The sequence below is a fragment of the Apium graveolens genome, chromosome 11 (genome assembly GCF_009905375.1).
Source record: "Apium graveolens cultivar Ventura chromosome 11, ASM990537v1, whole genome shotgun sequence".
Lineage (NCBI taxonomy): Eukaryota > Viridiplantae > Streptophyta > Magnoliopsida > Apiales > Apiaceae > Apium > Apium graveolens.
In genome coordinates this window covers 7,732,550-7,804,638 of record NC_133657.1, presented here as the reverse complement: position 1 = coordinate 7,804,638, position 72,089 = coordinate 7,732,550, and the positions used below count along the sequence as shown (strand labels likewise).

The 72,089-nt window shown below is 36.9% G+C and overlaps 4 protein-coding genes across 5 annotated transcripts; all 4 read right to left on the bottom strand.

The window, feature by feature from the left end:
* Positions 1-30,613: 30,613 nt before the first annotated feature.
* Positions 30,614-35,670, bottom strand: LOC141698078 (protein-tyrosine-phosphatase IBR5). Its single transcript, XM_074502686.1, has 5 exons — positions 35,197-35,670; positions 33,651-33,750; positions 33,026-33,083; positions 32,242-32,348; positions 30,614-31,179 (listed from the first exon to the last, which is right to left on the bottom strand). Exons 1-5 carry the CDS (start codon positions 35,431-35,433, stop codon positions 30,863-30,865), a joined length of 819 nt encoding a protein of 272 aa, XP_074358787.1. The 5' UTR covers positions 35,434-35,670; the 3' UTR covers positions 30,614-30,862.
* Positions 35,671-36,468: 798 nt separating this feature from the next.
* Positions 36,469-42,489, bottom strand: LOC141697592 (putative BPI/LBP family protein At1g04970). Of its 2 annotated transcripts, none has more exons than XM_074502052.1 (6): positions 41,976-42,486; positions 40,591-40,730; positions 39,879-40,230; positions 39,420-39,668; positions 38,695-38,820; positions 36,469-36,948 (listed from the first exon to the last, which is right to left on the bottom strand). In XM_074502052.1, the coding sequence occupies exons 1-6, from the start codon at positions 42,387-42,389 to the stop codon at positions 36,724-36,726; spliced, it is 1,506 nt and encodes a 501-aa protein (XP_074358153.1). In that variant the 5' UTR covers positions 42,390-42,486; the 3' UTR covers positions 36,469-36,723. The 2 variants fall into 2 exon arrangements, with proteins under 2 accessions (XP_074358153.1, XP_074358154.1); XM_074502053.1 differs by lacking the exon at positions 36,469-36,948 and adding an exon at positions 38,920-39,008 and having other exon boundaries at positions 41,976-42,489.
* A 1,243-nt stretch (positions 42,490-43,732) lies between these two features.
* Positions 43,733-44,044, bottom strand: LOC141695302 (uncharacterized). The gene has a single exon (XM_074499560.1). The coding sequence runs from the start codon at positions 44,042-44,044 to the stop codon at positions 43,733-43,735; it is 312 nt and encodes a 103-aa protein (XP_074355661.1).
* A 12,313-nt stretch (positions 44,045-56,357) lies between these two features.
* Positions 56,358-58,556, bottom strand: LOC141696759 (protein IQ-DOMAIN 33-like). The gene is made up of 5 exons (XM_074500886.1): positions 57,982-58,556; positions 57,508-57,861; positions 57,086-57,292; positions 56,669-56,782; positions 56,358-56,571 (listed from the first exon to the last, which is right to left on the bottom strand). Exons 1-5 carry the CDS (start codon positions 58,051-58,053, stop codon positions 56,368-56,370), a joined length of 951 nt encoding a protein of 316 aa, XP_074356987.1. The 5' UTR covers positions 58,054-58,556; the 3' UTR covers positions 56,358-56,367.
* Between the last annotated feature and the right edge of the window lie 13,533 nt (positions 58,557-72,089).

Here is a 72,089-nt window from a genome sequence, read left to right as displayed (position 1 = left end):
AATATTTGAATGCTTCTCCCTGGAAGTGGAAGATGGAGATGCCTTTTCAATCTCTTGGAATAGAGGAGATGAACAAATCTCCAAAGCGCCTCAAGCCATCTATTAAGGAAGCTCCTACACTTGAGCTTAAACCATTGCCTGAACACTTAAGGTATGCTTTTTAGGTGATACATCTACTTTGCCTGTGATTATTGTATCTGACCTTTCAGGTAGTGATGAGGAAAAACTCTTAAGAATTCTAAGAGAGTTCAAGTCGGCAATTGGATGGACTATAGCATATATTAAGAGAATCAGCCCTTCTTATTGCATGCATAAAATTCTGCTAGAGGAAGGTAGCAAGCCTACTGTTGAGCAACAGAGGAGGCTCAATCCAATCATGAAAGAACTTGTGAAGAAGGAAATTCTTAAGTGGCTGGATGCAGGGATCATCTATCCCATTTCTGACAGTTCTTGGGTGAGTCCAGTTTAGTGTGTGCCGAAGAAAGGAGGTATCACGGTTGTAGCTAATGAGAAGAATGAGCTCATTTCTACTCGAACAGTCACGGGGTGGAGAGTTTGCATAGATTACAGGAAGCTGAACAAAGCCACGAGAAATGATCACTTCCCTTTGCCTTTTATTGATCAGATGCTTGATAGTTGGCTGTGCATGAGTACTATTGTCTTATGGATGGCTATTTGGGCTATAATCAGATTTGCATCGCTCTAGAGGATCAGGAAAAGACTACTTTCACTTGTCCATCTGGTACATTCGCCTTCAGAAGAGTTTCTTTTGGGTTGTGTGGAGCACCTGCAACAATTTAGAGATGCATGATGGCTATCTTCTCTAACATGATTGGTCAGAATGTGGAGGCGTTCATGGATGACTTCTCTGTGTTTGGCGATTCATTTGATGAGTGCTTGAAAAATCTTGGCGCAGTTCTTAAAAGGTGTGTTGAGACCAATCTGGTTCTCAACTGGGAGAAATGTCACTTTATGGTGCGACAGGGCATTATTCTTGGGCACAAGGTCTCTAGTAAGAGTCTTGAGGTGGACAAAGTTAAGGTGGGGGTCATTGAAAATCTTCCTCTACCAATTTCTGTCAAGGGAGTTCGCAGCTTTCTTGGTCATGCGGGTTTTTATAGGCAGTTCATCAAGGACTTCTCTAAAATCTCTAAACCCTTGTGAAATATTCTAGAAAAGGATGTCCAGTTCAAGTTTGATGACGAGTGCCTAGCTGCTTTAGAGTTCTTGAAGAAGAGTTTGATCACAGCACCTATCATAACTGCACCTGATTGGAATGAACCTTTTGAGATGATGTGTGATGCAAGTGACTATGCAGTTGTGGCAGTTCTTGGGCAGAGAAAGAACAACATATTTCATGTGGTCTACTATGCTAGTAAGACCCTCAATGGTGCTCAACTGAATTATACTACTACTGAGAAATAACTTTTGGCCATTGTCTACGGTTTTGAGAAGTTTTGATCTTATTTGCTTGTGACGAAGGTGACAGTTTTCACTGATCACGCAACAATTTGATATCTCATCTCGAAGAAGGACTCTAAGCCTAGATTGATTAGATGGGTTCTTTTGTTTCAGGAATTTGAATTAGAGATCAAGGACAGAAAAGGTATTGAGAATCAAGTCGCTGATCATCTCTCTCGTTTGGAAGATCCAAGTGCAACTTCACAAGATAAGACATTGATAAATGAGTCTTTTCCCGACGACCAGTTGTTTGGGGTGCAAGAAGAAGAACCGTGGTTTGCAGACATTGTGAACTACCTTGTGAGTAATATCATGCCTCCAGACTTGTCTTATGCTCAAAGGAAGAAGTTTCTTCATGAGGTGAAGTGGTACATGTGGGATGAACCATATCTGTTTAGGTAATGAGCTGACCAAATCATCAGGAGATGTATTCCGTATAGGGAAATGGGGGGATCTTGCGAGACTGTCATTCGACTGCTTATGGAGGCCACTATGGTGGAGAGAATACATCAGCTCGTGTCCTTCAAGCGGGATTCTTCTGGCCTACATTGTTTAAGGATGTGCATCACTTTGTTTTGAAGTATGATTGATGCCAGCGTGTGGGTAATATATCCAAGAGGGATGAGATGCCTCTTAATGTGCTTCTCGAGGTTGAAGTCTTTGATGTTTGGGGAATCGATTTCATGGGGTCATTTGTCTCATCTTGCAATAATCAATATATCTTGTTGGTAGTCGATTATGTGTCAAAATGGGTTGAAATTAAGGCTTTACCGACAAATGATGTGAAGGTAGTGCTTAATTTTCTTCATAAGAAGATATTCACATGATTAGGGACTCCAAGAGTCATAATTAGTGACAAGGGATCGCATTTTTGTAATCGCAAGTTCACTTCCATGATGCAAAGGTATAATAAAAAATCATCGAATCGCTACAACCTACCATCCTCAGACTAATGGTCAAGCTGAGGTGTCTAACAGAGAGATCAAGCGTATTCTAGAGAAAGTTATGTGTCCATCAAGGAAGGATTGGTCTTTGAAACTTGGTGAAGCTGTTTGGGCATATAGAACATCATACAAGATTCTATTAGGAATGTCCCCATTTCAGTTGGTTTATGGAAAGGGGTGTCATTTGCTTGTGGAGCTTGAGCATAAAGCGTATTAGGCTTTGAAGAAGTTGAACCTTGATTTGGATGCATCTGGTAAGAAAAGAATGCTTTAATTGAATGAACTCGATGAATTTCAACTTCAAGCATATGAAAACAACAAAATGTACAAGGAGAAAGTCAAGAAGTGGCACGATAGGGGTCTAGTGCTTAAATCGTTTATGCCGGGGCAGCAAGTTCTTTTGTTCAACTCTCGTCTCCGTATTTTTCCTGAAAAATTGAAGTCGAGATGGTTCGGGCCTTTCATAATCAAAATTGTGTTCCCGCATGGAGCTGTGGAGATTTTTGAGAATGATCCAGGCCAAGCGTTCAAAGTGAATGGTCATAGGTTGAAGCACTACTATGGGGATACGGCAAACCGTGAGGTGGTTAGTGCCGTTTTATTATCTACTTGATCTCGAGATTTTACGTCAAGCTAACGACATAAACCAAGTGCTTCTTAGGAAGCAACCCAAGTTTGTTGTATATTAGTAGATAGAGGAAGAAGGAAAAAAGGAGAAAAATACAAAAAAAATCAGAAAAACGGAAAAATTCAGTGCCAACTACAGTAGCACGGCGCGCCCGCGTTGGTATGCGGGGCGGCCGTGCTGGTTTTCCAGAAGCACGATGCGCCCGCGCTGCCAGCGGGGTTGCCGCACTGAGTCACTGTTTGCGAAAAAAAATATAAGTCAGAGTAAAGAGAAATTCGGGGATTTTATTCCAAAATTAATTAACACCCGAATTTTACTCACCCATATCCCAATTTTCCCTCTCCAAATCAAACTCATTATTCCCTTAATCAATTCCCACTCCTTTTCCATAACTAATTCTCTCCCAATATTCTATATATACATACCCTTATACACAAACTTCTCCATCACTTCTCAAACTCTCAAACACACAAATCTCTCTTACAAACTTCTATTCTCTCAAATTTATTCAATTTCAATGGCACCAAACAGACAGCGAACCCAAGTAAGCAGCAACACCACTGATTCTTCGAGTGCGGGTGGTGTGAGGCCTATGTTTTCAACTCCCGAGGCTGAGGCGGAGTATGCAAGGCTGCTTTCGAAGCCTATAACCAAGGAGTGTGATTTTCTGCCAACGGGGAAAGATTGTAAGTTATTGGAGATGATCTTGGAGATGGGTTGGGTTGCTTTTTGCGAGACACCCGCTGCTGTGCCCATGAGTGTGATGCGTGAGTTCTACACAAATGCTAAGGCGGAGAAGAACGGTTTCACGGTGGTTAGGGGGATGACGGTGGAGTACAATGCTGAGGCTATTCGTAGGGCGATTGAGCAGCCCGAGAGGAGGCCAGAACAGGATAACTGGAATGAGAAGACTCCAAAGGAGTTTAACTTAGATTTGATTGTTGCTACCCTGTGTGTGCCTGAGACTCATTAGAAGTTCAAGAAGGGCACGAACGAGTATGCTACTTTTCCTGTATCGTGCATGAACAGGTTTGCACGTGCATGGAATTCTTTTATTTGTGCTAATATCATGCCATCTTCTCACGTGCATGATGTTACTATGGTGCGTGCACATTTATTGTGGGGCATTCTTCAGGGAGACTATGTGGACCTTGGGATGGTGATTCATCAAGGTATTTTGCGGTTCTTGCGGGGGAGTACTACGAGTTTAATACCCTATGCGTCCATTATGACGAAGTTGTGTGTGGCGATTGGCGTTCATTGGCCCGCACATGAGCAGTTGTAGCTCCCGAGTGCTCCGATTGATAGTTCGGCACTATTGAATATGACGGAGTGGTATGGTGGGAAGCCCGATCCTAAGGGGCTTGGATATTCTTATGACCATCTGCCAGGTGGAAGGCCAGCTCCTCAGGCGTATGCTGGTGGCACGACACATGTAAGCAGAGCAGCTTGAAGAGCTGAGTTGGGAGAGGCCGGTCCTTCGGGATCGCAGCAACAGCAGCAGGAGGAAGCACAGGACAGTGTTGGTTTGAGTATGATGCAGTATAGGCGTTTAGCTAGGAGGATGGATGTGATACATGACATCCATAGCAGGTTTGCACATGACCTCACCCAGGCGTTGTGGACTGCATTCAGAGCCACAGGAATTGACATCCAGTGGCCAGTATTCCGTGAGGATTCTGTGTATCCGCCTTCAGACACTCTTGACACTCCACCCCTTGAGGGTGATGATCCTGATTCTGATTAGGTATGCCTAATTCCTTGCTATTACCTTCACTGAGGACAGTGAATATTTTAAGTTTGGGGGTAGTAGTTAAGGATTATGTGTTTTGTGTGAGTCGCATATAGTTTGCATATTCATGCTAGTTAAGTTCATATAGTTGAATACTTGCCATGTGGTAGTTTTTTTATTTTTTGAAGTTTTTTTTTATTTTGATATGATAGTTTGTTGCATATAGTTCATGCATTTTCATAATAACATGATCCCTTAGATGATTTTTCTGATTAATTTATGATATTGATGCTAGTGTAGTGATGTCGTTCTTAGTGATGTAGAGTCGTATCGAGTTAATTTGCATGCTAGAGATAATTGTATTTCACTGAGTCTTATAGGTTGCTTGAGGGCTAGATCATGGTCACGGTTTATTTATTTGTCAAGGTTTAATCACTTGTTTACATTTAGAATTTAGGATATTTTGTTAATGATAAAATAAGATGGATATTTAAAAATTAGAAAAAATTGGATTTCATTGCTAATTATTGTGGCTAGGGGTCAAATTGCTAGTAGCCGGTTCATTTTATATGAGTAGTCTAGGGTTGAACGAGATGGAGCGAAACGCACTCATTCAGAAATTATGTGAAAAAAATGAAAAAAAAAAGAAGAAAAAAATAGAAAAAAAAAAAAAAATGTGTTTATGCATAATTGATCACGAGTGGGCTCCTCGGTACTCATGTTATTAAGTTCTTAAGGGACTTTGTGCCTAGTGACCTAAGGCTTTTTATAGTCTAGGATCCACTAACCTAACACTCGCTACATGGGTATTATTGTATAAGTCTTTTGTGGACCTCACTCATTGCACGGACAAATAAGCATATTTGTGTAGTTTATATGTTGACAATAAAAGCATGAATCCATATAAAAACTCTGATATAAGAATTGAAGTGTTATAAATTATTTTGAATTTCACTTTTATTCTATTTATAACCTTGCGATTGTCTTGATGAGTAGTGGGTCATGATTATTGATCTAGTTGCGATAGTTTATCTGTAAGCATTTGCACACACGCACGTTTCTGGCTTGTAAGTTGATTTGTGGGCTTGATTGATCTTTATGTGAATAGCTGAATTTGTTGAGATGTTGCTTGTTGATTGGTTTAGTTATTCTATGGGGATCGTTGCATTCATGTATTTTTATTTCTTGTTCTTTGAGTCTGTTTATGCTTGAGGACAAGCATCGATTCAAGTTTGGGGGTATGTTTAGTGGCATTTATGTCACTTTATAACACTCCGTAAAGCTTTGAATTGGTGTTTTGTACTCAAGTTGTTGATGTTTTTAACGTGTTTTGCATTTCAGGCATTTATCAGGAATCCAGGCGATTTAGCATTGTTTTGATGCTAAAATGATGTTAGGATGGTGTCTAAAATAAAAACTCGTGAAAGGACTGAAGTTAGTAAGAAAAGAAGAAATCATGAAATTCTCCAGAGAGTCAACGCGCCCGCGCTATAGAAGCGTGCATCTGCGCTGTAGAATCACGTGCCCGCGCCAGGATGACAGAAGTACAGCGCGCCCGCGCTGGTCAAGCGCGCGCCCGCGCCGGGTCGGGATTTCAGAATCCTAATTCTCTTGTGATTTTGATCCATTGGACTTCTACTCTGCATGGGCTGCTATATAAACATAACTTAAGGTCATTTTTCATAATAAGACGTACCGGAGCTTAAGGAGAAGGCGTAAGAAGACCGTAGATCATAATTTAACCAAGGCGAAGAGGATCTAGTTTATTCTTGTGATTCTTTATTTTAAGTTGTAACTTTGGATGCTAGTTTTCTTGCTTGTGAACCTATACTCTTGTTTCGTACTTGGTTTATTATTTATTCAGTATAAAGACTATGTTTATTATACCATGCTTTCATTGGAACCCACGTTGATGATGAGTCCGATTATGGGCTAATCGTTATCGTGGGGTTCTAACAGATTTATTTATGGATTTTTTTAGTTAATTCGTTCAATACCTTAGTGTGTGGTGATTGTTGATAATCTAGTATTGGTTGTGCTTATTTGTCTTATGAGCATCGTGAACTTATAAGATAGCGTGTTAATCTTTAATGAAGCGAAAGTAAATTTAAGGTTTTAGAACTTGCCATGCTAGCATAGGTTCATGTATTAGTTATGCATGATTCATCGATAATTTTAACCATCTTACTTGTCTTATGTAATCACAATAGATAACTTGTACATTAAACCATTATGTTGTCAAATTCTATAGACATATAGGGTCTCAATTTAATTGGTGTATATTCAGCTTCTATCTCTTTTGTGGATGTCTGGTAGTATGGTATTCGTACAACGAAAGTTGGCGTTATTCAGTTTCGTGTTATCTGATTAGTGTCATCACCATTGCATGCTAAGGTTAAGAACGAAAAGGCTATTGAATGAAGTATTTAATGAAGTAGGAATCTCATGTTTGTGTCATATAGTATTCAATCCTCTTTATTCTCTTAGTTAATGTTCTTTAGCATAATTCCTTAGTTAATCGTAGTTAAACAACCTCAATTTGTTATTCGTTTTAGCATTGAATAATAATCATACCATTGCTGCATAAGTGCATTGATTGAAATTAACCTAAACCAGTCCCTATGGGAACGAACTAGAAATAATTCTATATTACTTGTGAATGCGTATACTTGCGTGAATATTAGCGCATGTTCTAGCCCTAACACTGATCTCAAACACTTGAATTTGATAGCACAAAGTCAGGGGGAGAAAGAGGAGAAAATTCTGGAAGTCAGGCCAGTGAGGAGAAGAATAAGAAAACACAAGTCAATAAACTCACACAGGGAAGTGGGATAGAAGTCATACTAGAGAAGCAATTATTGGTGATCCAACTGCTGGAGTGAGGACTAGAAGTGCAACTGTAAATGAATGCATTCATGCATGTTTTCTATCACAAGTTTAGCCAAAGAAAACTGAAGAAGCCCTTCTTGATCCTGACTGGATATCTGCTATACAAGAAGAGCTAAATCAGTTTGAAAGAAACAAAGTTTGTAAATTGGTTCCTGCACCAAAGAACATGAGCATAATTGGAACAAAGTGGGTGTTCAGGATCAAAATAAATGAAAATAAAATTGTCACCAGAAATAAATGCAAAAGGCTACTCACAAGAAGAAGGAATTGATTATGATGAAATTTTTGCTCCAGTTGTAAGACTTGAAGCAATAAGGATTTTTCTTGCATTTGCTGCACATTCAAATTTCAAGGTATATCAAATGGATGTGAAGAGTGCATTCCTTAATGGTGAGTTGGAAGAAGAGGTTTATGTGCAACAGCCACCTGGCTTTGAAGATATAGAATTTCCAAATTTTGTATACAAGTTACTCAAGGCTCTCTATGTACTTAAACAAGCACCTAGAGCTTGGTATGATACACTGTCATAATTTCTGATTAAGCATGAATTCACTAGAGGTACTATTGACAAGACTCTCTTCTACAAGAAATATGGTAATAATATGATCCTAGTTCATATCTATGTGGATGATATTATCTTTGATTCTACTAATGAAAAACTTTGTCAAAGGTTCTCTAAGCTTATGCAGAGTGAATATGAAATGAGTATGATGGGGGAATTAAGTTACTTTCTTGGACTTCAAGTCAGCCAAAAAAGTGATGGAACCTTCATCAGCCAAACTAAGTATGTCAAAGATTTATTAAAAAAGTTTGGCATGGTTGATTGTTCACCTGCATCTACACATATGTCTACAACTACAAAGTTAGATGAAGATAAAAAGGGGAAGAGTGTAGATATCTCAAGCTATGGAGGAATGATTGGATCCTTGCTTTACTTAACTGCAAGTAGACCAGACATCATATTTGTAACATGTTTGTGTGCAAGATTTCAATCCAATACAAAAAGAATCATATTTGATGGCTGTGAAGAGGATTTTCATATACTTGAAGGGGACTCCAAACTTGGGATTATGGTATTTTAAGGGAACTGGTTTTGAAGCTGTTGGATACACAGATGTAGATTTTGCTGGATGCAGGGTTGACAAAAAGAGTACTAGTGGAAGCTGTTAGTTTCTTGGACAAAGACTTGTATCCTGGTATAGCAAGAAATAATAATTTGTGTCAACTTCTACAGCAGAGGCTGAATACATAGTTGCAGGAAGTTGTTGTGCTCAAATGCTTTGGATTAGAAATCAGCTAATGGATTATGGTCTAGTGTTACACAAAATTCCAATTATGTGTGACAATACTAGTGCTATATCTATTGTGGCTACTCCAGTTAACCATTCTAGAATAAAGCACATTGATGTAAGGTACCATTTTATTAGAGAACATGCTGCAAATGGTACCATTGAGCTCATTTTTGTTCCAACAGAAAAACAATTAGCTGACATTTTTACTAAACCTTTAAATGAAGCAACTTTCACTAGACTTGTAGGTGAAATTGGAATGTTTAATTCTTCATCCTAAGGCAAGAACTCAGCTAATGTTTTGCAGCAGATTAATTTCTAATAAATCAAAATTGATTTGATTAAATTAAAAATTAACTGAAATATGAATTATAAATATTTCAGAAATCTCTGCATATTTATTTTTCAAAAATTCAAAATTTAGCTTGAAAATTTTTAATTCTAAGAAAACTATCTAAATGTTGATTTGCATTTTCGATATGTAAAATTAGCACAAGGCAGAATCAAAGTGATCAAAAGTATTCAGAGAACTGAGTTCTCGATAAGTCTAATTGACTTATCGACAAGTCATTTTAGACTTCTCAAGTGAGTTCCCCGTAAGTCAATCTCCTGACTTCTCGAGTGAGTTCCCGATAAGTCAATCTCCTGACTTCTCGAGTGACTTCTCGATAAGCTTTATTATGACTTCTTGATAAGTCATTGTAGAGTTCTCTATTAGTATTAACTCACGTTCTCTACAAGTATAATTTTAGACTTATAAATAACTCAGAACTGGAATAATTTAATTCAATAAATTATTTTAGTAAAATACTTTTGACAAAATTATTCTGATTTTATTTTGATTTATTCAAATAAAATTGGAAACAATTCAGTCCATTTTGGAAAAAACTGAGTATTTATTTGACATCTCTACAAGTCAGTTTTAGTTTTCTATAAGAGTTAATTAAAATGATTTCTCGATATGTAATTCTCTTTTCAAAATGACTTCTCGATAAACAAATTTCGAACGTTTATTTTTGAGTTCTCGATAAGTCATTTGCTTTTACTATAAATACTCAGACATCTCGACATACATATCCTTACGTCTTCGAGATCTCAAAGTGACCTAATTTTTCAATTCCAAACCGATTTCTCTCTCGTTTCAAATCTTTTCTCTCTAATTTCTTTAACCCATTAATCTTCACATACACAACAATGACATCAAACACTATTGTACCCTTCATCCCAAAGGAGACCAACTTCATTGCATTCTTAGATGCCAATCAAGCTCCTGAAGCTTTCAAAAGCTTTGTCAAGTTCTTATCTGAAACTTACTTTGTTGGAGCTCTTACAGCTAACCCAGTTCTCTATCTGGATGTATTGGGGGATTTATGGAACACAACTGTAGCTAGGACAGTTGTGCATGAAGACCAATCTTCAACTTTAGTGGTTAACTGTCAAATCAAAGGACAACAGGTTGAGATAACTGAAGCTGATATGAACCTGGTCTTGAGCATTCCAACTGACAAGCTAGTAGAGATTCCAACTCAGGAGGAGCTGTATGAATTCTTGAACTTTATCAACTACTCTGAGAAGAAGAAAAATCTAAGGAGGAAATGGTCCTTTCTATTTGATTCTGTGGTGAGGGCTTTCACATGCAGAAAATCAGGATTTGACAACATTTTTAGTGTTGTTCAGAAGCTGGTCTACTCAATGGCTCACAACAAACAAATTAATATAGGACACTACATTTTGGAGGAATTGAGCACCAGACTCACCATACCATTAACTTCAAGAGGTAAATAAATACTCTTTCTTAGATTCATTATGCTTGCTTTAAATCATAAAGTAAATGACATATATATGCTTGAAGGTGTAGATAGGTCATTAATAGGCAACTGTAAACAAATGTCCAAAATCTTATTTGGATCACTTATTACTAAGAATAAGGTACATGTGGTCTTAGGTTAACACCTTTCATGATTGAAAGATTTAAGACCTATCATTACCATATGCCTGACATGAGGATCAATGAAGTTCAACCTAGTACAATAATGGTTCCTGAGCCTGTGGAAGCACAAACACAGGCACACCCACATGGACCTTCCCATATTTATCCTACTTCTTCAAAACCAATAGCTGCTAAGAAACCAACCACTTCATCCTCTCAAAAGGGTGAAGTAAGTAAAAAGAAGAGAAATGAGGTAATTCTTACTATATTGAATGAGAGTGGTGAGGAACAAACACAACCTGAGTCACCTTTGGTCAAAAGAACAAAGAAGCAAAAGAAAACTGAATTGACCACTTAAGGCACCTCTGCATCCTCTCAAAAGGATGTAGTTGCAAACAAGGACTTGAACAGACTCTAGAGGCATCCTCTCAATAGGGTGTCTCTATTAAAATGAGCATTCTCCCAAATGCACTTTGTACAAAGTCTGCACCTACACTTGACAAAATTCAAGTATATAAAAGGAGAAACAAGGATGACACACACCATGAGAGCACATCAATTGAAGCTCCCTCATCTATTCAGGGGGAGCTGCCAACACTCACTACTGAACAACAACTCTTATTTTCTCAAATTTCTTCTCCAAACACTGCACTTGAATCCAATCTTCAAGTGTAAACTCACTCAAGTGACATGGTTCAAGAAATTTTGCTCACCACCCAGACACCAAATTTAGATGGTGAGAGGCTACTAGCTGGGGTAGACCTTGATGACACCATCACAAACATGGGGGATTCATTAGTTTTTACTGAAGACCCCATGGTGATCACAAATGCACCTTCATGTGCAAATCAGCCTTCACAGGCTGTAAGGTTTGAGGGTAGTACTCCCGAGGGGGAGCTATCTAAATCATCTCCAATTCAATTGGAGGTTCCTGTCACAGGAACAACTCCCCTCAAAACCCTGGTTGAAACTGCATTAACAATTGCATCTGTGAGTACAATTGCTAATGACCTTATTATGGGAGAGGCAAGATCATCACATTCATGTGACAGTACTTTGCAAGAAGCACAAGGGTTTGAGACTGGTGCACATGACAGTAACCCAATCAAATCCCCTTCAATTCAACTGGAGGTTCCCACCACAAGTGGAGAATAACAACATGTCATAACCACAGAGCAATCTGTGAGTCAAACTGTGACTCCTGTCATAGGTGGTTCTGTTCTATCCCCTTCTCACCCATCCAACCAACCTTCCACTTCTCAACCACAAAAACCTCACCTCATCTCTCAATGGCTACAAGAAGCTGCACCTCCATCTTCCACGGTAAATGATCTCTTAGTTGATCAACTTAGTTACCTTGCTCAAATCTTTCAGCAGCTTCTCACATCCAAGATGTCAAATCAGGACTACCAGGTCATCATGCTATCCTACCAGAATGATGTAGAAGAACAACAGGCCAAAATTGTTGATGAAGCTGATCAGGATGCAAATTGTGATAAATGGTTGGATAAGGAGTTTGCTATTGAAATGGATGTTGTACTAGCCCAATTCAGGGAAGAATACCTAACCATCTTGGGGAGCAATGCTAGATCCTTAACCCCACGGGAGGTATATGATGCAGTGAATGAGGTAGATAAGGCTCAAATCAAAGCTTTCTATAATTTTGGAAAAGCACTTCATATTACTCTCACTGGGCATCAAGACAAGATAATAAAGATGGTTAGAGAGAAGATGGATCAAATCATTCCTTCATAGATAGAGATCAAGAACAAATTCTCAACTTTTGCTGATCAAATGTTTAGGTATGATCTAAGTGGGGTGGAAACTAGTATCAAGAACATGAGAACTTTATCTGTAGCCCTGCATGACCAAGTTCAAAATCACATCACAAACTCCAATGATTCAAGACTGAAGCTAGATCAAATGCACTCTAGTAGATACACTCCTTCAGCCTTGCTCATGGAAGAAATTAAGAAGGCTGTTCAGGATACTTTTGGGTCTCTACTTCATCCACATCTCAATCCTCATCTCACTTACATATTCAGGAACTTCAACAACAAGTGTCTTCTCTCCAATATTCTAATGATTCGCTAAGTGCACAAGTACAAGCTCTCACATCTTTGGTGCAGAGTCAACATACAGACATAAAAACCCTGGTGGATTCTCATAAGCATCTTCAAATGCAAAATTATGTTACTTTGGGAGCCATTATGGGGAAGCTCAGCATACCACTGCCCTCGTTACCTGAAGCTATAAGGCCAGAATTACCAACTCCCCTACTCATGTCTGTCAACAAGACTAGGGGGGGTTGAAGCTAGGATTCAACAATCCAAGGATGCTGGTAAATCTAAATCCAGAGAGCCTGTCACCTCAGTTCAACTTGGTCAAAGTTCTTCACAAACTCGATAATTTGAAAATGTGGGAAAAAAAAGACTCATCAAGGCCGCACAAGGACCAAATCAAGATCAAAAATTCAGAGAACTTCTTGGAGTTCTGAGGATGTCTCTTCAAAACAACTACAACACATACAAAAGAGCATTGGCCAAGACTATCAACTCCATCAGGGAAGTAGTTGTGAATGTTGAGAATTACTTACAGAAGAGGATTGTTGTCAACATCAATGATGGTGGTGTGGACAGATGTCTTCAGGTGTCTATTTCAAATCTCAGAACTCCAAGGGCATCTAAACTGGATGTTGTGATTGACAAAGTACATATAGTCATCACAGAGCTTCTTCATGAGCTCAAAAATACACAGATTGCAGCTTTTTCAGAAGCCTATCTATATCCAAACAAAAGGGTGGCCTACATCTGTCCAAGAACCAAGCAATGCAAACAGCTTACTGTTCCTTAAAATTGTGTTAGATCAAACATGAGGCTGATCTTGACTATTCAGTCTGATCTAAAATATAATAAGAACAAGAAGGCTGAAGATGTGGAGATGATAAGGATCTTGGACAGATATCTACTGAAAGTTGACACCATATTGCCAACCGCTCAGTTCAATTTAAAAGATGACAAGGATGTATTCCTTATGCATAGTTATGGCTATATTATGAGTTTAAGCCACCAATTCATTCTCTATCTTCTCCAAGAAATCAATGAAGAAGACAATGAATAGTGATTTCAAGGTTTTTAACTTGATTTTTCTTGCTTTTCCTTTAAGATCCAAGCATTCCTAAGACTCCTCAAGGCTTCTTAAGGCTTCCTAGCTACTCACACCACTTCAAGGAAGGTATATCATCTCCAAACCCTAGCTTTAATTTGTATATTAGGTTGATTTTGGTTGTTATGGTAAAGAGTAGCTTGAAACTTGTTTGTTTAAGAGTTTGGGTTGGAATGGTGGTGATTGAATTGTTGAAATCTTAAGATTTGGTTGAAGAATGTAGTATAGTGTAAATTCAAGTTTTAGGATTAAGTAAATTGATTATAATGAGTTGATTTGGGTCTGTTGTAATGTAGTTTGGATGGAGTTTTGATTGGGTTGTGAATTGGGGTTGAATTGTGATTGTTTTGAATTGGTTTAAATTTGGGAAATCGCGTAAACATAGCCGTCGTAATGTCCGATTTACTTTAGACTGCTTTTGTTCATAACATTAGGACCCGAGAACCCCCTGCTAGATTTTGACCATTTCCATGTTTAGATAGTGCATGTTACGAGCTTCGTTTTGATATGTAGTTCGTTTGATTCCGATGCACGGTTTAGGAGAAACGACCGTTTTAAGTAACGGCATTTCGCGAACGAAACTTTTCCCTCGCCTTACTTTGAAACCTAGGTTAAAGACCTTAAAGGACTAATTGAAGTATGAAACAATTATGGTAAGTGTGTTAGGCAGTTGGTAAGACACTCGCGAAAGAATCGCCTTAAAACTCGTAATGGTTAATTTATTAAAAATGGTGGAGCCGAGGGTACTCGAGTGACTTAAGAGAATTATTAAGCGCAAAGCGAGCGTTAGAGTCTAAGTTGGTTAATGTATAGATTTACAAGTGACTTTGGTTTAATTCCAACTTACTTGTTGTTTATAGGTTACCAGACTCATCCCGAGCCATTTGTAACCCCCAGTCGCTCAGGCAAGTTTTCTACCCGTATAACTGTTGTTGTGATGTATATGTGTATATGCATGATCTTGCGATAAATGCATAGTTGTTATTAGCAAATTCTTGCGACATATTGTAGCATGTGATATGGTACATATGCATGCCTGTTTTGTATTCTTGCCATATATATCTGTTGGTTCAGTTGATAATACCTATGCTAGAGAATAGCGGTAATTTGCATATACCCTTAGTATAGGGACCCAAAGGTGAAAACATTTTCTAAAACCGGGAGTTGAGGATCCCGAGTAGATTTTGTATATATATATATATATATTTATATATATATGGTTATATTTTTCAAAACTATTAATCGAATAAAGTTTATTCGATAACTTTATATTATTTAATGAATATTATTTCGAACATTCATTCGAGGGCTTATGACTCAGCTTATTTATTTATTGAATATTATTTCAAATATTTATTCGAGGGCTTATGACAGCTTATTTTATTTATTGAATATTATTTGAATATTCATTTGAGGATCTATGACTCCGATTATTTGCTGAGATATATTCTTTATTTTATTAAAGAATAAGGTGTCGATAATCAAACTTATCTTTGATAATTCAAATAAAGATATTACTTTCGTATAAGTATATCTTTGATTATTTACTATTCATTTCAAGTAAGCTTTCCAACTTCTACCTCAAGTATTCTTTATGGGAATATTATTCAAATAATAATATTCAGATATTTCTTTTTATTTAGACTGGTTTACTTTATTAAATCAGCATTATTCCAAACACTCTTTAAAGTGTTTTCGAGTCTTTAAAATGATTTTCAAAAATTAGAGTGGATCCCAAAACTCATTTTTTTTTATATTTAAGATCTCCCTTTTAAAAAGGGGATTTAAATACTCGCTCAAAACCTGAGGGATCCGGCTCTGTGGTATGTTTTATATTCGCAACAAGGTTGCGGTCTTGATAAAAGAGTTTTTGATTACTTACCCAATACTCGGGAAGTAAAATTCTTGGAACAAGTTAATCCATTAACAGGCAACGCCTGGGAAATATCGGTGAGTTTTCCTTTCCAACTAGATACGACTTCTTGGTGGAGCCGTATCAACAAGTTTCTACTTGGGGAAAGTGGGGACGAGCTTTACGTTTCAGAGTCATGGATTTCATCTGAACTAGGAGTGGCGTAAGTGGTCGAGTAGCGCCGGCCCAGCCTTATAATATTGGCCCAAATGGCCTGGAAGTTCCGCTAAGGCGGTCCATTCCTTAGGAGCTCAGTGTTCGGTTGACAAGTAAATCCGACAGGTTCTCCTCTACATGTAGAAAATGGTGGGGTTGCACTACTACGACTGATCATCATAAGTGGTCTTCCTGACGCGGCAAACTCCCGTAATGAGTTCATCATCCAATTGGATATTTCTGCAACACTACCCAGAGCACTTCGATAGAAAGGCTACGGTTGGGCGATTGTTGAGTGCTGGCAGGGTCAAGTTTTCAAAATGATGTTTGCATCAAATGAAGTATCTCGTAACTTCATTTTATTTTGATGATATTTTAAAAGATTTAATCTATTCAAATATGGTCTTGTAGTCTCATCTATGTGATGAACTTTTGAAACTATTTATAACTTGAACGGTGGTAGTTCAAGTAGTATTTGGAAAAGATATAAGTATATTGGAGTATCTTGTAACTTCACCTTTTAAATTTATATCTAGTTAATGGTCGTCTTATGAATGACAAAGACTTTCATAAAAACGTTGAGACAAGGTTAGATATATGAGATCACCTTGCAACGATATTTTTTATACAGTTATAAACTGGAACTTTGTGTATATTATACATGGAAGAGGATTTCCAAGATTTTGAAAAGTATATATGTATATATACTGAATATTTTGCGACTTCATCGCATTAAAATATCAAACTTGGTTCATTTCTTTTTACCAAGACTTTCATGAGTACTATGAAAAGGCTCATATATTGTTAATCATTATAAATATTATTTTGGTGGGCTTGCTGCTCACCCTTGCTTTCTTCTTTCATCACACAACATCAGATAGACAAGACGAACAGGACCAAGCTCCCAATTCGCGAGCAGATAGGAAACGTTCCGCAGCTTCCTATAGGCATTGATGTCGCTGTAGCTGAGGTAGCAACTACCAATAGGCTAGGCTTCAACTTTTGATGTACCAGATTTATGTATATTTATGAATTGTAATAATGGCAAAGAAAATGTAAATTTATTCAGAAAACCTTTTAAGGTGTACTGGCAGATAATTGTGGAATAAAATGACTTGTGATTATTTCTGGATGTTCATCTCTGAGACTATAACTTGTGGTGTATGTGTTTATTGTGGGGTCACAGTACAGAGTAGTTGATTAATTATTAAGATTGGGTGTTATTAAGGGAAATGGAACTCGTGACAACCCGGATCCCCGACCCCGGATTTGTGGGTGTTACAGAAGTGGTATCAGAGCTAAGCGTTATAAACCTCAGAGATGATGTGACGTTAAGATAATAACTAAGATAATAAGAACTCTTGCCAAGTTCATAGTCGGGCTACCTAACGTAGTACTGACAGTTAAAACCCTTATGGGAACCCTTATAAATATCGTGATAGAAGCGTAGTTCATTATCGTATATGGTAGCGGGACTCCGAACCCTGAGGTTGAGGAGTAACAGCGCGATGATGTTTTATTACTAATTGGAGATCGGATTGTGGATCCGATAGATCGTCCTAACGCAGGACCGGATGATGTTGATATTGAGGATGTAGCGGTTGAGGGTGTTGTCCTAGAAAGGATTGTTGCCGAGGAGGATCCCGTGAAGGATCCTGACAAGAATGAATAAAGGACCACTGAGGAATTGATGACCATGGTTAGGGCAACTCCTAGAGGTAGGATTGGCCGATCACTACCAGAGGTTCGTTCAAGTTTGTAAAGATAGTAGCCCCTTTAACACGGCTTTCTCGTAAGACCGAGAAGTTCGAATGGACAGAGTAATGCGAGAACAGCTTTTAAGAACTGAAGCAAAGGTTGGTGACGGCCCCTATGTTGGCGTTGCCGGATGGAAAAAGGAGATTTTGTGATTTGTAAGTGACGCTTCGCATAAGGAATTAGGGTGCTTCTTATACAGCACAGCAAGATAATCGCGTCCGCGTCAAGACAATTAAGGGAATATAAAATTCGATATCCCCACCCATGAGCTTGGGCTCATGGCAATAGTTTTGCCCTAAATGTTGGAGGCACTACTTGTATGGAGAGAAGTGCGAGATTTACCTAAGCCATAAGTGCTCTAGTACATTTTTTACGTAGAAAGAGCTCAACATACGCCAAAGGAGGCGGTTAGAGCTAATCAAGGATTACGATTATGAGATTCTTTATCATCCAGGGAAAGCCAAAATGGTGGCTAATGCCCTTAGTGTAAAGGAGAGACTCAAGATGATAATGTCTTTGGGAGAGTTGATAAGAGATTTTGAGAAAATGGAAATAGATATGAAGGTAACCGGAGCCGGTACCGAAAAGCTGTTTGAGATTGCAACACAGTTCGAATTATCGGAAAAGAACATATTGTGCCAGAAAAAGTGATGAAGGAAGGCAAAGAGCCAACAATTAGATAAAAGATTAATACCGAGAAAGATGAGAAAGGAATAATGAGGTATTCCTACAAAATTTGGGTTCCAAATGTTCAAGAGCTTAAAGATGAGATCTTAAATGAAAGCTAGTTTGAGGAATATGATTTAGAGCAAAACCTGAACGTGATAGTCAGGGAGGTCGCCATCAAGATAGAATGAACCTATAACATAATGAAGTGGAAAATGAGGATTTAAAATGTATAAGATAACCCCAAGTATGGGAGAAGGATGAAATATTTCATACTAAGGAAACAAAAAGTCGAGTAAGGAAAGGAGACCCGAGACGGCACTCCTATACGACAATTTATGGACCTTTCTAGACAGAACATAGACTATTATCCCCAACCACCACCCTGAGAAAACAATGTGGTGAGAAATTCTTTCAGGACCTTTAAGTCGCTAAGCTCTCAGAGTTCCAAGGAACAAGCTGACCCAGTCGAGGCAAGAGCCTGGCTAGAGGAAATATAGAAATCATTTGAGATTCTAAATGATTGACGAATCACAAAAGACTGTTTTGTCACTTACCCTCCTAAAAGAGAGGCCACCCGCTGGTGAAAGACCAAGAAAGGCACGGAGCCAGAGGTTAGAATAAACTGATTTAAGTTCAGTCAATTGTTTTCGGGAAAGTAATTCCCAAGGTTATGGAGATAGTGTAAAAGCTTTAGAGTCAGAACAAAGGCAGACGAGTATGATAAATTATGAATCTAAGTTGTAAAAGTTATCAAGATTCGTTCTGAGGACACGAATCCAGAATGACGGGATGTTTGAAATCAATACTTATGTTGTGTTAGTTCATGAAATAATGATAAGAGAAAGGAAAATAAAAAGAAACTGAAGTGGAAAGGAATATAAAGGCAGTAGAGTGTGAGGAATGATAAAGGAGTTGGGTATGAGGAAACCCTAAAGACTCGTAGCAATAGAAATAGAAAAGTATGTAATCGTCAGGATGAGGGTGGTTCACCATGAGTTAAAATTGATGGTGAAAGGCATAAGAGATACATATATTTTATCCCCTGTAAGTTGGGAGGATTCGAGGAAACCTTGAGATAGTTCGAAGGATAAATAATGAGACGCGGATAGACTGAGGAGACAAGGAAGTAAGAAATTTGGAAAATTGGATGAAGGAAGTGACCTTCAAGAAGGTGAAGTGTAAGACCGGTGGCTTGATACCCAGAAAGGGAGATGCTAGGTATGAAAGATATACCAACATTGAGATGACTGTTGAGATAAACAACAAAAGTAAATAAGGAATTATTAAGAAGAAGTTCACGTTGAACACGACCAATATTTTCCAGAACATCCTTGTTATCGTTACCAAATTAGGCAAGAAAAGCGGATAACCGTTGTTATCTTTTGGAGGCCATATTGATTGACCCCATTTTGAATACAGATGTTATTGTGAAATTAGGCATATACTATCGAGGTGGGAATGAATGAATAAGACACCCTTATCAGGGATATATGACTTGATTATCCATGGAAGGATGCATGTACCTTTTTAAAGGTGGAATTAAGGATAGAACATCGGTAACTTAAAATGAATCCTAGGGGAATGCATAAAGGTTGGCATTTCACCCTTAATAGGGATGGTATGAGTTTTGACATTATGAATTGGAAAGGATTAAGGTAATAACAACCTTTAAGGATCAGTGGAGAAATTTTTTTCAGAAGTATATAGACTATGATTCTGGTATTAATAAATGGTATCTTGATATGCCCTGTGCCTAGGGTGTACCTGATGAAGGATTTAAGGATAACCTTGGAAGTTTTACAAGGAGAAAGATAATATTCAAAATTCTCAAGAATAAAAACGTTAATAAAGGAAATATGACGTAATTATAATGATGCCAAGTGAGGCACGTGTTAAACCACGAGAAAGTATAGATCGACCCAATAAGGGTCAAGATTGGTGAAAACAAGAAGGACCCATGATAAGAGACGTTCTAAGTATGATTGAGAGTCAGTCATGACAGTGATTAACCTCTAAAGACTGAGGCAATAACTTATGGAAAAATGGTGATTTTTTTTTTACTCATCAGATTTTAAGGAAGACATCTTCACATAAGCAGTGATTGAAATGAGGTAGAAAATTTATTTGGAGGTGGTTAAAATGACATTGACTGAAAGGAAAGTTTACTATCAGGAAAGGCCAAAGAGGTGGCCGGCACCTTAGAGGAAAGAGGATAATTATAGGCGCTTGTGCCAAAAGAATACAGTGATGATGGTTAAGGCTGTGAAGGTTGTATTATGGTTTGAAAGATTGACATTCCTTCTGATGACCGTGCAATACCCAACCGTAATAGTAGTTGGTAAAGGTTTAATTCGTGTAATCACCATGAGCGGGCTATCTATCTTAGAAGGTCCTATCTTGAGAATAATCCAGGACCATGTTTCAAAAGGGACTAAACGAACATTGGAGTTAAGTCTTCTATTGAAGGCATATGGTTAATAATGGTATTAACCTGCTATTGTTGTTTTCATTGAAACTCTTCTGCAATTTTATCTACTTCATGTCATGAATGTACGTCAGGATCAGGAGTGCTCTTCATGAATCATGAATGGTGATTATGTTACCTCCTTAGAAGAATTAGATACGAGATGTATGGACTCCGTATGGTTAGCTATTAAGACTTCATGGAAAATGAATGACTACAGTAGGTCAGTGGTGGACCATAGTAATGCAGCAATGATTCTGCGAGTAATGAGCTGATTATAACCGTGAGAGTTGTATTGGAATGGATGTTGAGATTGAGTACCACTAATCGGGTCGTGGTAGTGTATAAGTTATCATTGATAGACTAATTAAGTAGAGTATCTACCTATTGAATAATTATTCCCTCTTATGAAAAGAGAGTCGTATTACTATACGAGGAAGGTTGCGGTGCAAGCATAGAATTCTAGAAACGACGATGTCTAGAATGAGATCCCAGATTCGATTTTTGATATCGAGGGAGTTTCAAAGGTGATTGTGTATAAGCTCGAGGAAGAGCATGGGTCCATAGAATGATGGACGGAATAGCAAAAATATTTAGGCATGTGAAATACGATGCTATAATACTTGATGTTGATATAAACATATATATGTTTTGTTCTCCTATGACAGACCTCTATAGTTCAGAGGTAGATTCCAAGCCAGATATTTTATGGCAATAAATTTTTTTTTACGTATATACAATTCTCTTCAGTTCATTCTTTTCTCTTCTTTTCATTTCATATAAACTGAGAAGAACAACCCTTCCAGAAGGGGAGGTATTGCCGAATGACTATCTATCTGTGTGATAGAAGCCTAGTAGGATACCATCTATTGTTTAATTGCTTGTCAAGTACTAAAGGCTGGCCACCTTCTGTACTAACTATGCGATATAACAAGTGTTCATGATCATAGTGATCTCTCAATAAATTCGTTTACTTCTCTATGAAGGATTAAGCTTTCGAAAATGGAAACACATTCGTGATACTAAGGTTGACGTGGTTATTAAAAGGTTATAGAACGCTAACGAGCAAAAGTATAACCAGTATAATATTAGGAACGGAAGGTAGTAGCGATTACGAACTGGAAAAGAATGGGTATTGAGACGCCAAAGCTATAGTGCTAGAAGCTATGATAAAATTCCATGCAATAGACTTGAAAGAATTTGGAATGATCACTTAATACAGATTGAGTTTTCTTACGACAATAGATCATATGTCAGTATTGAGATATCGCCTTATGAGATCCTTGAGGGAAGACAATGTCGATCTCCCTTATGTTAGGATGAAGTTGCAGAGCGCAAGATGCTCAGACCAGTAGTAGTCCAAAGGACCAAGGATATAATAGATCTAATCAGAGGACGGCTGGTAGTAGCCCAAGGTGGACATAAAAAGTATGTTGATTTGACACGAAAGGACAAGGAATAGGAAATAGGGGACCTAGTAATGTTAAAGGTATCCCTTGAAAAGGATGGATGAGGTTCGGAAAGAAAGGAAAGCTAAGCCCACGAATTGTTGGACCCTTTGAGGTATTAAGACATATTGGGAAGTTAGCATATGAGCTAGCCCTACCCCCGAACATGTAGCAAGTCATAACGTGTTCCACGTATCAATGTTAAGGAAGTATAATTCGGATGCCAGACAAATAGGGGCATATGAGCATAGACACGCAACCCGACGTAACCTATATGGAGCAACCAGGAAGGGTTATAGAGTGAAAAGGAACAAGTGCTTAGGAGAAGGGTTATTAAACTAGGCAGAGTTGGTGGTAGGACCACAATGTGGGAAAATTTACTCGAGAGTTAGAAAGTGCAATGCTAAGAGAGTATCCCTATTCATTTTCTATCTGATTCCGGGACGGAATCCTTTTAAGGAGGGGAGACTGTAATAACCCCAATTTTTGGAAATTTTTGAAACCCTTATGAATAGTATTTTTGCTGAATGAGAAAACTTTTCATGCCACACTATGTAGGGGTTCTGTTATGGATATTCTGAGATTTTATTAGTACTCTATATGGTATATAAGTGTATGTAAAGATCGTCAGAATCCAATTCCGAACACTTTGATTTTTCCCGGAAATCCACTAGATACGGAAAGAATTGAGTATAAGGTAACAGGATAAAAAGGATTTAAATTAAAGGAGTATAAGAGAGGATCATAAAAGGAATTTAATATATTGAGAAAGGTTAAGGAAACCTAAGTAATAAGATCCCGGGTATGATCCCTCAAATGATAAACGAAAATGAAAGTTAAGCGAACCGTATAACAGATTAGCGGTCATTAGGCAAGCAATTAGGAAGTTAATCAAAGAGATTAGAGGGGAGGATGTCATCCAACCAATGAGAAGAGGACAAAGAGGGAAAGATGACATCATAGCATGACATAAGCATGACATGGGAAGGAAGGAGATGTGGTTGAAGTAGAACCACACAAAGTTCAAGGTTAATAAGGTAATTAACCAAAACAAAACAAAAACAACCAACCAAAACAAATCAAAGCAAAACACAAAATCATTTCTTTCATTCAACCAAGAGTTGCTCTCGGCTTTTTCATTTTTTAAGAAGCAAGAATTTCAAAATCCAAGATTCAAGCTTCCTAAATTGGTAAGATAATTCCCTAGTATTCCTTATGCATAGTTATGGCTATATTATGAGTTTAAGCCACCAATTCATTCTCTATCTTCTCCAAGAAATCAATGAAGAAGACAATGAATAGTGATTTCAAGGTTTTTAACTTGATTTTTCTTGCTTTTCCTTTAAGATCCAAGCATTCCTAAGACTCCTCAAGGCTTCTTAAGGCTTCCTAGCTACTCACACCACTTCAAGGAAGGTATATCATCTCCAAACCCTAGCTTTAATTTGTATATTAGGTTGATTTTGGTTGTTAGGGTAAAGAGTAGCTTGAAACTTGTTTGTTTAAGGGTTTGGGTTGGAATGGTGGTGATTGAATTGTTGAAATCTTAAGATTTGGTTGAAGAATGTAGTATAGTGTAAATTCAAGTTTTAGGATTAAGTAAATTGATTATAATGAGTTGATTTGGGGCTGTTGTAATGTAGTTTGGATGGAGTTTTGATTGGGTTGTGAATTGGGGTTGAATTGTGGTTGTTTTGAATTGGTTTAAATTTGGGAAATCGCGTAAACATAGTCGTCGCAATGTCCGATTTACTTTAGACTGCCTTTGTTCATAACATTAGGATCCGAGAACCCCCTGCTAGATTTTGACCATTGCCATGATTAGATAGTGCATGTTACGAGCTTCGTTTTGATATGTAGTTCGTTTGATTCTGATGCACGGTTTAGGAGAAACGACCGTTTTAAGTAACGGCGTTTCGCGAACGAAACTTTTCCCTCGCCTTACTTTGAAACCTAGGTTAAAGACCTTAAAGGACTAATTGAAGTATGAAACAATTATGGTAAGTGTTTTAGGCAGTTGGTAAGACACTCGCGAAAGAATCGCCTTAAAACTCGTAATGGTTAATTTATTAAAAATGGTGGAGCCGAGGGTACTCGAGTGACTTAAGAGAATTAGTAAGCGCAAAGCGAGCGTTAGAGTCTAAGTTGGTTAATGTATAGATTTACAAGTGACTTTGGTTTAATTCCAACTTACTTGTTGTTTATAGGTTACCAGACTCGTCCCGAGCCATTTGTAACCCCCAGTCGCTCAGACAAGTTTTCTACCCGTATAACTGTTGTTGTGATGTATATGTGTATATGCATGATCTTGCGATAAATGCATAGTTGTTATTAGCAAATTCTTGCGATATATTGTAGCATGTGATATGGTACATATGCATGCCTGTTTCGTATTCTTGCCATATATATCTGTTGGTTCAGTTTATAATACCTATGCTAGAGAATAGCGGTAATTTGCATATACCCTTAGTATAGGTACCCAAAGGTGAAAACATTTTCTAAAACCGGGAGTTGAGGATCCCGAGTAGATTTTGTATATATATATATATATATTTATATATATATGTTTATAGTTTTCAAAACTATTAATCGAATAAGGTTTATTCGATAACTTTATATTATTTAATGAATATTATTTCAAACATTCATTCGAGGGCTTATGACTCAGCTTATTTATTTATTGAATATTATTTCAAATATTTATTCGAGGGATTATGACAGCTTATTTTATTTATTGAATGTTATTTGAATATTCATTTGAGGATCTATGACTCCGATTATTTGCTGAGATATATTCTTTATTTTATTAAAGAATAAGGTGTCGATAATCAAACTTATCTTTGATAATTCAAATAAAGATATTACTTTCGTATAAGTATATCTTTGATTATTTACTATTCACTTCAAGTAAGTTTTCCAACTTCTACCTCAAGTATTCTTTATGGGAATATTATTTAAATAATAATATTCAGATATTTCTTTTTATTGAGACTGATTTACTTTATTAAATCAGCATTATTCCAAACACTCTTTAAAGTATTTTCGAGTCTTTAAAATGATTTTCAAAAATTAGAGCGGATCCCAAAACTCATTTTTTTTATATTTAAGATCTCCCTTTTAAAAAGGGGATTTAAATACTCGCTCAAAACCTGAGGGATCCGGCTCTGTGGTGTGTTTTATATTCACAACAAGGTTGCGGTCTTGATAAAAGAGTTTTTGATTACTTACCCAATACTCGGGAAGTAAAATTCTTGGAACAAGTTAATCCATTAACAGGCATCGCCTGGGAAATATCGGTGAGTTTTCCTTTCCAACTAGATACGACTTCTTGGTGGAGCCGTATCAACAAGTTTCTACTTGAGGAAAGTGGGGACGAGCTTTACGTTTCAGAGTCATGGATTTCATCTGAACTAGGAGTGGCGTAAGTGGTCGTGTAGCGCCGGCCCAGCCTTATTATATTGGCCCAAATGGCCTGGAAGTTCCGCTAAGGCGGTCCATTCCTTAGGAGTTCAGTGTTCGGTTAACAAGTAAATCCGACAGGTTCTCCTCTACATGTAGAAAATGGTGGGGTTGCACTACTACGACTGATCATCATAAGTGGTCTTCCTGGCGTGGCAAACTCCCGTAATGAGTTCATCACCCAATTGGATATTTCTGCAACACTACCCAGAGCACTTCGATAGAAAGGCTACGGTTGGGCGATTGTTGAGTGTTGGCAGGGTCAAGTTTTCAAAATGATGTTTGCATCAAATGAAGTATCTCGTAACTTCATTTTGTTTTGATGATATTTTAAAAGATTTAATCTATTCAAATCTGGTCTTGTAGTCTCATCTATGTGATGAACTTTTGAAACTATTTATAACTTGAACGGTGGTAGTTCAAGTAGTGTTTGGAAAAGATATAAGTATATTGGAGTATCTTGTAACTTCACCTTTTGAACTTATATCTAGTTAATGGTCGTCTTATGAATGACAAAGACTTTCAGAAAAACGTTGAGACAAGGTTAGATATATGAGATCACCTTGCAATGATATTTTTTATACAGTTATAAACTGGAACTTTGTGTATATTATACATGGAAGAGGACTTCCAAGATTTTGAAAAGTATATATGTATATATACTGAATATTTTGCGACTTCATCGCATTAAAATATCAAACTTGGTTCATTTCTTTATACCAAGACTTTCATGAGTACTATGAAAAGGCTCATATATTGTTAATCAATATAAATATTATTTTGGTGGGCTTGTTGCTCACCCTTGCTTTCTTCTTTCATCACACAACATCAGATAGACAAGACGAACAGGACCAAACTCCTAATTCGTGAGCGGATAGGAAACGTTCCGCAGCTTCCTATAGGCATTGATGTCGCTGTAGCTGAGGTAGGAACTACCAATAGGCTAGGCTTCAACTTTTGATGTACCAGATTTATGTATATTTATGAATTGTAATAATGGCAAAGAAAATGTAAATTTATTCAGAAAACCTTTTAAGGTGTACTGGCAGATAATTGTGGAATAAAATGACTTGTGATTATTTTTGGATGTTCATCTCTGAGACTATAACTTGTGGTGTATGTGTTTATTGTGGGGTCACAGTACAGAGTAGTTGATTAATTATTAAGATTGGGTGTTATTAAGGGAAATGGAACTCGTGACAACCCGGATCCCCGACCCCGGATTTGGGGGTGTTACAGAGATTGTTATGCAAGATATGCCTGTACTATAACAAGACTAATTCAAATTGACAACCCTAAGTACGTTGTATGATAATCTAAGTTTGCATTTTGTGTTGTATCACTTAAGTCTGTAAAAATATAAATAGATTAGACTAGAGTATTTTTCTAGTAAACAGTCTCAAGACTAAGAATAAACTCTGGAAGAAGATGATGAAAATCATGCCTTAGAGAAAGTGTGAAGAAGCTTGGAGTTGAATAAATCTGTTTTGGTAAAAACATTATAAGTCAAGAAATCTTCAAGTCACAGACTAAGTGTTATAGAGAAGTCATTCAAGAACTCCAGAATGACTTATCGAGAAATCAAGAAAAATTTATTGAGAAGTCTCAGAGATATCGACAAGCCAAATTGAAGACATGAAGATTGGAGATTTTGACAAGTCATTTCTTTACTGGAGAACTCTGAGATATCGACAAGCCAAAATATCACTAGAGAACTCAGAGATATCGATAAGTTAATTCCGCATACAAAGAAATGGAGACCTCGACAATTCAAGCTCATTCGAGGACTCAGAGATCTCGATAAGTCATGATTATACTCGAAAACTCAGAGATCTCAACAAGCCAATTTTACATTTGAGAACTCAAAAATTTCGATAAGTCACAACAACTATAGAGTAATAAGAGATCTCGATAAGTCATTATACTTATCGAGATGTCTAGTTCTCTATATACCAAACTGGAGATCTCGAGGTAAAACTCAAAGTACAAAGTGCAGACCAGTTAAATATCCAAGATTATCAATCAACAAACAAATCAATCACTGATTTGAAAAGTCTACAAAAGCAGCTTGAAGAGTACAAGATCAAAGGCCAAGATTATCTGACAAAGTAAAGTCATAGACATGCACGATTTGCAAAGATACACTAAGTCAGAATTAGAAAGTTTTAGTTAATTTAAAGTAGAATTAGAAAGTTTTAGTTAATTTGAAGAAAATCACAACCGTACCTTCATATAAACCTCCAACAAGACACACTTTAAATCTGTTGGGAGAAAAACAAAGCAACTGCAAGTTACTGAGAGATCACTCTGGAATTGTTATGATCAATCTGACTTTCTGTCACTAAATTGGTGCCTCGCAGATGAAGAATATTTTCAACAGTTAGCTGAAGAAATAGTTAGATTATGGGTTGTATCATATACAGAATTCAAAATATATTATGATGATGGTTCTTTCACTCTACTTGGGAGTAACCTAATGGACACACTTTCAACCACAGAATTCAAAAGATTGATCAGTTTGATGAAGGATAAGGATACAATCACAAAGTTTTGGAAAGCTGTATATTGTGTATGGGTGAAAGAAAGAGATGAGAAAATTGCAAGGGCAAAGGCTGAAAAGGAAGGAAGAGGTAGGAAGTATGCAGAAGAACTTGCAAGAATTGAGAAAAGATCAAATGAGCTTAAAGCAAAAGGGATGAGCAGACTCTCCAAAGATGGAAATATTCTGAACATAAAAGTTGGCAGATTCTCTAGATTTAGAGCAGGTTATCTAAATGGTTATTTATTGGATGAGTGGCTCAAGCTTGTGGAAGCCTTAAGGGGAACTGAGATCTTAGAAGAAATGGAAGTGTTAGTAACTCTTAAGGATCTCATTTAAAAAGAACCAGGCTATGAGGACTTTATGTAATGAATCTCCTGTTAAAATTTCTATAACCTCTCAATGTTAAGTATTGTACTTCTGTCATTTTTTTTGTAAAGTTTAATTGTTCATTGTAGCTTGGGGTTAGTCTTGTTAACAAGCATGAATTTGTGATAAGCAATCTTCTCACAAATTGGGGGAGATTGTTGTGCAAGACATGCCTGTACTATAACAAGACTAATTCAAATTGACAACCCTAAGTAAGTTGTATGATAATCTAAGTTTGCATTTTGTGTTGTATCACTTAAGTCTGTAAAAATATAAATAGATTAGACTAGAGTATTTTTCTAGTAAACAGTCTCAAGACTAAGAATAAACTCTGGAAGAAGATCATGAAAATCATGCCTTAGAGAAAGTGTGAAGAAGTTTGGAGTTGAATAAATCTGTTTTGGTAAAAACATTATAAGTCAAAAAATCTACAAGTCACAGATTAAGTGTTATAGAGAAGTCATTCGAGAACTCCAGAATGACTTATCGAGAAGTCAAGAAAAACTTATTGAGAAGTCTCAGAGATATCGACAAGCCAAATTGAAGACATGAAGATTGGAGATTTCGACAAGTCATTTCTTTACTGGAGAACTCTGAGATATCGACAAGCCAAAATATCACTAGAGAACTCAGAGATATCGATAAGTTAATTCCGCATACAAAGAAATGGAAACCTCGACAATTCACGCTCATTCGAGGACTCAGAGATCTCGATAAGTCATGATTATACTCGAGAACTCAAAAATTTCGATAAGTCGCAACAACTATAGAGTAATAAGAGATCTCGATAAGTTATTATACTTATCAAGATGTCTAGTTCTCTATATACTAAACTGGAAATCTCGAGGTAAAACTCAAAGTACAAAGTGCAGGCCATTTAAATATCCAAGATTATCAATCAACAAACAAATCAATCACTGATTTGAAAAGTCTACAAAAGCAGTTTGAAGAGTACAAGATCAAAGGCCAAGATTATCTGACAAAGTAAAGTCATAGACATGCACGATTTGCAAAGATACACTAAGTCAGAATTAGAAAGTTTTAGTTAATTTAAAGTAGGGTTTAGTACATGCTTATATATGTTGTGTAAAACCAGTGTTTACTGTTCTATAAATTAAATACTGGATGCTTTGTTTTAAGTGTAACAAACAGATCTAAATTCTAAATTCTTGTAACTCTCAAAAGAGACGCTGAGTTCTTAACATAACAAGAACCCGGTAATTTGTAGCAAAACATATACTTAATTTTAATATAAAATTCAGCGAGTTTTGAAGAAATAGTGTTTTCATGTGCATGTTTTATTATTCTTGTTGAAACATATTATCTCTGCAAGTTAGATTATTTTGTTCACCATCCAAAAACAGTCCAAAAAGATTAAAATTGTCCAAAACACATTCACTCCCCTCTGTGTTGTTTTCATTACCTAACAACCCTAAAATTGAGATGATCAAATTATCCATGTTGTGCATGAAAAGATAATAGAGTTAAATAATGTACATAAGGATATTTTGGTCTAAATATCAACAAATGGTGTGTACCTATAAACGATATAAACGAAGGATGCGCACGTATCAACTCCCTTAAAATAACAGCATACAACATTTTAGCAATCCGTTTCTTTTCCTGTTTGATAGTGTGTTATCAAACACACCCCCACCTTTTCTTTACGAGGGAGATATAGCTCGGTAATCTTTAATTTCAAAAATTTATTTGTATTTAAATAGTTGCCTCCCACCTCAACAATATATGGTACTTCACTAACACAGGAAAGGAGGCCAGGTCTTGTACATGTAAAAGAATATATCGAGACGAGTGAAATTTCCTTTATCTCGTATAAAATTAGAGATGGAAAGATCTTTACATATAATTTAATTGGAGGACGTAAAGTTCGCAAACCAGTAACACCAAAAACAAACAAAAAATTAAATCCAAATATCTCTTGCCATTGGATCTTCAAACTTTAGCTGCAGGCTTTCTCAAAGTTTGTAGCTAACTTGGCTTTTGAGTAGTGTCCAACATCAAGAGGGTACTGGGGAAAATAGAAGCAAATTCAAGAACCGTCCATGGACACGTCACTACCATTTGCATTAGGTGGATTTACACCCGAGGGAACGCCAGAAGTGTTCTGAATTTGGGCCGCTCCAAAAGTGAACTCTTGAGGAGGGATGTCTAGACTTGAACGGTTGAAAATGGAGGTTGTTCCAGTATTACTGAAAGCAGGTAAAACAGCTGCTTCATTGGGCTGTGGGAAGCCAAAGCTGAAGGCTGGTACACCTGAAGAAGATGAGAAGACCGGCAAAGTAGAATTGGTACTCTCAATATCCCCAAAGATCTTTAGCTCAAAATCACGCAGTTGCTGATAAACAGCTACAATTTGTGAAAGAAAAGAAGGATGTTAGATATATGATAACTTTTGTTGATAAACAAAAAGTAATAACTACAATAAACAAAAAGATTAAACACAGATGTAACGTGCTTTTTGAATATAAGAACTCCCGTAGTCCTGAAAATAGACTCATTGCAGTTATCTTTCTACCAATAAGTTTTTGACTTTTTTTTTGGTGGGGGGGGGGGACGAGGGGAAAGGGGGAATTTACATATTTATTGCCACTGGCCCCCTGATTCTAAAAAATTCTACTACTTTCACTTACCAAATTTTAAAATTCTACTCTCTTTTTTTTAAAAGTAAATATTTCAGGTATGGGTTTGAGAATCAAACCCTAGACCTCTTCCAAAATATTCTATTTTTTTTTTTGTTGTAACTATTAATATATTCAACATTAAGTACTAAGTATACAACCAGTTGTTAGGCAGGTCATTATTCAGAACTTTAGCAGATGGTATTCTGTTGTAACAAAACAAATAGTATAATTGCAAGTAGCTTCACAATCCTTCAACTAAAATACTCATCAAAGACTTAGGAGTCTCCCAACCACGAAGCTATAGAGGGACCAAAGAAAGTGTTGACTAGAACGGCGATAATCAACTCCTAGATATATATATGCTGCTTCATAAAGCTTAAAGTGGGAATCTTCATATTCCTAGCAAATAAACCAATACATTGACAAGAGATTTTCCAAAAAGGTAGTGTACAGTAAATAATGATTTAGGATCCAAAAAAAAGCTACGTGAAGAGAACTTTCCTCATTTAAAGAAAGTATATTAAATCCCATTAAACAAGGTGTATTAATACAATCGAAATGTGAAGCTTGATATTGCCTACTATTACCATATCCTTTACTAAATTCAACAGTTTCTTCTATGGGAAAAATATCGAATGTTGACAGAAGTATTCCACCAAATATTTTTTTCCAAAACATGATTGGAGCACTCTAAAGTTTTTGAACTTGTTCGATATTTAAGCACTTCTATTAATACTGAAAACCAACTCCAAATAATATGAAGGACAAAGATAGGACATTTACAGACCTTGACTTATTTCAACTGAAGGCCTGCGCTCTTTCACCCACTGGTAGCTCTGACCAAGTCTCCAACCTTTGCTCTTCATCAAGTAAGCTACCACAACAGCTGGTGATCTGTCAAATAACCACATCATAAATTTTTTTTCTAGAAGTAAAATATATATGATACACTTAACACTTCTACTACAAAGATGCAGTGTCAACATATTCATGCATCTGCAAAGCATATCATTGGCTCCTAATGAATACCCCTCTCTTCTTAATATGAGAATGTGGGTTCCAAACTCAGTCGGGGTACCGGGGTAGGGTGAGTGGGTATTACAATATCTGTAATTGACCTTTACCAAGTTATCGTTAGAAATATATTTTTTTAGGTAACACCATAACCCTTAAGCACTACCACAGACAAAGTATAGCAATAACAAAACTTGAACTTGCATTTTCATCCAATGGAAAATTTCTAGTACAACCTAATATGGATGCAAAACTTCTGGTAAAGGGCCTTAACTTTATTTCTTCGGAGAATTAACTTTTCTGAAAGAGTTTAGTAAATACAATTGATTTAGAAGGCAGATACTTAAATTGAAACTAAGACAAAGTTGACACCACACATTTAGACTAATTCTTCGAAGGGAAAGAAAAAAAAGAAAGAAAACGGAGAAGCCATGCATAGAAATCAGCATGTAAATTCCCATAGAATTCTCACCCGAAACTTTTTGCAAAACAGATAGATCATTTTTTTATTAATGTAAGAAAACAGATTTAGTTTTAACCTTTAAAACGAACATTACCTATTTTTTCCAGACATGCAGTGCACAAGAACACGAGCTCTGTCCTTTTCGCATTGCTCTGCAAAATGAAACAGTGCGCTTTAAAATTTTCATGCAAACAATATTAGCTAGCTTTTTCTATGTATCTGCAAGGAGTAATTTGCACATTAAGCTTTATGTCTCGTACAAAAGCTGCAGCTTAAACCAAATATAGATAGCTAGTAAGACATGTAGCAACTCATCATGTCCTCCCGAATCAAAGCAATTGATATTTGAGTTCTTCTAATAGTTCAATTTCTAGACAAACCCATTCGTTAGTTTTCATTAAATTTAACAACTCACCAACCGACTATCTCCTGGATATATGTGTTCTTTTGATTAGCAAAAGGCTAATATTCATTGTTTCTGTATCTTAAGCTTGTTCCTCATTTTATAATAAAGTATAAGTTTATATTCCTAGCAAGAATTATATTAAGAAGGCAAGTTTAGAAGCATTAACCTGTAGTAAAATCTCCAAATGAGACTATTGTAAGTGTTATCTTCATTGGCATATATATAGTGTTTTTTTATATATTTTAAGGATAAATACAATACAAGGAACAACAGGTTATAAAATACTTAGATACATAGAAGTTGAGATACAGACCTAGAAATTGCAATGCATCACCAAATGGTATGTCTTGGTCACCTTGCAGACAGTAATACGTAAAAGAATTCTTGTAAAGATTCTGACAAGCAGGTACTGTCTGCAAAGAGAAAAAAACATTGAGGTCTTTGACAGTAATTGATCCATACGATTTTGGAAAAATGAAAAAGAAAGAAAACGGATATATAGATATTAGCTTGTTTACTTTTTGGTGTCGATAACTTTACCAGTGACTGAATCAGGCATACAAAAAGAATTTTTCCTTTCCTTTTATCATAATCATTTGATTGAACACTAAAGTTTGAAAAGATGGAATACGAGGCCTCAATATAGATAGCAAGAAATAAAACCCATAACTGTTGAATAGCCATAGATACTGCTCATTGTGGCATGATAGCGCTATTGCATTTGTAAGTAACATTATCCAATCTTAGACATATTTTAGAAAAGTAAAAAGATACATAGCTCACTCCTAATGTTAAAGCAATTGATACATATCACATTCAAACTAAAAATTGTAAATTCTAACCCCCCGGTCAAATCCCAAGCTCCAATAAAAATTCGGGTCTATACAAATCCGAAAGCGAAGCTAAAGAAGTCCGCCCCCGGACAAAATGCAACAAATTTGAATGCAACAAACTTGAGTAACCCACAAAGTGCATCATAGACCCCCTAAAAATCATGATTTGTTCACAAGCTTGGACTAAGCTTACAATTAGTGGGTCGACGATGCTGAACAAGAAATTAAAAAAATAATTGGAAAATATTTTACATTATTATTCAGGAATAAGATTAATTATGATTTATAAATGATTACTTATTTCGGTTATATTAAGTATATTATCAAAAACATTCTATGTTATAGTAGTATAATAATAAAATGATTTGTTTCCTTTAATTAATTATGGTAGTAGATATAGACAACTGTTTAGGTTTCTTTTGATTAGGAAATTACGTGGCTTCCAGTTAATAGTTTTTATATATATATAAAACCCTTAGGGCAGTGGGTGTTCTGTGGTTCATCCACATTTGGAGTGGAAAAATCAAGTTTATATATGCTTCCTAGCTTCTTTAATTGATTGAAAAAATATTACGAAGGACTTTATGCCACTATACCGTGATTCTACTGAATGTTGCTCACTTGCATATATTCCAAAAGTTGTAATTTCTCTAAAGTTACATGTAACAAAATGAATTATCAACATGAACAAATCTGGGCTTGAATTATCAACATGAACAAATCTGGGCACCACGTAATACAAACAAAAAGAAACCACAAATGCACACAACAACTTCAAACCCAAATCCGGGTCAATTAATTTTCTAGATTTAGTTAATCCAGTTCATGTCTACAATTATGAAAGGCAAAAAAAAGAAACAACTTAAACAGTCTACACAATTGGCATCAAGCAATCAATTCTAATACCATATATATACCAACATATCAATATACATCAACAATCACAACATACAATTAATTAAAAATCTTCATCAATCTAACAAATTATACTATACTAATCAACATCCTAATAAAGAAAACACTCACATTCAAAACATGGGAAATCCCTTGAGTCTTAAGAAGCTCGGACCGCGACGCGTTGTCATAACTACCAAGATACAGAAACTCAGGCAAGATCTCAGAAGGAAAAGCACTAACTTGAACAGAAGTTCGGAGACCATCATCAGGCATACGATGACCACAAATCCCACAAACCTCTCCTTCTTCATATTTGTGATAGTGGCCACATATCCCACATGGGTTTTCTCGCTCTCTCTTTCTCATACTTTTCTTGATTTTCACCAATTTATTGAATTTGATTGCACTATGTATCAAAACAAGTATGACCCAGATCAAGATTTAGCCTAAAACGCCTAGATTTGTATAGATTATTTGAGATTTAGAGTGAGACCACTTGGGTTTGATCTTTGAACAAAGCCCTCTCTATCTTTCTTTTTCAACAGGATTTATAAATTTGCATTCATTACATTTTTTCTCTAGAAAATTGCATTCATTACTTAATCAATCAACGATATTGTCTATTTATTAATATTATAATAGAGCAGTGATAGTGAAAGGTCATAGAAGTATTCTGAATGTACGTTTTGTTACCATAAGTCCTTTTGTTTTGTTACCATATCCATTGGAAAGAGTTAGTTAGAGACATACAGTTATTAATATGATATTTTTTTCCAATAAAATTAAGAAATATAGAGATTTTAAAACTTTTTGTTTTTTGAAAAATAGATTTTATAACTTTTAAAAATTCTTGATCCCACTACTGAATTTTTCGCGGAAATACCTCGCACATGTTATTAGAGATTATATAATAAAATTTTGAATGTTATTCAATAAACGGAACAAATTTGAGAATAATTATAGTAATTCTAATATTTTATTAAGTAAATACAATTGATAGATGATAAAAAAATGAAGAAAGTTAATAGGACCAAAAAAATATTCTGAAAATATCAAAAAAAATTTAAAAAAAATTGAAATTTACATATAGATTATAAACTAAACTATAACTTAAAACTAATTAAATACAACCACAGATAAGGTACATTTTTTCATTAATATTTTTCTTTCTTCTTTTGCTTTCTTGCTAATTGGCAATGTCAGTTTCCTTCTTCACTTCTACTTCGCAACTTTGCTACTGGTGGGTTAAGAAAGACAGTTTGTTTATCATTTTTCTGATTCTGATAAAAAGAAAAAGTTCAAACACATTAAACATGCATCCTATACAAAGGTCTTTTTCATAATATACCACATTAGTTGGGCTGGGAAGGTCTCAAGTATCAAAAAATTACAGACCATATATGCCAGCCAGTATAGATCTTCATTATAAACTATATATCATCGATAACTTCTTTGTACAGGTACAGGTTTATCTAATGGACTGCTATGAGAAGTGAGATTCAGCCACAAGAACTGTGTAATTTGTGCATAGTCAAAAGGTCAGGTTATAAACATTAAACACCAACAATTTGATTTTACATTTCGTGGTAAGAGGTTACAACATACATAATTACATATGAAACAATAATTACATTGATCGTGGCCAATGATTTCTCTTTACACGAACTTCTGAATCCATCTATTTGGGTACTCGAGTAACTTACTATGATTGTAGGAGTCTGTGAAAGTGACATCACTGCAAACTGTTACTGCAGAATCTGAAAAAACAATTTCTGCATTCTGAAGTGTGAAGCCATGAATAATTGGCAAAGGAAATCCTTTCCCAAGGCGTGCGTTAGCATATGGCAAGCATACAGTTTCAATGAGAGTCCAGACTACGGGCTGCAAAAGAATTTACAACAGTTTATATCTAAAAAAAGCTAATGTGACAATTAAAATAATTCATTTTGACGCTTACTATTTTTCATATAAAAAATCAAATAGTCACGGTACAAGATCCTATCATGGAGATTTTCTATAATTATTAAACAGATATCTTCGATCCATTAACTTAAAGAAATGTTGGTTCAATTATCTCCGCTAGAAACATATGTTCTCAAAGACCTGTCTTCAAGCGGATGATGAGCGGTTACACCAATTTCACACAAACATACCCTCTCCTCTCTATCACTATCCGATTAATCTTGTACTTATTATGGTATAGTAATGCATGGATTCAAATGCATTTCAATGGAGACTATGCAGCCTGGTGGTAAACTACATACAAAGTCGGCCCTTGTACTTTCTTCAACCGTTTATTTGTAGTTATATACTGGTGGAACCTTCTATCTTGTCTGTGTGGAACCAGGAATCGTGGGTCTTTCCAAGTAGGCTTTTCTTGATTAAAATGATTCTTATCTTGTTTTATGAATCATAGTTAATTATCCCAAACAGTACACTTTCAATTTTGTAGCCATTTTTCTCCGATCATCCCATCTTCTTCTCCCTTTATTTTATTAAACTTTTATATACTGTTTCATTGTCCATATTCCATGCACATACTTTTACAAACACAATGAACAATGCCTCAATGAACCATAGGTTAGGTTGATTTAGTAAGTGGATGCGAACCAAGAACATGTCTAAGAAACTGATGTGGATAAGGGCAAAGAATTAGACATGATTTTGATTGTTCATGTTCGAGTTACGGAGATCAAAAGTCGAAAGTATAGTACGAACGATTAACTTCCGGATGCAAGGGCTTCGACGGACATTGTGCGGATTGTTTCGGTCATTGGGATTGTGTTGGCAGGGAAATACATACAGGTAAGTCCTATGTGAATAATTCCATGGGCTCAGGTATTGTACCATTTCACAGATTTATACTTGTTAAAACTAGTGCTTGATTTTATAATGTGTAAATATTTTGTTGTATTGTTACTATTTATATTGTGTGTATTACACTCTACACACACATAAATATTTATCACACATTTCGGTATTGTGTATTGTATATATCTTTTTATAGTTATATTCTATATTTTCACATGTTCACACACAAGCCGGGGTCTTTCACAAAACAACCTCTTCGTTCTTTTGAATGAGGGGATACTGTGTACATCATCTCCCCAAACCATGTTTTTTGCGGGATATATTGGGCAAGTTTAGTTTGGTTTGGTTTACATGTCTTCAAGACGTTAGGCAAGTGATCAAACAAAGGAAAGAAGAGATATATAGACAACATAGCGGATATACCAATATAGTAATATAGATATAATGATAAAATGTTTGAACATGTTTACTAAATATCTAAATCTCGACCATTTTGGTAATCAAAGGTTGTACATAAACAATGCGCCCATGTCACACAAGTAACAACTACCTTTTTATTTTTGTTCAGATGCTGTAAAGAGAATATCCCAAGTATAACACCAAGGCAGGTTCTTGACATGATTCATAATGTATTTATTTAATAATAATTTTGCAGTATACATTCTTGAAGTTGGTGCAGACACAGTTGGCTTATATTCATTGAGCTATTTAAACAAATATGATTTAAAATTATAACACTTTCCACGAAATCACCAAGAAAGATGCATAATAGTAAAGTACAGTAAATTGGAAATTTGACTTGATGTTGGCACATACCTGAATGAGGTACATGTGGAGTTTGCCAATTTGGCTCCATTTCAGTTGCATTGTGAAATCATTCAATTGCAAGCTACCAGCAAGATTGTTTTGCACGACTTTTACCGAACCTGAACCACGTATAACCTGAACCAGGAAAAAGCATAGTATCACGCACCAAAAATGTATAACTACCATTGATAAGACCCCAAAATAAAAAAAAAAAAATAATGGCCACTGTCTGACCATGGAGATGCATATAATTAGGAGGAGATGCCACTATCAGCATGCAATAAACCTTCTCTGCTACTAGAATCTCCTATGCTCATGCCAGCCTAAATGACAGAGGTGAGAGGACATAGACATTCATGAACAAAACTAAGCTCAACAGCATATTTTAAAAACCTAAAGTTATGCTCAACTGGGAGTCAAGTTCTGTTAATTTGTTGAATTTACTTTTATCTTTTTTAGTTATCTCCTTTCCTTTATAGACGTGGTGAGGAAAAAGATAATACTCCAATTCAATGACCACAATGTTGAAGCTATGATAAGTGACGACATCATCTAGATAAATATTATAGCCAACATTTGTAGTTGTGTTTTTTAGACTGAGCTACTTTGTCTTTTATCTCCAAAACCATTTTATTAGTTAAACAATCACAAATATGTAAAAATAATTTACAAAGAAAGATCAGAGGAGCTTGTGAGAGTTGAAGTACTATATTAATCTAGTCAATAAATCTTACCAATGATATACAGACAACTGGAACTATATTCCCGCCCTCCAGGACATCAATGATTAGATCTGCATAAACAGTGGCACTAATACCATGTGGTGAAATTCGCACAACTGGAGGAGCGGAAAGAGAGATATTAAGATTCATGTCATCATTTGGGTATTTCTTGTAAAGTTGGGGGATAAGATATCTCCACCATGCAGTGTTTAACATCGACTGATCTGGTAGTGTATCCACTGTCCATAGCATAAATTCTGCCTGATGAATAAAATTGTGTTTCTCACAGATCAACAAACTAAAAACAATAAAACACACATACAACAACTATTTAATTAAACGTATATTCTAAAGCTTTCTAGCTCACAACTGTCCAACTAACAACTTCATATCGGATTCAGAGAAACTATAAAAGATGCACGTCTGCAGTTGCAACAAAAGTATTATTGATTTAATAACTTTCTTACTTACATTGTAGTACAAGGCAGATGCAGAGTTGAAAACAGCCTCGTCTAACAATATACCAAGCATTTTTGGTGAATTTGTGCAGGAAACTGAGGATTGAGAATTCTTGCGAAACACAGTCGACACTTTGCCCTTTTCAGTTCTTGTGAATAAGCCATTGATTTCCAAACCAATAGAATTATTATTCATTAGCGGGTCATTAACTAAAGTTACATTTAAAGAAGCTATATCGTCCACCGGTATTTCTTTTGGAAGGCCTTCCAAGAAAGTTTCAAGCTTTAAAACTCCTTCTTCTAGTGCCTTTGCAATTGCATTTTCTACTGCAGATGCTATTTGTCCTTGGAAAGCATCCACCATCCTTCAAGTTGGAAAAAAATTAGAACAAACAAACAATATCAAGTAACATAAAGAATCATATTTCTCCAGCGAATAAACGTAGAAAACTGATAACAGGTCTTTATAAAATTGTATTGTAATAGTAACAGTTAAGCTTTCTGCTGCCCTTTTTTCCCTGGCATTAATCCTCATCTACAGTAGATAACCTCTTCAAAGGGTCAAAATAAAAATTAAAATACATTTATAGATCCCTGCTAAATATGCATACTGCCCCTTCTGGTGTGTCGTTTCAATTAAAAGCTATATTTTATAATTTAAACTAACACAGATGATGACAAATTAAGTATAAATAATGAAAATAACATCCTTAAAAGAACCGTACCCTTGATACAACCAAGAGGCCCCTCCATCCAATTTAATAATGATGTCTTTAACATAGCAGCCACCTTCAAGGAGAGAGATGTCTATAACTCCCTCATGAATTTTCAAGCCAAGAGTCAGCCCAATTTCCATGCCTTCAACCTTTGCCCAGAGGTGCAATCAATCAGATCCTTTTGAGAACATATACTCAAAATGAGCACCAAAGAATGTAATATAAAAGAGAAAGCATTTTAATAACATAGTATGCATGGTATCTACATTAATTGCAGATGAGCTCTCAAATTAATATTCAACCAATATCAGTTCATTCTTAGAAAAAAATTGTTCTTGCATCATTACAAAACAATAGACCGTGGGATCTGGTAAATTTGATTACAACATTTACTAATAATTTAAAAGTTTGTCTTCCACCCACGGTGCTTCTACAGCTCCGCTCTCCGACTATAGTAATTAACTTCTTGCAACAAATATGGAACTTTTTTGGATGTGAATGACTAATTGTATGGTCTTACTATCTTCACCAAACGGAGAATAAGATATAAACCATAAACTTCATGATTTTGTAAAAGCATATACAAACATAATCTTCCCTAGTAACCGCAAGTACTTAAAGAACTTAAAATATATAACATACTGAAGTAACTACACAATAAGCTTTTTACTAAACTATACACTATATTAAGTACTCACAATTTGATAAACCCGGTAAAGAATATAGACAATTAATAAAAATAAACTCCACTCCAATCTTCTCACCAGCAATTACTAAATTGGTTATTTTTTTATTTTTTTTATCGCCGTGGGTAAACCCTACGGGCTCACAAAATACACGTGAACCAAATATGAACCAAGGTAAACCGCTTAAATGCGACATGGCATAATCATAAATTTTCCTCCGTGGGATTCGAACCTGTGACCGAGAGGATAGTTATCCCCTCTTTAACCAACTGAGCCAACCCTTGCGGGCCTAAATTGGTTAATTTTAAACATACATCAATAAAATTAAATTCTGATCTTTATGTTCATATCCAGAGAGATGATCAATTACTAATTACTAATTGGTTAACTTTAAACAAACATCAATACATAATCTGAGCTTAACTAATTTCTGGAGAGATAATAGAGAGAGAAGGAGAGAGAGAGAGAGAGAGAGAGAGAGAGAGAGGGAGAGGGAGAGGGAGAGGAAGAGAGAGGGGGCAGAAAGAGAGAGAGTGAGAGAGAGAGGGAAAGAGATGGGGGAAGATAGATAGATAGAGAGAGGGAGAGAGAGGGGGGGAGGGAAAGAGAGAGGGGGAGAGGGAGGGAGAGAGAGTGAGAGAGAGGGAAGGAGGGAAAGAGAGAGCGAGAGAGAGAGAGAGAGAGAGCGAGCGAGAGAGAGATATTAACCTGAACAGAAGCAAGGCCACTATCAGAAATAGAGACAGGAACAAGCCAAGTACCATAAGAATAATGCCAATTCATACTAAGATTACAACTAGTACCCGAGGCCACAATAGCAATCCCAGTATCACCAGGCTTGATAAACGAACTGGGAACATCAACATGATAAATAGTTATATTCGATAACTCTACATCAATCTGCCCAAGAAAGGGTAGTTTAACTGCCTTCTCAATCTGGGGTAAATGAAGAGGTGTGATAGAAGCAATAGCGTTGTTAACCAGCAGTTGTTTGAGAAAGTCGAGGCCAGTTTGGGAAATAAGCATGGACATGAAGGACTCATCGGTCAATTCAGATGATGAACAAAAAGGGGGTGTTGTAATTAGGAAGATGAGGAGGATGTATGCTGTTGCGGTGGCCATTGATGAGCTGGGCTTTTGGTAGACTTCTTTTTTGGTGGCAAGGAGAGAAGATGGACGATGGATCGTGTTCGCGTAGTGTTGTATTTGTATGGATTACTGAATTATTATTACTAACCGTAGCATGTTAATATTTATATATTTTTATTTTTATTTTATATATTTTTATTAAAATTCTATATGAAAAAAATAAATACTAAATAATGATTATATTATTATGCTTTTATTGTGGATAATTCCAAGTTAAGTATAGTTATTATATCATTGATGAGATCTTATTCATAAATATTAATGTAAATATTTGTTGTTGGTGAGATTCGAACCTCAAAATTTTTATATATCTTTATAAATAATAATATAAATATTTGTTGTTATCGGGATTCGAACCTGAGAACTTATATATATTTTTATAATAATAATATAAATGTTTGTTGTTGACGGGATTCGAGTCTGAGAACATGCGGAGTGTATTTTTTAGTATTTAAATCTGACGGCTCTTATTATTTGATGAAGAAGATCCGACGGTCGTGATGGAAAGAGATAACCAAAATGAGGGGTTAACCAAATTACAAATTATACCCCATTCCAGTTATTATAGTATAGTATAGATTAATTATTATTATTATTATTATTATTATCATCATTATTTATTATTATTATTATTATTATTTATCATTATTATTGGTAGTGTGACTAAAGTTCTATGGAGCATACTTTATTATTAGAGTACTCGGAGTCCGGTACATCTATGTTCTACAAATAAAATATATTGTAAAATCTTTTATCTAATATGAATATATATGTTCTGCAAATTAAACATATTTTATATAATTATATATTTTACAATGTTTGATTTCTAAAATGTATGTAACATGTAAGATTTTTAATTAAATAATGATGTTTATACAACATCATTCGAAAAATAATATACTTTATAATATTTTAAGTTATATTTCATATACAGAACATGTTAGGGCCAAGCCCAATAAAGAAACCAGGCCCAGCAAGAGAATAGGCCCACTAGGAAGTATTATAAATAGAGAGCTACCCCCATTTAGAGGGGGTTGGATAATTAAAATATGGACTAGAGTAGAACCTCGATAAATGAATGTTCGATAAATGAATAACCTCGTCTAATGAATAAATTTCTTCGGTCCCAACTTGATCCAATGGGCTTAATAAATAATTTCGCTTAATGCATTAACGAATAAATACAAATGAAGTCTTTATAGGCCCTATGTAAATATAAATGAATAATCATTATATTTCAAATAATATATTTTTATTTATATAATATATCATGAATACATTTCATTCAATGACTAATTTTCAAACACATTAATAAGTCATATTTTTTCGAAAAATGCCTCCAAAGTTGATTGTTTCTTTCCTCCCCCAAAATGCATATGATCCTTGATTTTGTGTAAAGCATACACCACTTCTGGAATATTTTGATCATGTTGCAGCAGGTAGTTTTTTATAGTGACAATAGCTTGAAAAGCTTCTCTTGAGGATACTTGTGGTATAGTGATGTTATCATCGGGTTCGGGATCATTTGCCTCATCATTTAGTACAGCTTCAATGATTTCTTCGTCCGTAGGAGAATCCATAACCGCATTATTCTCTTCAAGATAGTTCAGAAGATGTTCAACATTCATCACATTTTTATAGTTCAATTTAGAAAGGAGTTTAGTTAAATCTTGGATATATACAAAATGATATAATTACAAAAAAAAGTCTAAAAATATCATCTAAATGAATTATTATTCATTTATCGATAAATAAATATTATATTCATTAATCGATAAATAAATAATCTCGCCAAATGAATATTTTTTTGGTCCCAAAGGTATTCATTTATCGAGGTTCTACTATATATTGTAGGGTCAACAGTGACGCTAGAAGGAGGGGCTTATCTCAGGTATTTCTATAGAAGAAGATAGTCTGAATCAAGAGTTTCAACAAGAAACAATGAAGTAGGTGCCTGAGGCTCAGGCCCCGGGAACCAGAGAAATAAAAATCATCCACAAGAAAGTTGGAGTGAAGGCAAAATCGGTATTGCAACCTCAAACATTGTTGTTTGAACAGGAAGACGTCATTTCAGTAGAGAGACCAACCCAATCAGATCCTATTGATCGGAAAAGGCGACCGAAAGACCGCGAAAAAACCCTGGTTGAAGCTTCTACTGGACAAAAGGTTTTGTCAAGCGATATGCATCTGCATCTCGATAAGAAGCAACGAGATAAAAGCAAAGGAGGCGAAGATAATGATGTTGAAGTTCAAGACGAAGAGGATGCGAAACTCAGATCACTTGAAAAAGAGAGAAAGCTGATTACAGAGAAGATTAGACGCAAAAAAGAAATAATGCGTCTACATCGCGAAATCTCTGAAGTCTCAGAAGATTGCAAATCCTTGGAATACAAAGACGATGGGTATGATTCTACATGGCTTCCTTCGAAACAATCTGCACTCTCTGAGTACGAAGAATCGACGGGATCGCTTTACTCAAAAAGGAATAAAGAAAGCAGGGACAATGTTGACAGTTATGAGGAGGATGAGAGTCACATCGTGGGTTCGAAGCGCCGTCAAATCTCGAAACTCACAAAGCTGGAAGATGACTTATCCCTCATTAAGAACTACATCCAAACGCAAAGCGGGGTATCGAAGTAGCATCTGAAAGACCTCTCTCAGTTAAAATTGAAAATGCGAAGATTAACAGAGAGTTAAAAGTACCTCCTATAGACTCTTTTGACGGATCTACGGACCTGTCAGATTTTATCAACTTATTCGATGGCAGGATGGACTTTTTTGGTCATTCGAAGGTAGCTCGTTGCCGGTTCTTCTCTACCTGTTTGAAGGGTACAACACTAAATTGATTCAACAACCTTCAGCCTCGATCAATCGACTCCTGGTCCATCTTGAAAAGCAAGTTCAGAACTCGTTTCTCTAGTAACAAACGAGGCGGAAAAATAACAGCATCGCTTATCTCAGTCTACCAACGATCAAATGAAAGTTTAAGAGCTTATCTGACTCGCTTCAGAGCACACATCGCTGAGATTACAGACCTCGCGGACCCGTTGGCTGTTAATTACCTCATTGCAGGCATCAACAGGACACAGCATAGTCAGCTACTAGAGGAGCTTTTTGAGAAGGAACCCAAGACCTTACAGACGGCTATCAAAATCATTGAACATAGATTAACTCTTTAGGAAGCTGTGGGAAGCATCCAACATTCCCGATCCCCGAGGACTTATCGCAATCGAAGTCCAAGAAAATCTAGAGATTATGAGAGGAAAGAGTATCGCAGCCCATGACAGCCAGGGAGAATCCGCAGCTCTAGAACCTCGCAAGACCCCCCGTCTCCTCGAGGATATCAAAGGCCTCGATATCGTTCGACAGAGAGCTCCAAGGGTCGGGAAGACAAACAAAGGGCTTTGAAGACAAGGGATTATCCAGAACCAATAAAGTTAAACACGGATAAGGTCACGATATTGGCAGTCCTTAAAACAGATCCCTCTTATAGACCTCCAAGGCCAATGAACCCTAATAAACTGCCAAGTACCAAGTATTATGACTTCCACGAAGACACAGGGCACGAGACTGAGCAGTGCTTTCAATTGATAAACCTCATAGAGGACAAGGTGCGTAATGGACAGTTAGCCCATTACGTTGAGAGCACCCAGTCTTACAGATCTCAACGCCACGATCAAGATAGGGTAATCGACGTCATCTCAGGAGGCCACTCAGCAGGTGGATTCTCAAACAATTCCAAGAAACTATATGCTCGAGACGTCTGCAGAGTTGAGACCAAAAGGCCTCGAAGAAATCCAACCCCTATCATCTCCTTCTCAGATAAAGATTATATAGATGACATCATTGAAGACCATCAAGATGCTCTTGTCATAACAACTAAAATTGGAACGAATACGGTCAAAAAGATTATGGTAGATAACGGAAGTTCTGTAGACATCCTATACTACAGCGCTTATTCGAGAATGGACCTGGATGATAGAAAGCTCGATACAGCCAAAGGTACTCCTCTTTATGATTTTACAGGGAATGAGGTTAAGCTCGTGGGCGTCATCGATCTTCCGACCCTATTTGGTTCTCCACCTTTCCAGATTTGGCGTATGGTTAAATTTCATGTTGTCAATGCAATCTCAAGCTTTAATGCTATAATAGGGCGGACCACTATAGGACCCCTCAAGGCAATCACCTCCATCGCCTATTTGAAAATGAAGTTCCTTACTGAGTTTGGGGTCGGTGAGGTTGAGTTTGGGGTCGGTGAGGTATGTGGAGATCAAAAGGCCTCGCGACAATGCTACTTAGGAAACTCCATTCCTAAAAAACGACCCTCTCAACCCTCCGAAGTCCACCAAGTGGTGGAAGTTGACCCAAGAGAAATAATCGAGGTACTTATGCCAAGCAACTGCGAACCCAATGAAGAACTGGAAGATGTCAACCTCCACGACTCCTCCGAGGATAAAAAAGTTAAAATAGGAGCTGTTTTACACCCATATACCAAATGACAGTTGATACAAACACTTCGTGACTTCACAGACATCTTTGCTTGGGATCCAAAAGACATGCCAGGGATACCCGAGGAGATAGCTCTTCACAGACTAAACATCTCTCCAGAAGCTCTCCCCATATAACAAAAGAAAAGAGTCTTCTCTGCCGAAAAATAGGAGGCCATATATGTTGAAATTAACAGGATCCTCGAGGCATGTTTTATCAAGGAAGTGGAATTACCTAAATGGATTGCGAATGCTGTCCTAGTAAAGAAGAGTAGTATCAAATGGCGAATGTGCCTTGACTACTCAGATGTCAACAAAGCATGTCCGAAAGATTTCTACCCTCTACCCAACATATATCAACTCATAGATTCGACTGCGGAGCACGAGATGTTATCCTTCATGGATGCTTTTGCGGGATATAATCAGATCAAGCTGGAAAAAGAAGACCAGGACCATATGACATTTATAACGTATAGAGGCGTCTTCGCTTACAAAGTCCTACCATTCGGCCTCCTTAACGCGGGTGCAAATTTCCAGAAAACCATGGACACTATTTTCGCTGCACAGATCGGCCAAAATTTGCAGATTTATGTCGATGATATGATCGTAAAGTTAGTCAAATCTTCAGACCATATCAAGACCTCGTAGAAACATTCACGAGGATCAGGGCCCATAAGATGCGCTTAAACCCGTCTAAATGCTCCTTTGGTTTGATAGGGGGCAAGTTCTTAAGATACCTCCTAACAAACAGAGGCATCGAAGCAGATCCAGTTCAAATTAAGGCAATTCAGGAATTACCAACTCCTAAATTGCTAAAAGACCTTCAACGCCTCACTGGCTCGATAGCCGCTTTACGTCGCTTTATTCCCCAATCCTCCAAGAGATGTTTACCAATGCTTGTAACTATCAAAAAGGCCTCGCAATCAAACAAGTTCATTTGGGATGACGCTTGCGAAGCAAGCCTACAATGCATCAAGGCCTTCCTAGCTTCACCACCGGTATTGACAAAAGCATCTCCCTGCGAGCCCCTTAAAATCTACCTATCCGCATCAGACACCACTGTTGCCTCGGTGCTAGTGAAAGAAAAAGGGTCAGAGCAACTTTCGATATACTTCGTCAGCCATATGTTGAAGGATGCGGAGACTCGATATTTGAAAATTGAAAAGCTTATCTTCGCCCTCATAATCTCAAGTAGAAAGTCGTGACACTACTTTCAAGGCCGGTTGATCAGTATAATGACTAACCAACCACTTCGAAAAGTCCTCCACAGGCCCGATATGACAGGAAGGTTGGCCGCATGGACCGTCGAACTAAGTCAATTCAACATAGAGTTTGTTATGAGAACATCGACAAGATCACAAGCCCTATCTGACTTCGTCGTTGAGTGTAACTTAATGTCTAAGGAAAAAGGTGAACTTGGGTCAGAAGCAACCAAAAAATCATGGGCCCTTTTTACTGACGGATCCTGAATAGCAAGCTTCGAAGGTGCGAACGTCGTCCTCACAAGCCCAGAAGGTTTCAAGATCCAACAAGCTGTCAAATTCAAGTTCAAAGCCACTAATAACGAGGCAGAATACGAAGCTTTTATCGTAGGTCAGCGACATTGAGATCTTCTGCGACTCCCAGCTCGTGGTCAAACAGATTATAGGAGAAAACAAGATAATCAACGAAAGAATGACGTCTTATGCAAAGATTGTCAAAGGTCTGCTAGATCCAATATCTTATTGGGTACTGAACTATATAGACAGATCCATAAACCACTGGGCTGATGCTTTATCTAAGCTCGAGACTTCTGACACCAAATCTCCCACTACACCAGTTTATGTCATAATGCTCTCAGCCTCGTCGATAATAGAGCCTTCCCCATCTGTCAATTGCATTTCCTCCATACAAGACTGGAGAAAACCCTTAATCCAGTTTATCCTGGGAACTCTGCCCGAAATGAGTGAAGGCGACAAAAGGAAAATAGCTTTCATAGCAAGAAACTACTGCCTCGAAAACAATCAGCTATACAGAGAATCTCTAACAGAACCGTTACTCAAATGCGTCAGAAAAGACGAGGTTGAACTAGCCATAATCGAGGTCCATACAGGAATCTATGGGGAACATTTAGCTGGTAAAAACTTCGCTCTCAAAATCATGCGATACGGCTTCCACTGGCCTTCAATGCAACAAGACTGCGAGGAGTTCACCAAAAAATACAAGTCATGCCAACTTTATAGTTCGGTCGCTCACAGACCTCCCACAACTTTGTCCTCGATCACTTCGCCATGTCCCTTTTATATGTGGGGAATGGACCTCGTAGGCCCATTACCAGAAAGCTCGGGACAGAAAAAATTCATCATCGTAGCCATAGACTACCACACTAAATGGGTCGAGGCCAAGGCCCTTGCACGAATCAGAGAAATCGAAGTCATCAACTTTTTTATGGAAAACATAGTGTTTCATTTTGGAGTCCCACGAATAGTCGTCACAGACAATGCACCCAATTTGTGGGAAGTGAAATAGAAAAGACTTTCGAATAACTCCAAATACAACACTCCAAGGCCTGAGTAGCTTACCCCCAATGCAACGGGCAAGTGGAAATAACAAACAAAACAATTCTCCAAGGCATCAAGAAAAGACTGGCAGAGGCTAACAGGCTATGGGTTGATGAACTATCAAACGTTCTCTGGAGCTACCGTACGACCCCAAGGGCATCCACTGGGCAAACTCCATTCAAAATGGCTTATGGAACTGAAGCAGTTCTCCTTATTGAGGTTAGCTTGGGCTCGACGCGTCTCCAAAATTTCAATGCTGAAGAGTCCTCAATAGGACTACGTCTCAACTGCGACCTTGTTGAGGAACTCAGGGATTCGGCTCATCTCAAGATTACCAAATTCCAGGAAAGAACTTTGAAATACTTTGATTCCAAGATGAAGCCTAGAAGCCTCGAGGTCAATGATTTTGTTCTGCGAGAAACAACGGTATCCCAACCTAACAAAGTTAGCAAACTCTCCTCTCCTTGGGAAGGCCCTTACAGGGTAGTAAGGGTCATCAGGCCGGAAACATTCCTTCCCACTCACCTCGACGGCTCACCTATTCCAAACACTTGGAATGCAGTCCACTTGCGAAAGTTCTACTCGTGAAGATCCAAAAGAAAGGGCTACAATCAACAAATACAATGACTTAAGTTATTATAATTTATGTAATTTCTCCCATCAAAATCCACGAGAACTCGACATGATGTGAGTCTCCGAGGATCCTACATCTACAAATTCGGCTCTCACGCCCTCAATCAATTAAAATTGCTCCCTATGTTTCAGTCTATTACATAGCCAACAATAAAATATTAAACCACGACAACGAGTATGGAAAGCCCGACACAATTTCAATAATCTAAAACAAAAGTTTTACAAAAAACAGAATAAAGGAAAAAAGGGACCAAAGTAAGGGTCTTTCCTTGTTATTCACAATCAACTTCAAGGTGCCAAGCTATGGTCAGAAAACAATCGAGCATCCATCAAGGCAAAGCCCTCAAACGCCTAAAATCTCATTCAAAATTGAGTCCCTCAAAATCACAAAGACAAGCAAAATAACTACTCTAACAACCAAAATACGCTAACACAAATAGAAGAAAGTCTCCATCACAAGAAGATGAAAGAACGCACCAATACCAAATCAAGACAAAGTGGACAACAAATGGCAAGCAAAAACAAGAAAGCAGAAATGCCCAACAAACTACTTGGCATACGCAGATAAATATTTAAAGCATTGTCAAAATCCCACAAAATCTCCAAACGAGTTCACAAAAGCAAGCCAAAATCCAAGACAAACTTAAAGCACCGGAAATAAAATTAATGTTAAAACATAGTGAAAATCAGGACATATCCAGGGATAACTTAAATATCAGTTGCAACGTCCGCTTCTTCGGTCACCGGAGCAACTGGTGTAGCCCCAACCGACATTACCTCGACAGCCCCCCGGATTCTTCCCTGCTCCTTCCTGAGATAATCTTCCCAACGATCACCATCTACATCGAAGCCTCGTGACCCCATACGCTTCCAGCACTCGCGATAGCCCTCTTCGAAAAGCTGAAGAGACTTCTCCTCTAGCGAAGCTAAAGCATCCTTGGCCTCTTTAAGATCCTTCTTAGCAGCGTCCCTCGCCTCCACAACAGATTGCAAAGCTTCCCCATGTTCAACCTTCAACGTAGCAATTTTTGAATTCACTTTAGCCAAATCAATCACCTGCTTCTTCACCGTAATGGACAACGAGCTACATTCATTAGAGAGATTTGTGTTCTCATTCATTAAACTTGATATCTTGGAGGAATTAGTCTCCTGATCGCGAGTGAGACCAGATAGTTGATCTTGCAGAATCGACTGCGATTTTTTCAAATCAAGGATCTCACTACAAAGCCTACGAACCTCTCCAACATCAAAAATTACATTGCCGGCATTAGCAGCCTCGACCTTTGCCACAATCTACAGTAAAACCAAGAAAAAATTACTTACTTTCACAAGGCAAAATTCTATAAAAATAAAACAAAGAACACAAACCACAAATAAAGATGGATGAAGCATAAAAAAGAGAGGAGAGGAAAAATAAGCGAAGAAAGGAAAAAAATGAACCTTCAAGGCATAATCACGACAAGCCGCAAGGAAGTGAGGCTTTGATGGCTCCGAGGCCTCAACACCTAGAGGAAATTCCGCAGAAACAACTTCCTTGCCTTTGGCTAGAACCAAATCCCCGGCAAAACCAGCCTTCCTATCCGATCCATCTTTCTTAGATACAGTCAACCCCATCGAAGCAGGATCACTACCTTCGAGAACAACTACCTTCGAGGCGTCCTTATGCTTCTTGTGATGATGAGAACGTTAAGACCCATGCTCAAGGTGCCTCTTTTTATCTTTAACAGCCACGTCTACCTTTGAATCCTTCGCCGCAACTCCTGAAACAACAAGCAAATCTTGATTCCCAGACCCAACAGGAAGCTTCCCCAGGTCACTCCCTCCCTCAACAGCTCCATCGACCTCGGCTCCAACCCTCTTCTTAGCCAACAACTTTAAAAAACTCTCAGAAGGCATCCTCAAGTGTGAATTCACCAACAGACGAAGTTTCGGACCAACAGCTGAAAAAGGCAAACAAGACTCCAAATCAGAAATCGCAAGGTATAACGTGAAAAACAATAAGAAAACAAAAAGTACAAGACAGTAAAGTTAGGTCTAAAAACAAAACATTGTATCTTACGACAATGGTTACACAAAAACCGTATATCGGAAAAAGACGAGGCCTTGAAACACGAAACATGACCGCAAAACTCAGCCAAATCTATGGCTGTCATCGACCCTGCATCACTAAGAACCTTCAAAGTTTGAGAAGACAAGCGACACCACGGGGCCACCTCAGCAATCTCACAATCTTCGTACCACGCCTACCTCAAGTACCAACCTTAATTCGAGGATGGCGTACTTATGAGCTTTGGACATCCAGGTTTAGCATCAAAATATACTTGAGCTCCCGTGGACTTTAGTCGGTATAGAGAAAAGAAAAGATTAAGAGTGGGTTCCAATCCAATTCGCTACAGCGAGCAATAATCCCATTTGATTGAAGTACCAGATTAGGTGATATTTGACCTATCCCAAAGTTCAGAGCCTTCAAGACTTGAAAAAAGGGATGCATGGGAAGCCTGAACCCATACGCAAACCATAGGTCAGGAACAACTTATAATCCTGGACGAGGTGAATCCCACATCCGATCTCCAATACTTGGCGCAGTCACCGTGAACCCATCAGAAAAAGAAAAAAACCAAATAAAAAACTCATATCCAAAGGAACCTTGTGATATATACTAGCAGCATTATAAGGTCGTTGGGACCTAAAGAACTTAACTTTACTATCCAAAACCATGGCCCCCATATCGGTGTCAAAAATCGTAGCAGCATCACTGGCCCCTTCAATCCTCGAACCATCACCAACGTTGTCTCCCTTCATATCTCCACCCATCTCAAAGCCATCTCTAAGGGACAAAAACTAATAGAACCCCTCAATGGCACACGAGTAGAATCCAACGGCTCCAATTCATTAAAAGTATTTTCTGATCCATAAGACCTGCTATCTCCCCCACTTTCCACCGACTGACTCATTACGACTAAGACAACGAACAACACAACCCACAATAACTAGAGAAGAAGAAAGGAAAAATTACCTACAACCAATGTAACAAACGGTAACAAATCCTCCAAATGCTCCTCCGGCTAATACACTTTCTGCAAAAGAAGAGGAAGAACCAAGAAACCCAAGTATGTTAAATGAAATACAAATAAGGATGCATAAAGGATTACGAACCAAAATAAAAGAAGAAGAGACCTTTACTTTTCCAAGAAAACTGTAATCAATTACAGGAAAGTGAAGAGGCAGAGACAAAACAAGAGAGAGATTTTGAAATGCCAAAATTGTTTTAAGTGGCAAATGTTTTCTCCCAAAATTAAAGCCCAAATCTAGAAGATTTAGGACATTGGGGGGGGGGACTATTGTTAGGGCCCAAGACCGATAAGGAAACCAGGCCCAACAAGAGAACAGGTGCACTAGGAAGGATTATAAATAGAGAGCTACCCCCCATTTAGAGGGGGTTGGATAATCAGAATAGGGACTATATTGTAGGGTCAACAGAACATATATGGACTCAAGCAGAAATGGTGCACTTTATAGAACTTAACTCTTGTTATTGTTATTATTGTTAGTAGTTTGTTTCACGCAAAGTATATCATTTTTATATGCAATTATTAATTTAAAATATTTTAAATAAGGGCTGTGTTGTGCAAGACATGTCTGTATAATAAAAAGACCAAGTCATATTGACAACCCTAAGATTAATTTATTTGATAATCAATATTTGTATTCTATAATTATATCCTTGAGTATATAAAAATGTTTAGTAGATTAGACTGGTGTTTTTTTCAGTGAACAGTTTCAAGCTAAGGAATAAACTCAGGAAAAAGATCAAGTCTTGATCATGCCTCAGAGAAAAGTGTAGAAGCTTGGACTTGAATAATGCTGTTGTAGGAAAATGTTGTAAGTTAAGATATCGACAAGTCACATATCAAGGAATATCGAGAAGTCAGTCGAAAAGTCCAAAATGACTTATAGAGAAGTCCCAAAAGATATCGACAAGTCATTTTTACATGTAGAGATCTCAGAGATATCGACAAGTCAAATGAAAATGTAGAGAACTGGAAATATTGACAAGTCAATACCTCATGTAGAGATCTCAAAGATATCGACAAGTCAAAATATGTATGGAGAGATCTCAGATATATCGACAAGTCATTTCTGCATGTAAATATCTCAGAGATATCGACAAGTCAAATTCTTCATGTAGAGAACTCAAGATGTCGACAAGTCAAAAGTCCTGTAGAGAACTGGAGTTATCGACAAATCATTTTACATGTAGAAAACTGGAGACCTCGACAAGTCAAATATACCTATAGAGAACTCAAGATAGCGATAAGTTATTATACTTATCGATATGTCACTTCTCTATGGAACAAAAAGAGGTCTCGACATACTATCTTAAATTCAGAATACAGACAAGTTCAAGATTCAAGATTATCAGTTAACAAACAATTTATTTACTGAATTGGAAAGACTACAAAATAACTTGAAGAATACAAGATCAAGGGTCAAGATTCACTAGACAAAGGATGCTTGAAGCTCTACTTTGACCTACCAGTCTAAACGTTTTTGTAGTAATTCTGCTATTTGATAGATTGGATATCTATATAAGGCATTCGACGAGTTTTGTTTTGCTTTTAGCCCTCTTTCTCAACTCGAGTCCACAGACCGGAAGGATTCAACACAAATTTGCCAACACCAAAAAAGGAAATAGACAATGTTACTTTAGAATTTGTATAGTATATTTTAGTGCAAGTTTTGTAAAACCGTGTTACTAATCTATAAAACATGAACGGGTTCTTAATTTAAAAGTAACAAACAAATCTAGAAAATCTTGCATTCTCTCAAAATAGAAGCCGAGTTCTTAATTAAGTAACAAGACAAATTTAATTAATATAATTAGGTGAGTTTTTGATATATTATGTTTTGTATGATTTCTGTTAAAACATAATATTTTTACATCTTTTAGTTGTTTTGTTCAATAGTCTTAATAGCCAAAAAAAATTCAAAAAACATATTTACCCCTTCCATATTACATTTCTTTGCATTCATTATTCAACATGGCGTTTTGTTTAGATAATTAATAGAGGGAAGAAATAATTGTGCTCGATGTTTGTTTGGTATAAAAATATAATTCCGCCTCTCCTTTTATTTTTAAATTTATTTAAAATCCCTTGAACTATGTTTAACACTTATTTGGATTCATTTTTCACTTTTTCTTTCTGATTTCAATTATAATTTAAATCTTAGATTACGAAAAAAGATTAATATGAAAATACTTTTGAAAAATAAAAAATAACTATTTTTTTATATTAAAATAATATTGATATAATTTATATGTTAATTTATTCAAAAAAATAATGATGTCATAAAATAACTGATTATATTAATTTACTATATTATTATAAATATAAATATATTTGACTACTTTGAGATTGCTTAATATTAGAAAAAGATTTAAAAGAATAATTGTAAGGTTTTATTTCGTTTTAGGATTCAAACCATAAAAAAAATAATTTAGATCATTTCTTTTTTTTTTCTCCTCCTTTCCCTTTCTCAATTCATTAGTCTTCATAAAAAATATTGAGGAGTGTATGATTATCAATTCTCCACAATAAATTTTTTATATAATATTTTTGAATTGATTTTTGATTCTTTGTAAAAAATGTTTTATCATTCGAATATGATTAATTGTTATAAATTAATTTTAAATATAATATAAATCTGATATTAATATATTAATACAAAATTTATATAATAAATTATTATAATATCAAACATATTTGATAATTTCTAATTGGTAATATCTCAATCTATTATTCGGGTCAACAACTATTCCGAATGAATTGAATTGAAATCTTTGTGAGGGGCATTAATCAATCTTTTGTTGGTTCTGGTATACAATTCACGGTCATCAATTCGACCATATATACAATTAAATTATCGTTTTTAATGTTAGACATCCATGCATCTTCTGATCTTCATACAGATGATCAAGTTTGTTTTAGCTTCTTTTCTCAGCAGTTAGCGACTGTTTTCAAGTCCAAAGCTGTGTTAAAATGTAACATGTAAACTTGACACGCTTGCTTAAAACGTCCAACATTATCCGTCAAGGTGTTAAAATAAACTTAACTTAATTTCCTGGCTGTCCTGCAGTATGCAGAATTGCAGATACCTAGTAGCCAAGACACTATTCACAACTTCAACCTCACATGTATTTTAATCTATACAAATGGAAGACTCAACTTGGACTAGTTTTTAACATTGCCAAAACTCTTGCATAGTTGAGATGTTGCATCTTCAACCATCTTATCCTCCACTGCACAGTCTTTGTTGATCACCTGTATCGGATATTTGGTTACTGTTAGGCGGCTCATATTGCTTCGTGATGTCTAGTAAGCAATTTTCCTTCTGGCGGGTTGCCATCCAACGTTCGAGCCAACTCCAGCCCATGTTAGATTCCACGACATCCGACTTGGATCTGCTATGTTTCTTCTTCGAACAGACTCTTAGCTAAAGTAATAAGATATAAGTGTCTTTAATATGATACAACCCCTGCTATAAAATTTATGCTTATTTCAGTTAGTCATACATTTTACGATACTTTTACCTGTTGCGAGAAAGCATAAGCTAATGCTCTTTCACGCCTAGTTGTTGCTTCCAATCTGTTCTGCATTCGTAGCTTTGATATGTCGCTACTTACAGTGCTATCATTCCAGTCTTCCTGAGGTAATCAGTAATATTGATAAGAGTAGAACTACTCAAAACTAAATACTTTTAGTATTGACGGGGTCTCTGATTGAAAATTCAGGGCCAAGGTTTGATGATCAAACTTTGATCATAAATATGTAAGGTGGCACATATAGCTAAGTAGACAAATAACTAATGTGGCATACATATAGCCATCCATGTAATCTGCAATATCTATATATAGTTCTCAACTGCCTTCAGATATTTAATTTTGTTTTGCTTTACAGGCTCCCTTATATCTATGGTTACCAAGAGAACTACAAAGAATTTGGTTTACCTTTAGCTTCAGTCCTTGACGTCTACCTTTGATTTGAAGTGGTTGAGGCATTTTCTCTATTTTGTCTCTCAAGGAGTGAACTCCTGTTGTATTTCCTGTTTGAAATTCGATGGATGTTCCAGTAGAGCCACTTCTTCGACTTTCTGCTCCTACGGTGGGATTATCATTACCATCTGTCAATTTGAGTCCTTCTATCGTCCTTCGAGCCTGAGAAGTGAGAAGATGTTAAACATGACTTCTATATTTGGGATCAAACACACTGCATAGGTTGAAATGCTGAGGTATCTTTCAACTCTAGCATTATGAAATATATGTAGCAGGCCTTGTGATTAAATATGCGTAAACATTCTTTTGTTGATAGTTTGAGATCATATTAACTGAGAAAGATTGGAATATTTAATTCTGACTGTGTGGGAATTGACCTGAAAGCTTCTGAATGCTAATTGAATAATAGTGGCTGCATCATCTTTGTTAATCAATCTAGATGTAGAGTTCTGTTTTTCGTGCATATCACCATTTGTTTGCCTACTCTCGGCATCTACTGCATCAATCAACCCTAGTGGCACAGGTTGTGTGATAGTAGCCTCAGAGCTCCAAACAGAAGAAGAAGGATTCCCCTCCGCGACAGAACTAAATTCTGGTTGTGCAGATACAGTGACTTTGGAGCTCCCTACAGAAGCTGAATCCTCCTGTGTGAGAAAAGAGTTATATTCATCACCACACAGGTACGATCTCACCGAGGTTTTCCATTTTCTTCTTTCTGAATTGCTTCTAATCTGTTTGGATAAGAGAAGGCATGTTGAAATGCGGAATTAGCAAATCACAAGACAGTAGGCTATAAAATTTAATGGTAAAGAAATACACAAGTACTAGAAGAAAATCTTAATGCAACCTACACTGGTTTCATGAGTTCTGATGGACCTGCTTTTGGAGAAGACACTCCTAACAAGCTCCCCAGTAATACCCATTTTCAGATTAGCAATCCCAAAGTAGAATCCCAACTGGGATGTTTCCTATTATATCTACAAGTGTGGATGCTTCCCCATTATGAAGAGCATGTCAGTAAAACATGGGTGAAAAAGTGAAAGCTTATACCTTACTCAGCTGTAATAAGTGAGTAGCTCCTACTAAAAATTACTTATATATTATCATAATTATGATTCAGAAGCAATTATATGAGTGAAAGATTGGCAGAAATGAGTTGGAATATGCACACCTTCAAATTCACAAAGCTGACAAAGAACTGTAAAGGAGAAGAGTGGGTGGAATTTAAAAACGAAAAGAGTTAAGCTAACTTTTTGCACATGTATTGCTGTAGATTGGCCCCCTAAAAAAGCTTGCTTGCCATTTGATCTATGTCTATTTCTCATCCGTTTCAGTGCTTTTAGCCCTTAATTTCTACGTGTAACTGCTGCAATTGCTGAGTTCCATTTTATTGTAATTTGTACACAAGAACATGTCAACAGTATTAAAGGTGTGTTTGGTATCCAATCACACATATGAACTTAAGGATACTGTAAGAATCTGCTTCGCTTTTCTTTCCCTCATATTCAAATTCCATATAACTCATCAATGTGTATATACGATGAATGCAAACAGTAGAAGTATCAGGTCCAGTTGGATTTTATTCTAAAGATATGTGATCTCACAGAACTTGGTTTATTTATTGTGTCCTAACCGAGCCGAACGAGCTCGAACTTGTTTGCAAACAGCTCCGTTGGTTAACAGCCCTACATGCATCAAATCCCGAAGTAGTTTCCTAACATGTTGTCTAAGATTACCTCGCACAGTACGAGGAAAGATCAAAGAGACACATCATGCCTTGTTTCTGGTATCTTCAACTTTAGCATGCTCCCCCAGCCTGCGACCTTTGCATATTAAATATTGAGATATTTTTTATTGTCCGAATAATGACTTGGAAGGGCAAGATTATACAAGAAGATGAGAACTACTTCGTGGACATTGTTTTCTAAGTTGCCTTGTTTCTGGTCTATTTTGATATTATATTTTAATAATTAGTTATATTGATCAAATCTTTAAGATAATTTAGATTATGGTCTATTTTGATATTATATTTTAATAATTAGTTATATTGACCAAATCTTTAAGATAATTTAGATTATGTTTAAATGTATTTTTTTTGATAAATATAACTTATAACCTTATAAATGAGTATCTGTTCTCATAAATATTGGGGTGAGCGAGGATCGAACCAGTACCTAGAACGACAGAGTATAAACTCTTTATCACTTAAGCTATTCAACCGTGCTTTTGTTTAAATATATTTTAAATTTAAATGTTATTAAATTATATTATATATTTTTAGGCGATATGATAAGTTTCTTATGTATTAACCACCACATGTGATTATTATCTTATGTATTGGCCACCAGAGATGATTGTAATAAACATATAGTGCCCGTTTGGGAAATCTTAAAATAAGTAACTTATGACTTAAAATGATTAAGTGCGAAATAAGTGATAAGTTGATAAATACTTATAAGTTCTATAAGTGTTTGGATAAATTTACTTATAAGTCAGAAGTTTTTTTACTTAAATGAATTAAAACAAATAATTATTAAATACAATTATCTTAGTTCATGAATCTTAAATTAGAAAATATTTAAAAATTTATATTTTAAAATCAAAACTTTAGAAAAAAGTGAAAAAATGAAAATAAGTTGTAAAAAAATATGTCACTGCCAACTTTCAACTTATCAGCTTATAAGTTGTAAATTCAGCTTATAAATTGGGTCGATAAACACTCGTCGATAAGCTGTTACGGGCTTATAAGCCATAAATGGCTTATAAGTATATTGCCAAACAGGCCCATAATCTCACATTACATTCTTGTTTTACACATGTTTGTTCTTTCATACCAAGACAGCTATACACCTATGAGGTCAGAAAATATTTAACCTATGTATACATATAGGCTTGTCAATAGAGCGGTAGGTTGGATACCACCCGAACCTTAATAGGTGAATATGAATAGTATAAAAATAAATCTGATATGATAATAATCGATCCAAACTATTAAGAATTGGATATGAATTTTCATTCATCCGATCCGATAAATACCCGATCCGAACTACTAAACTTATATATTTATAAATTATTTATATATATATATATATATAATTTAACTATAATTAGTTAATATACTTAATTTTATATGTATCAATATTCTTATTTTAAAGTTATTTTATTGTCTTTTCAAACAAACTATTATTTCATTATATTAAAATTTCTTGTACACACCACATGCCATCATATTTTAATGAGTAAATCATGTGTGTTAGAAATTATTTTCATACATAATATTTTATTCGTAATTCAAAAAATTTGTTATTTTAATTTTTGATATTGACATATATAATTAATTTTCATATAATTCTCAAATTACATTATTTTATTTTTATTTATTTATTTCATAATTATTTTAAACAGAATTATTTTCACATATTTTCAAATTTATTTAATTTTCATAACATCTCCGACTTAAAATAGCTTTTTGTACTAAAGTTTTATTATTATTAATAAACCGTGTTAAATTAAAATTATTCATCTCAAAAAACTTAAATGGATCTGGAGATCCGATCCGATAATCCGAATACCTAATGGATTTGGATACGTATAATGTTATTTAAAATCAGAAATCGATCCGATTGAATAAATTTAAATGAATATGGATATGGATTTAGTCAAATCTGACCCGTTGACAAGCTTATATAAATATATTTAACTAAGTATCTGAGATTTCCATAACGGACCCGTGAAACACCATGACCCAGTCACACCATAACACAACTCACACCGTAATAATTTTTTATTACCGAGAAATCTAAAATTATAACCTAACCGTAATACATGACCTACGACCATAACCTGATAGTACATGCAACTCCTAGAAGGACCAGGTCCAGACTCCCAACTCCATCCAGTCCCGCACACCACTAGTCCAGACTAGTCTAGTCCTAACAGCCCAACCTTGGGAAGTCCCGGCACGTGAGGCATATGCCCAAGCGCATGATAGGGACAACTGTCATTCATCAATCATGAGCACAATCAGGGCACGTGGCAGGAGATCCTTAGAAAATTCCTCAACCACTCCCATTCTGACACGTGTAAAGCATCCGCCCCGTCCAGGTGTCCTCCACTCCTAAACCAACGACTACTATTCAAAGGTACCAATACCAAAACCCTATCATTGGGCTATAAATAGCCAAATAAGGTAGGGTTTTGGGGTTAATCACTCTCTTACACTCATATACACACACATCCACCTTGCATTCCTATCTATCTTGATCTTCCCCAAAAGCGAGTTCTTACTCTCACACCGGAGGTGGCGCGGGACCCAAACCCCCCTTCCGGTGTTATTTTGTAGAAACCCCACGACAGCTACACCACCACCGCGGAGAAGGATCCAGGCACGGCGTCGAAGGAGCAGCCCCGCCATAAGGAGTTATCATTTGGCGCTAGAAGGAGGGCTCTCCATCCTTGGGTCTCGGTGCCCCTGGATTCACCTTCATCAGCAGACTCTTTAAAGAGTCAATTTCTTTAACTTGTAAGAACCCAAACAACCAAACTTTCTCATAGAAATGAATGTTGTTTATTTAAGCCATGTTTGTGTGTGCTCATTATTTTAGGTCATGTTTGTGTGAGCCCTATTTCGTTAATTTAACCTACATTTGTGTGTGCTATTGATAGTTTCGATTATTTTAGAACCCCGAGTTTGCTTTAGTTTGCATATTGCCTTTGTGTCCTAAAACATAGCTGCACTTGTTCTACTATATTGATAACCAGTCCCAGAAGATTGTTTGAACTAGTCCCAGAAAGCTGTTTGTTATTGTTTTGGATAGTTTTTGCAATTTTCAAAAAGCAACCTTAGATCGATATTGTTAGTTGGAAATTTTTGTTAGTTGTTGTTCGTACTTTTGAGACAATGGCAAGAGTAGGAAAACACACTTCTGGGAGACCCTCTACTAGTACTCAGGTCCAGGAGCCGGACCACTCCCAGGCTCAAGACCCGGGAGCCGACCGGGAAATACTTCAGGAGCAACCATTACAACATAATCCTGTTCTGGAGAGAGTTGTTAATCCCCGGGATGCCAGGAGCCTCATTGAGCTGAACCAATACAAGTACACTAATGTCCCGGTGGCTGAGAAGCATATGGCCAACCTCACAAGTAATGAGCTAGCAGAAGCAATCCGGCTCTAGAGGCAGGAGTAAGCCCGGATCCAGGAAGAAGCCGAACTAGAGGAGGAACCGGAGGAGTCCGGGGACTCCCAGCAATCTAAGAGATCTGTCTTCGAGCATTGGAGCTAAGGGTAAGAAGAACCAAAAGGATCAGGGCAATAAGAAAGAAACAGAAGCAGCCAAACAGAAGAGGTTGGAAGAGATGAGGGAACAAATCTAAAAAGAAGAAGAGGCAAAGCTTGAACTAAAGATCTAAAGAAAGATGCAGTTAGAAGAAGAGAAGCTACTGGCTAAGTCCAGGACCAAGAGAACCCAGAGGGATCCCACTCCAAGGCTCATTTCTGATGAAGATGATGAGGAGAAACAAAGAGATCTAAAGGATATGATATATGAATTGCAAAGGAAAATGGACAGAGACTCGGGAATGGAAATTGAGGAAACTTTAACTCCTTTTAGCCACTCCTTGGAGGTTGTTCCCCCGCAATGGGACCTTTAGCACTATAACTTCGATTCTTTTGATGGTTTGGGAGACCCAGAAGAACACTTGAATTACTTTGAGCAGATTGCGCAGATATACTACTAAAATGATTTGATAAAGTCCAGGTTCTTTGCATCAACTCTCAAGGGAGGGGCACATAGATGGTTCAACAAGATCCCCTCCTGAAGTATCCATAGTTAGAAGGAGTTCCGCACAGCATTTCTTCAAAGGTTTCGAGCAAATAAGACACATGAGATGCATATGTGTCACCTGGAAACCATCCGGCAACATGACAGTGAGTCCCTCTCAGCTTATATGCAGCGGTTCCAGGAAACAATCAATAAAATCTCGAATTTAGACGAGCGCGAGGCCCTGAGCATCTTCAGAAGAAACTTAGACCCGGAGCACAACGAAAGATACATAGTAGAACTGATCAACAAGGAGCCCCAGAGTCTGGCGGCAGCCAACTCCATGGCTGCCAGATTCATAAAGGAAACTGATGTGCTCCAAATTATGAGGATGACCCAGAATGGGGGATCTAGGAGTAAGAATTACGATGACCGACCTAAAGGGGGTTACCATCAGGACAAAAAATTCAAGCAAAGCCAGCAGAATAAGAAAGAAAATCTACTCCAATCTTCCAGAGGCTTGGTCCTAAGTCGGAGTCCAAAAGCGATCCAGGACCGACCAAATAGTCTCGGGAGCCAAAACAGGAGCCGGACTAGACTTCTCTCACATGTCCCGGGAGGAAATCTTAAAGGAGATAAAAGACAAGCCGTTTTCTCCGAAGCCAATACAAACTCCTCCGGAGAGCAGACCTTACAATAGGCAGTGCGACTATCATGAGACACATGGCCACAAGACTGAGAACTGCTTATCACTTAAGTATCTCATCGAGGATCAAGTAAAGAAAGGAAACCTGAACAAGTACTTGGTCCGGGACAACAACCATAGAGGAGAGGGGCCGAAAAAAGGAAAAAACATAGTTAATGTGGTCCTAGGAGGCTTCCACTCCCCACCATGAAGGCCGAACTTTGGAGAGGAGGTGCTCTCAATCCAATCACTCCCATATATGGTGATATCCTTCAACAGTAAGTACTATGAAGGAGTCAACCACAACCACAATGCAGCCTTAGTTGTCACCTTAGATATCTTTGATAATGAAGTAAGAAGAATGCTGATAGACAATGACTCCTCGGTAAATATTCTCTTCAAGCATATAATGGATTGAATGCTGTTAGGGATCGTTTGCTCGAATGATTACCGGGAAGACCCACTCTATGGGTTCGGGCATAATCTAGTCCCAATACAAGGGACCCTAGACCTATCTGTCATTTTTGGAACTGCTCCCAACCAAGTAACTCATGTCATCAAGTTCCATGTCATCAACACTCATTCATCCTACAACGGAATAATTGGCAGGTCAGCCTTAACTATGATGCAAGCGATAACTTCAATCTCCCATCTCAAGATCAAGTTCCCAACACCGACCGAAGTCGGAGAAATAAAAGGAGATTATGGAGTTACTGAAATATGCTACAATCAGGGCTTAATCATGGAAAAAACCCACCAGGATAACAAAATGAAGGCCACAGTCCTTCGTAAACAACAAAGCATCAAAAAGAACCGCCCCCGACCAAGGGAAGAAATAACAAAAGAAGTACAATTCATTGAATCAAATCCGGATCCAGAAGCAACCAAACTAAGCTCAGAAGAACTGACAAGCAACCAAGTCATGGTAGTCACCAAGGCAAATCCGGTCCTAGACCAATCCAGTCCTACTATGCAAGCAATCAAATACAAAAAATCAGCATAAGTTAACACCTACTTGAAGAACTCCGAATCCTGAATTCATCAAATGGTCTCAACCAAAAACCAAGCAAAAATCGAGGTTGCGGTTAAAACAGAGGATATTCAAATTAATGAAAGTAGTCCTAACAAAAAGCTGAAAGTTGGGTCAGGACTCGAAAAGTTCTTTAGAGAAGAACTGGTGTCCTTGCTCCGGGAGTACAAAGATATGTTTGCCTGGAGTCCAAGAGACATGCCCGGACTACATGAGTCCATAGCATTGTAAAGTTTGGACGTCAACCCCAGCAGAAATTCGGTCAAGCAGAAGAGAAGGAATTTTGCCCTGGAAAGGAAAAAAGCAATAGATGAAGAAGTAGAGAAGTTGCTCAAAGCAGGGATTATCAAAGAAATCAAGTACCCGGAGTGGTTAAAAAATGTTGTCATGGTGAAGAAGTCAAACGGTAAATGGAGAATGTGTGTGGACTACACTGATTTGAACAATGCATGCCCGAAGGACCCATACCCTCTGCCCAATATTGATCAGCTAATAGATGCCACCTCCGGACACATCATGCTAAGCTTTATGGACGCCTTATCCGGGTACAACCATATTAAGATGAACCCCAAAGACATACCTAAGACAACATTCATAACTCACAGAGCAGTCTACGCTTATGTGATGTTGCCATGAGGACTGACAAACGCATGATCCACTTACCAAAGAGCCATGCACAAGATATTCAAGTCCCAGATCGGGAGAAACTTGGAGTCCTACATCGATGACATGATTTCTAAATCAACAACCATCCCAGGACACATAGAAGATCTGAGAGAATGCTTTGATAACTTGAGGAAGCATGAACTAAAACTAAATCCGGAGAAGTGTACCTTCGGATTTGGAGCAGGAAAGTTCTTGGAGTTCATGATCAGCTACTGAGGGATTGAAGCTAATCCAGAGAAAATAAAAGCAATCCAGGAGATGAAGGCTCCTAGGACTCAGAAAGGTGTGCAGAAGCTAGCAGGATCACTAGCAGCACTCAGAAGATTTATTTTAAAGCTAGCGGAAAGGTGCTTACCATTCTTTGATCTACTCAAAGGAGCTAACAACAAGAGAGAAGTAAACTAGAGTCCGGAGTGCCAGAAAGCATTTGAAGAGATTAAGTCCTACCTCTCCAAGCCACCAGTCCTAACTAAGGCCCAACCAGGAGAGCCTTTATACCTCTACCTGTCAACAAGAGCACTAGCAGTTGGGGTAATCATAGTCCGGGAAGAAAATGGGAAACAACAACCAGTTTACTATGTGAGCCAAATACTCAAAGATGCGGAAACCAGGTATCCAAGTTTGGAGAAGTTTGCCTTTGCCCTGGTCACAACATCAAGAAAGCTCAGACACTACTTCCAAGGAAGAGAAATCAGAGTAGTCACAAATCAGCCCCTGAGGAAAATAATTCACAAGCCAGATGTCTCGGGAAGGCTAGTCAATTGGGCTATGGAGTTAAGCCATTTCAATTTAAGCTTCATTCCCAGGACTGCCATCAAAGCTCAAGCACTTGCTGTTACATATTGAATTCTCAATGATCAGAAGAAGCTCATGATCTGGCTGTTTGGTTGTCATCAGGATATGATGCACCGTCAGGATTTAGTATGTCATCAGGATTTGTATGACATTAGTATTTGAAGATAGTCAGCATTAGAGGATTTCTTCTGTTCCTTATAATGTGGAGCAGATATCTCTTATGTCTGAGAGATAGGACTTTATCTATTTAGTTTAAGATATGTATCAATTTCAGTTAGTTTTTGATAATGCATATCTTAGATTAATCTGTTATAGCTGTGTAGTATATAAACACAGTTTAGGTCATCACTTAGTGTACAACACTCGAGGATCATTCGACCTAGCAGCTCTCAAGAACATCAGTATTTCTTGAGAGGATTTTGTAACAGTTTTTATCAGATATATAAAAAGCTGTTATATTTTATTACTTATTCAAAATATTTATACAATTGTATCCACCCCCCGTAAACAATTGTATCTTTACTGGGCAACAATTGGTATCAGAGCTTATTGATAAATTTACAATCATAAATGATCTAAACATATCTCTAAACAAGTATGAAAGCATTAAAATTCCCATTCTGAAAATGACTGAATATCCAACAAGGAAGGTGAAGATGCTCATGTACCTGGAAGCTACAGATCCAGATTATCTAGATGTAATCAATGATGGACCCTTCATACCAAGAAAACTGGTGCCTGCAAATCCTACTGTTGCTGAACACTATCAACTGAAGGAGAAGACATAATGGACACCGGAAGAGAAATTAGTTGTGCTGAAAGATGCAAAGGTAAGAAACATTTTGCATAACAGTCTTGATTCTGTGATATCAAACAGGGTCATAGCCTACAAGACTGCCAAAGAAATCTGTGATGCTCTTGAAACTCAATGTCAAGGAACCATGGCCTTCAAGAAGAACAGAAGGGCTGTTCTGATTCAAGAATATGAACACTTTGAGGCCAAGCCTGATGAAAGTCTCACTGACATCTATGACAGATTTCTGACTCTGCTCAGTATGATCTGGACGTAATTACTCTTGATGAAGTCTATGGCATGCTGAGAACTCATTATTTGGAGGTTCAGCAAAGGAGAGAGAGGAAAAGCAGCAAAGGAAAATATGTTAATTTGAAAGTTAATGATAAAGCTTCAAAAGAAAAGTCTGTTGGAGCTGTACGAAAGAAGAACACATTGCCAGAATCTGATACTGATGATTCATTATCAAATCCTGATGATGATACTGATTCTGAAACTGATGAGAACATGACAGATTCTGATGTCATGCAAATGGCCGTATTGCTGGTTAAGGGCTTCAGGAGAATGCAATTCAGGAAGTCTAGGAACAACAGAAGCTTCAGGAAGAAGTTCACTGGAGGTGAAAAGAAGTCAACTGGGAGAAAAGATGGAAAGGACTCTAAAGCTGGAGAGCTAGACAGGACAAAGTTCAAGTGCTACAACTATGATGAACCTGGTCACTTTGCCCTGATCACTTCAAGCAAGAATTGGATTGACTCCTCTGACTCTGAAGGTGAAAACACATGCTATGCACTGATGGCCAGTCTTGATGAACCTGCTGCTTCTGAGCCTAAGGGTAACAAGAAAAATACACTTGTCTTGGATAGTGGATGTTCAGGACACATGACTGGAAATAAATCCCTGCTATCAGAATTTGAGAAGAAGGCTGGCCCAGATGTATCTTATGGAGATGGAAATGTCGGACATACTCTGGGATATGGCAACTTGATAATTGGAAAGGTAGCAATAGAGAATGTAGCTCTGGTGGAAGGACTGAAGCATAATCTTCTGAGCATCAATCAAATCACTGACAGAGGTTATCATGTTGTATTCTATGACTCACACTGCGAAGTTGTTCATAACAAGTCAAAGAAAATTGTCTTGATAGGATACAGACATGGTAACATTTATGAAGCAAGGCTACATGAAAGTCTTGAAAAGGAAGCTACTTGCCTTATCTCTAAGGCATCAGTAGATGAGAGCTGGAACTGGCATAAGAAGCTCTCACATCTCAATTTCAACTCAATCAATGAACTTGCCAAGAAGGAGCTTGTAAGAGGATTTCCAAACATGCTATACTCAAGTGATGATCTTTGTGATGCTTGCCAAAAGTCTAAACAAAGAAGAGTATCTTTCAAAAGTAAAACAGAATTCTCTATCTCTGAGCCATATCACATGCTACACCTAGACCTTTTTGAACCAGTGAACATAATGTCCATCAACAAGAAAAGGTACACACTTGTAATTGTTGATGATTTCACTAGATATACATGGGTTTATTTTCTACACCGAAAGGATGAAACTCCAGAAATTATTCTGGACCACATAAGGCAAATTGAAAATGGATCTACTCACAAAGTGAAAATCCTGAGAAGTGATAATGACACTAAATTCAAGAACTTGAATATGGAGGAATTATGTAAGTACAAAGGCATATAACAATAATTCTCAGCTCCTGGTACACCTCAGCAAAATGGTGTTGTTGAGAGGAAGAATAAAACCTTAATTGAAGCTGACAGAACTCTGCTAGAAGAAGCAAAACTACCCACTTACTTCTGGGTTGAAGCAGTAAACACAGCATGTTATACTCAGGATGTCACTCTGATAAATAGACATGGAATTACTCCTTATCAAATGTTAAAAGAAAAGAAGCCCAGTCTCAAACATCTTAATGTATTTGAATGTAAGTGCTTTGTTTTGATAACTCATATTGATCAGCTTGGAAAGTTTGAATCAAAGGCTGATGAAGGAATCTTTGTTGGATACTCACCATCAAAAGCTTACAGAGTGTTCAACCTAAGAACACACACTGTAGTAGTCTCCATCAATGTATCTTTTAATGATAAGAAGATTCCTGGTTTTGAAGAAGACACTCATGAAAGTTTAATCTTTGTAAATGATAATGCATTGTTGGAACCTGGATCAAACTCTAATGAACTGTCAAATCCTGATGATCCAAATCCTGACACTCCTTCAGATTCTGAAGATAATCATTGTGCTAATGAGCCTGCACAAGTTGAGGGGGAGTAACAGCAAAGGTCAGCTGATGATGCCAACACTGAAGAATCATCTCAAAGTTCTTCTCAATCCAATGCTGATTCAACATCAGAAGAACATGAGTCAAGTCCCAATAATTCATCATGAAATAACCCAACAGATTCAGGGGTAGCCTCAAATGGATTTGATGAGGCATACAATTCAGGGGGAGCATCTACTTCCGGAAGGATACTTCCCAGTGCCATAAAATGGACTAAGGATCATACTCCTGATCTGATCATTAGAAATCCCGATGGTGGTGTAAAGACAATAAGTGCAACTCAGAATGAATGTTTATATCATAATCTACTTTCAAAAGAAGAGCCAAAGAAAGTAGAAGGATGCAGATTGGGTCATGGCTATGCAAAAAGAATTGAATGAGTTCGAAAGAAATGAAGTATGGAAGCTGGTGCCTAGACCTAAGAATAGGTCAATTGTGGGCAAAAAGTGGGTCTTTAGAAATAAGACTGATTCTGATGGAACAATCATCAGAAATAAGGCAAGACTGGTGGCAAAAGGATATTCTCAATATGAAGGTATTGACTATGATGGGACATTTGCTCCTGTTGCTAGGTTGGAAGCAATCAGAATCTTCTTGGTATATATATGCTGCTCACAAGAAGTTCAAAGTCTTCCAGATGGATCTCAAGAGTGCATTTCTCAATGGAGAACTTGAAGAAGAAGTTTATGTTGAACAACCACCAGGATTTGTGGATCCTAAACATCCTAATTATATTTACAGACTTAATAAAGCACTCTATGGACTGAAGCAAGCACCTAGAGCATGGTTTGAAACCCTTGCTCAGTTTCTATTTGAAAGTGGATTCAAAAGAGGTACAATAGATAAAACCCTGTTTTATCTGAATAAAGGTAAAGATTTGCTTTTAGTTCAAATTTATGTTGATGATATCATTTTTGGATCAACTAATCAAACACTATGTAATAAGTTTTCAAAGTTGATGCAATCAAGATATCAAATGAGTATGATGGGAGAGATGAGTTACTTCCTAGGCTTGTAAATTAAACAGACTGATAATGGCATCTATATCAATCAGTCCAAGTACACAAGAAATCTACTGAAGAGGTTTAATATGCAAGAAAATGCAACTGCAAGTACTCCTATGGCAACTGCTATAAAACTTGATCCAAATGAAGGTACAACAGTTGATGTGACAACCTATAGAGGTACGATTGGATCTCTGTTATATCTATCTGCTAGCAGGCCAAACATTATGTTTACCACTTGTTTGTGTGCAAGATTTCAGGCAAATCCAAGGGAGCCATATCTTATTGCAGTAAAGAGAATTTTCAGATACCTCAAGGGTACTGTTTCTCTTAGACTTTGGTATGCAAGAGAAGCTGATTTTGCATTATGTGGTTATTCAGATGCTGATTTTGCTGGATGCAAAATAGACAGGAAAAGTACTTCAGGAAGCTGTTAGTTCTTGGGAGGCAGATTAGTCTCATGGTTCAGCAAGAAACAGAAATCTATTTCTACTTCAACTGTTGAGGCTGAATACATTGCAGCTGGGAGTTGCTGTGTTCAGTTGTTGTGGATGAGAAATCAGCTCATGGACTATGGATTATCATTCTCAAAAATTCCTATTTATTGTGATAATCAAAGTGCTATTGCCATGACAGGAAATCCAGTGCAACACTCTCTTACAAAGCACATCAGTATTAGATATCACTTCATAAGAGAACATGTCATGAAAGGAACCATAGAGCTTCATTTTGTTCCTACTGAACAGCAGCTGGCTGATATCTTCACAAAGCCATTACCTGAAGCAACATTTACAAAACTTGTGAATGAACTTGGTATGGTTAATTGGGACAAGTAAATTTTTATTTTTATCTATTTGATCAAATCCTGATGTATATTGATCAAATCCTGATATGTCCTAAATGTTGTGATTTTTAGCCAGAAATATTTGATGTATTCTATTTTTATATGCATAAAAAAAATTAAGTGAATTTATTTGCTAATTGTGCATGTCTGAATAATTATATCACTGTCATCATTACACATCGGTCTAGAGAGATGTGCCTTAAAAAGATATTATTTGGTTAACGTTTTAAGATAACTCTAGAGTTAATCTTCTTTACCGAACCCTAGAGTCCCTCTCTATTACCAACTCTTTTGTTATTTAAACCAACACTCATTAGACTTCTCATTATTCTGAAACACAAACTCTCTAAATCTCTATTCCTTATCATATTTTTCTATCAAAAACATGAGCTTCTTCAACATGTTCTTTGATTATCCAACGTTTACAGTCGAGTTTTGTTGCGATGAGTGGGAACATGAGTGGCACATCTCTGCCATTCCTGATAAGATTTGGAGCTGGGTTCCACAAGATTTCTATACTGATCTCTTGATTTTCCGGAGGGACTACTATCGCCATCTGGTTCGTATGGAAGAAGATCGTTTGGAAGCCATCCATCAGCAAGAACAAATTATTCATCTTGCTGAGCTCTTTGTTGAAGACAGGAAGAAAAGGCTCTGAACATCTATCCCTCCTTTGGTCTTCCTGACTTATTTTTAATCTTCCCCTTCTCATTATCATCAGCTTTGTCAGGCTTCTTAGACCAAGGCTGTTGGTGTTCACCATCTTAGACTAGGATTATCTTGTAATCTTTTGCATGTAATCTACAAATTTCATAAAATGTACTCTTTTGATATTTTAATGAAATTTCTTTTGATTGCAAGATTTAGTCTTTGTTTATTTCGTAATATGTGCATGTGGATATTCTCATTGCAGCCTGTTAATCTTTACTTCATCTGCTTGAACTGTATTTCTTGATGAATGTTTTGATTAAAATTGTGGTTACTAATAAATTTGTGATAATTTGACAAACAAATGTTGAATTTGAATCGACATATCCTAAGTTAGTCAAATCCTGACAGAAGAAAGGTCTCAAATCCTGATGACA

Bases quoted from the DNA above. Each gene is read 5' to 3' on its own strand.
- LOC141698078 (XM_074502686.1), bottom strand. From the start codon at position 35,433: ATGAGAAAGAGAGAGCGAGAAAACCCATGTGGGATATGTGGCCACTAT. The intron at 33,751-35,196 runs GTGAGTGTTTTC...TTCTCTTTGCAG, and splicing joins GGATTTCCCATGTTTTGAAT to ACAGTACCTGCTTGTCAGAA. The intron at 33,084-33,650 runs GTCTGTATCTCA...TTCATTTTGCAG, and splicing joins TGATGCATTGCAATTTCTAG to AGCAATGCGAAAAGGACAGA.
- LOC141696759 (XM_074500886.1), bottom strand. From the start codon at position 58,053: ATGGGTATTACTGGGGAGCTTGTTAGGAGTGTCTTCTCCAAAAGCAGG. The intron at 57,293-57,507 runs GTCAATTCCCAC...CTCACTTCTCAG, and splicing joins TAGCATTCAGAAGCTTTCAG to GCTCGAAGGACGATAGAAGG. The intron at 56,783-57,085 runs GTAAACCAAATT...TGATTACCTCAG, and splicing joins GTCAAGGACTGAAGCTAAAG to GAAGACTGGAATGATAGCAC.
- LOC141697592 (XM_074502052.1), bottom strand. From the start codon at position 42,389: ATGGCCACCGCAACAGCATACATCCTCCTCATCTTCCTAATTACAACA. The intron at 38,821-39,419 runs GTAAGATTTATT...TTCCTGGTTCAG, and splicing joins CAGTTGTCTGTATATCATTG to GTTATACGTGGTTCAGGTTC. The intron at 36,949-38,694 runs GTATGTGCCAAC...ATTCTTTTGCAG, and splicing joins TCCACATGTACCTCATTCAG to CCCGTAGTCTGGACTCTCAT.
- LOC141695302 (XM_074499560.1), bottom strand. From the start codon at position 44,044: ATGAATGTTGAACATCTTCTGAACTATCTTGAAGAGAATAATGCGGTT.